This window comes from Arctopsyche grandis, chromosome 2 (assembly GCF_051622035.1).
Source record: "Arctopsyche grandis isolate Sample6627 chromosome 2, ASM5162203v2, whole genome shotgun sequence".
Taxonomy (NCBI): Eukaryota; Metazoa; Arthropoda; class Insecta; order Trichoptera; family Hydropsychidae; genus Arctopsyche; species Arctopsyche grandis.
Genome location: NC_135356.1, coordinates 8110077 through 8161672, shown reverse-complemented (window position 1 = coordinate 8161672; position 51596 = coordinate 8110077). Strand labels below are relative to the sequence as shown.

General features: G+C 33.4%; 2 protein-coding genes across 4 annotated transcripts; one reads left to right on the top strand and one right to left on the bottom strand.

Moving 5' to 3' along the window:
- The first annotated feature begins 8541 nt into the window (after positions 1-8541).
- Mcad (Medium-chain acyl-CoA dehydrogenase) lies at positions 8542-20330 on the top strand. Of its 2 annotated transcripts, none has more exons than XM_077446249.1 (10): positions 8542-8724; positions 8799-8985; positions 9068-9155; positions 12847-13014; positions 13279-13379; positions 15621-15701; positions 17078-17317; positions 17392-17532; positions 19524-19713; positions 19787-20330. In XM_077446249.1, the coding sequence occupies exons 2-10, from the start codon at positions 8968-8970 to the stop codon at positions 20014-20016; spliced, it is 1257 nt and encodes a 418-aa protein (XP_077302375.1). In that variant the 5' UTR covers positions 8542-8724; positions 8799-8967; the 3' UTR covers positions 20017-20330. The 2 variants fall into 2 exon arrangements, with proteins under 2 accessions (XP_077302375.1, XP_077302373.1); XM_077446247.1 differs by lacking the exon at positions 13279-13379 and adding an exon at positions 13529-13629 and having other exon boundaries at positions 8654-8724.
- A 3842-nt stretch (positions 20331-24172) lies between these two features.
- AcCoAS (acetyl coenzyme A synthase) lies at positions 24173-51033 on the bottom strand. 2 transcript variants are annotated; one of them, XM_077446245.1, is made up of 9 exons: positions 50724-51033; positions 36048-36243; positions 34136-34363; positions 33922-34037; positions 30744-30936; positions 30535-30668; positions 30217-30406; positions 28899-29088; positions 24173-26396 (listed from the first exon to the last, which is right to left on the bottom strand). In XM_077446245.1, the coding sequence occupies exons 1-9, from the start codon at positions 51023-51025 to the stop codon at positions 25957-25959; spliced, it is 1989 nt and encodes a 662-aa protein (XP_077302371.1). In that variant the 5' UTR covers positions 51026-51033; the 3' UTR covers positions 24173-25956. The 2 variants fall into 2 exon arrangements, with proteins under 2 accessions (XP_077302371.1, XP_077302370.1); XM_077446244.1 differs by having other exon boundaries at positions 24179-26396; positions 34130-34363; positions 50724-51032.
- Between the last annotated feature and the right edge of the window lie 563 nt (positions 51034-51596).

The window sequence follows — 51596 nt, the reverse complement described above, 5'->3', positions numbered from 1 at the left end:
ATTTAGCGGCTTGGGAGATAATTTAATTCAAAAACTTAAAAAAAGGGGACACCTATAGGAGGTACCATTTCCGGTCAACTTAAAAAATTTGAAAAAAAATTACATCGTGTCAATAAAAATTTCAGTCACCCATAACTAAGTTTCAGTTCGATAGGACTAACGGTGTTCAAAAAAACCCCAAAATACACAGACACACACACACATTTTTTCTAGATCATGAAAACGTGATCAGTGGTCGATTCTGAGTTCGAATCAGTTAAAATATTCTTCAAATATCATTGCGGTTGAGCACAATATCTGCGACACAATACAGGTCGTTCATACCATTTCGTGGAAACGGCAAGCTGGCGTCGAAACCGGTGGCAAACAAATGGACTATATTGCTCATCCCACTATTGTTCATTATATAATGTTGTTTTATGTTTTTTTCCATATTATTTTTGTAAAAATAATATTTTTAAAGAAATTTCTGCCAGCACAGTAATTCCAGTATTCAGACTAGTTTCAGTACTGGGATTCACGGTACCAGAAAACACCGGAAAGCCTTAGTTATTACTAGTCACCGGAGCCTGAGGGGGCCGTGTATTGTTCAAAGGTTGTAAATGCATTGTTAAAGGTTTGCCGAACAATGGATAGCACTGTGACTATCCTACCTCTAGTTATTACGTACATAGATAAACTAAAAATAAAAATGATAATAAATAAGCAAGGAAAATAAGGCTCATTAAACCTGAGAGTGCGCGGAAAAATGGTTGAACGAGTCGAAGAATACAAATACCTACGAGTAATGATCAATACAGACAACAGTTTGGATATGGAAATAAGAAGAAACATGCGTTTTGTGTTGTCAAAGGATGTCTATTACATTACGTTTATGAATTCTGCGTTGCTATGTACATATGTTGCATGGATTTGCTGCAAAAAGATTGCAAACCACCAAGCCTGCATGCTATTTCGATTGCATTTTAACTGTTTGAATTTCAGCATGTACGAAAGACGAGATATTCATGGGGTTATGCAGATGACATTTCGACAGTGACGTAGCTACCGCGCCCGCAGACCCCGCTATGCGGGGGGGCGCCGAGATTTGAGGGGCGCCGCGAAGCAGCACGCTTTTTTCACTGATTATTTAACTTTTTCTGTATTTTTTTTTGTAAAACTCTCTTATTTTTTAACCTATTTACATCTCATTTTATTTTATGTACATTTAGCTGAGGATTCTGTTTTACTCTTGTACATATATGTATGTATGTACATGTATACTTTTCTAGTGTTATAACAATAAAGCAAATTAGTACCATTTTCTTGAATAACATTGAAATCTTTGACCAAAATTATTTCATTACAGATCTTCATAAAAGTCAAAAGCATGTCGGTTTTATAATGGGATAAAAGTCAACCTTTTTTTTAAATTTAAATTTAACATCTTTTCATTAATAAATCATAGAACGCGACCAAAATATATCAATTTTACAACTTAACTTAGTGTTTGTTCAGATTTTTCGCCAGTTGATTTTGAATACGCTCGGGAATCGTATCGCGATTGATTATGATTAAACTAACTCCCGAAAAGAGTTTGATCACTACATATAAAAAATTAACTCACTGCTAAAGTGAAAGTGAAGTGAAGTGAACCATTGTGTTATCTCTGTAGTTGAGAAATCTTTCGCGATACACATATTTTTTAATATGAGAAGTTTTAAGAAGTTCGGGGAAGCGGAATCCCGAAAGCGAACTTAATGCTAAATGTTGGGGAAATTCAATCTGACTGACTGACCCTAGCCCTTCTTTCTCGGTCGTTTCTGGTGAAGTGGTCGATTTCTTTCTGAGGTTCCTTCTTCAAAAAAATATGCAAATGACCGGGGACATTACAAATGAGTTGACCGAAAATAACAGCAATTTGGGGAAATTCATATTGAATCACGATATTTGTCAACCTGATTGGCAAATATCGATATTTGCCAACCTCGTTGGAAAAAGATACTTTTAAGTGGTCTGGGATTGAGATAAATACATAGAATGTGGCTAGGTTATTCAGTAAAACTAAATAGAGCATACTGTGAACCGTGTTGGCTTTTTGTTGACAAAAAAAACCAATATTACATATAATTCTTCTCGGGTTAAAGAGATACAAGACTGGAGAAAACTTTCAAAAAAATTGTAATTCATGAGAAATCTCAAGTAAACACCAAATCCTGTTTTACGTACGATTTGTGGAAAAATTCAGAGACAATTCAAGAATATATTATCAGAATTGCAAAGTCGTGTAAATTACTGAGCAACAAAAAATCACGTTTTTGATATTTTTCCTATGAATTATTATATTTTATTGCTTTAAAATACTTCTAATTAATTGTCTAGCGAATTTTAAAAGTCAAAAATATATTTTTTTTACGGATTTTTTTTTCCGTGCTATTTTTCCTCCATCAACTTGACTCACTAAAAAACTATCAATTAACTTCATTTCTACCGACTGCCTTTTCACTTTATCTATGTACATTTGTACGTAATAACAATAGATAAAGTTTTGTGATCATGCGAAAATTCTAACTCAGAATCGATCACTTGTCACGTTTACATAAAATAAAAAAAATGTGTGTGGCTCTGTGTGTCCGAGTGAGAGTGTGTGTCTCTTTATGTTACAGTCCGACGGCTGTACTCTGTGAGGTGGATTATATGCCATCTCGCTTGCACCTAACATATTACGCGATACAACCATATATACAACGAAAGTATTTCAATTGCAATTACCGCTTTAGTTAGCACGTTTAAATTTAAAAAAAAATATATTGAGATAGAAAACCAATCCTTATAAACGTGGTGAAATAAAAAATTTGCCAAATAAATGAAAAATAGCACGGAAAAAAAATCCGTAAAAAAAAATATATTTTTAACTTTTAAAATTCGCTAGACAATTAATTAGAAGTATTTTAAAGCAATAAAATATAAAAATTAATAGGAAAAATATCTGACTATTGATTCCAATACTCACTTTGAGCGTAACAATCGTAAATTTTGAGTTAAAGACCGCAAAAGCCTAAAAACTGTAAAAATCGCGGATTTTTTTAAACGCTCATATCTCATAAACGATCACCCACCAACAAAAATCAATATCATATTCGAATTCAGTGGGTCAAACTTAGTAAAGATTGGCTAGTCTCCGCTCTGGTATTTTTTTTGTTGCTCAGTGTTATAGGCGTCAGATCATATTAACATTGGCTAAAAGTAATTTGGCATCTCGAGGACATCAAGAGAGTTTGGTGTTTTCTAACAATCCTGGAAATTTTCTATCTTGTATCAATATTCTGGCAACTTATGATCCACTTTTGGAATCATTGATAGCCAAACATAAAGCAGGTAACTTACTTAAAAAAATACAAAATGCGCAAGAATAGATTTTTCTATGTAAAAAAGGTATGTATTATATTATTATTTTGGAAAGTCATTTTGCTGTAAGAAAATAATATGTGTATAAGGGGGGGGGGGGAGGGGGCGCCTTAGAATATTTCGCGGGGGGCGCCTGGAATTCACGATAAGCCACTGCATTTTGATGCACATTGATGATTGGCAATTCTTAAAATTGAGTTGGATCTTTCTGGCAAGTTTAAAATAGCAAAAGCCGAGACAAAAGTTTGAAATGAGCATGCAACGAAATAAGCATGCGCCCGCTTGGTTTGCAATCGTTTGCAGCGCAGAGATGTTGCATACGGATGCGAAACGTGGACGCTGAACAAGATAGCGATAGTGGACGTTGAACAAGATAGAGTCTTTAGGCAGGGATGTGTGTGGACCAGTGTTCCGGTAAAATAATAATCCAGATCCGGAACTGAAAAAAGGAAACCGGAACTGGAACTGAAAAAGGAAAACGGATCGAAACGGAATCGAACGCGATATAAGAAATTATATTTTTTCGAAACGTCACGGATTCTACCACCCAAAGCCTACATACATACTAACAAAATCTCTTTCGAAATTATATATTAGAGTAGACAGGCGGGAAGGTAGTGAAACAGCGGCAAACCAACATGGCCGAATCGGTCCCAACTCACAGGATAGTGAACGAAACTCGATCATATCGTAAAGCCACTACAAAGGCCTTCTTACGATCTTCAAGTAACAATAAATCACAAAGTTGCAGTTAATCTTTCATGTGACGTTACTGCATGTCGTATAATAGTGTCTCCCTTTCTAATTAATGGTGTAACTAAGAAGAGAATCTTTAACTAAATATCTTCGTCCATTCTAAAATAATTGTCAGTCTTTTGGGGGCAAATTTTAATAAATTCAATAAGTTTTATATGCGAATAACTATGTATTTTTTACAACCTGAGTTTGTACTAAAAATGTCTCTTTATGTTTTTTTAAGATTCAAAACTAATAATGACCGTAAACTGAATATCGATATCTCGTCGTATGTGCATTGCAATCGTACAATGAACGCGACCGTTGCCTTAAAACGTTTGAAGTAACACAAAGGATATATGAAACATATGTATTTCATAACAAGTCATAATATGTTACCAATGGTTATACACTTTGACATACATTCATATAAAAATGAAACCTTTTTCATTTGAAATTGACCCCTTTTCAATATCAATTTGGAATGAAAGACTACACTCACTAAAAGAAAACTTACAAATTAGCACATAAAGTAAAACAATTTTTTTTATTTAATAGCCCTGGTTTTTTGATTTCAGATAGTCTTCAGTATTATAAATTTTCATTTTATATAATAAATACGCAATAGGTGACAAAAACGTTCGTCCCGTACTAACTCAACAAACAGTCTAAAGTTCATTATCAAAAATGGACTTTGAATGGTCGAGTCAATTTTAGATCACATAATGTGGCTCTCAAAGTGTGCGTATTTCATTTGCGGCGGTACCCACTGCTTATTTAAAATAAATTGATTCTCAATTGATTCTACATATACATATATTACATATATTAATTAATTCTACATATATTAATATTATGCTCACTCATATTTACGTTTCCCGAAAAGCCGCACGAAAGACAAAGCTTATACAGACTGGGACGAAATGTAAAAAAAAAAACAAAAAAGTAAAATTAAAAATTAGAATTAAAGAATTACCAAATTACTTTTACCGAGGTTGTCAACATCGTATACATATATTAAAAATATTCCAGATTTATTTTTTTTGCTTATATATGTAACTAAATCTATAATTTTCAAATGAATTTATTCACAGCTGAGAAGACACGTCTCTTCGGAGATATTTAGATAAATGTTCATTCATCTAGATTTTCATAAAATTTTGAATTTTCATAAAATTTATTCATAAAATTTAATTTGTGATGGGAAATTTCAATTCTTACGTTACCGAAAAATTAAAGCTGTCTATACTCTTTAATTGTTTTTTTTACTTGGTTCTCCCCATAGATGTAGAATGTATGTATTCTATATCTACATATGGTTCTCCCATTTCACGCTAAAAAGATATGCAATTTCGCACGCACTCTAATTTAATGTAATTTTTCGACGTAAAGATGGTGAGGTGAATTAATGTACATATTTATAGTTTTCAAATGCATTCTTACCTTATACGGCAAAATAATCACGGAGTATGAAGTATGTACGTCCTTTCAGTATTTAATTTTCAGCCAGACTATTTCCTCATCCCTATCACATTTCCCCATTTAACAGAACCATTCGCTTGCTTTTGCTGTAAAATATTACCGGTTTTAAATATGAGACATCTGTTTCTCTTTTGTACACTAACCGAAATACTGTTTCCAGAATCGTGGATGACACAATTATGTAGATTGAAAAAAAACCATGGGTACGAACGTAATGAAAAGCATATATTTATTTATTTTAAAATTATTAATATCATCCTGCATGTTATTACTAATTAGTGACATCTATATAATATTAAGATACTAGAAATTAAATTATTCAGAGTCAGGAAATTCATTTTATTGATTTTTAATATATATGTATGAACATACATATATGTATACGTAGGCCAGTGGCGTGCCGTGGAAATTTCTCCGTTTCTATCGCACAGCTTTATTTAGGTGTGCGTGAGTAGATACAAGAACATGCTGTATGGCTTAGGTAAACGTATTATTGCGCAAATTGTGATCGCACGCACAATTTACGAATACGGAATACGGAATACACAAAAATCGCGAATACAGAATATCTGACACTCGAAATCTCGTTAGTACAAGCTTTCGATTGATGGAGTTTTTGGGTGCCAGATGTTACGTGATCGAGATTTTAGTGACGTGCGCGAGATCGCTTTTTGCGGAATAATCACCGAGCCTACGGCGTCACAGCATGTTCTCGTATCCTACTCACGCACGCCTGAATAAAGCTGTGCGATAGAAACAGAGAAATTTCCACCACACGCCACTAGTGCCTACATATGTACTATGTACATACAGTACCTTTTTTTTAAATACATACATATATATGTGCATATTGAACATATATACATCGGATAAACCTACCAGTGAGTAAAATTTGTACTATTCTGACGTATTTTTAATTCAACTTTTGGCACGTACTAATTGGTTATATGGGCGCAACCAAGCATTCAGTATACTCAAGTAGTTACATAACTTTAGTGGGCTCGCCAAGAATCGTAGTAAATAATTTTCTTTAATTAATATGTGAAATTCTTTATCTATCAAAAAAGTGACACTACTGCGTTATAGTTTTTACATTGTAATGAACGCTATAAATTGCAATCGCTATGAAAACCAATCCTGTTTTACCCAAATAACTTTTTTTGTCGAAGGTGTGTCCTCCGAATTCAGTATATTGTTTGATGTAATGTCAATCACCGGTTGAGTGTCACTTGTGTACTGTCACTTTACTATAACTACTTGCGACATCTAGAGGCCATTAATTTAATTACCGTGTATTTGTTTGTGTCAGTGTAAGTGTGTATACTTGTTGCCCAGTTGCGCCCATATAACCAACAAGTAACCAGTTTTCAACTATAATCGATCCGAAGGAGCGTGAGACTTACGAGAAACAAGCGTGTGGTCGCATTCATGCATGTAACATGTGTTGTAACATTGTAAGGACATAAAATTATTTTTTTATTTTTCTATATTCATTCTTATTTAACTATTACAATATAATTCAATGCAAGGTCTTTAAAAATGTAGGTTTTTCATTCCAAATTGACCCTTTTTCATTTCAAATTGAACCTTTTTCATTTCAAATTACACCTTTTTCATTTCAAATTGACATTGAAAATCGGTCAATTTGAAATGAAAAAAGGTCAATTTGGAATGAAAAACCTATATTTCTTTAAGTTTTGCTGTCCATAACATGACAATTACTTTTATTGTCTAAAAAATATAAATTTCTATTAATATAAAATATATTCATATTCCATAAATAAATTGATAACATCAAAAACTTACGTATTTTATATAATTTTTTTATTAATGTAAATATTTCAAATATGAAACACGAACTCAAAACTAACAACGTGTAAATATAATTATAAAAAAAAAGTTTTTTAAAAACATACCTCTTCTATAATGTGTATATAAAATTATTATTTTGAATAAAAACACCAATAATTTTTTTCTACCGCCATCTATGTTTAAAACTAATAAACAAACGTCAACGGTAAACGTCATCGAGTATCTCGCCGGGCAGATTTGAAAAGCTTCTTAAACGATATTTTATCTCTATCGTAATGGCGGAGGATCCATTTACTTATATTGATGACCAAAATGAGCAATATGGCAAAGTATGAAAACGATCGGATAAGAGGCAAACTTTTTCCTGAATTGTAATCGTAAGTGAAACGTAAAGGAGGTATGTAATAATCGTAAGTGAAACGTAAAGGAGGTATGTAACAAAAAATAAAAGTCAAATTCTATATATATATATATATATATATATATATATATATATATATATATATATATATATATATATATATATATATATATATATATATATATATATATATATATATATATATATATATATATATATTTATTTAATAGTTTTGGACCATTGTGGCATTACAGGAAGAACCTAATGCGCCACAATGGCCTACATTTGAAAAAGATATAAAAACATGATATAAAAACAAGTAAACTGTAAATAAAGGAAAAAAGCAAAAGCAGAAAACATGGTAAAATAAAATAATAAAAAAAAGTAACAAAAGGAAAATAATACATCATTCAGAGAGAAAAAAAAATAATAAAGTGTAAAAATTAAAAATAAAATCCATAAATCCCATTCTTTGTTTACACTGAGCAAAATTAAAATAGTATATAAAAATGTACAAAGGAGAAAGAAAAAATAAAATAAAATAAAACAAAATATATATGCTATACGCATGAACAATGTTGTATTTCTTGACCAAAATGCAATACGAAACTGAAACGAAATGTAATTGGTCAACGCGTTGGGGGTGAATGTGATAGTTTATACATTTTACGCAAGTCTCTATAATATTTACATTAACAAACAATTAATTTTTTGAATTTAATTGCTATTTGACTTACGTTTTTATTTCATGCAACACTACGTAGATGTCACTTTAATTTTAATGTTTTGCGGGATGATATGAATTCTAGTCAAAATAATAATACAAATTAAAAAAAAAGTACATAACTTCATGAACACGCCAAATACTGATTTTAGCACTTGAGACATCTGTTGAAATGGTGTAGAAGCGTGATGTCGCGGAGAACCGGAATAATTGGTTTTGGAACGTAAAGTATAATATATATGTATGTCACGCAACAAATAAGAATAAGAATAATAAAATTAATTACAATTATTTTAGGTCGAAATTTCAATCGGCAGAGTCATGTCCTTTTAATGACTCCACAGCTTTGAATTAAATACACGTTTCAAGGCACCCACCGTCCCACAGTTGCGGAAAGTGTGGTGCTGTCGTGCAAATTGTACGTTGTAGTCGTTCACCTCATAATCTGTCTGGTCGTGCAGCTAACATGTCGGCTCTGTCAAGGGTAAGCATCTACAGTCACGTGACGTCTTCCATTCCACATTTGGTTCCGTTATTAAACCCCACATTACCCACACGTGTTCCAGGTATCTCGTCTCCTCAGCAAACCCCTGTCTGCAGCCAGGAATCTATCCTCCAAGGCCGAAGATGCACCCCAGAGCGGATTCTGGTTCGGTGAGTTCACCACTCCCTACATATATTCAGCATAGTGGTTTTTGCATTGTACATGATCAGTACTGGTTTATCTACACATGTCCTGGTTCAGCATACTGGTTTTGGGCTTGTATATTCAATATCAATATATACATATATCTGACGTTGATTGCCTTGAAGATGTTACGGTCATTGTATTCGGAATCTAAACTTTTATTCTTTTTCGCTCATCTATTTTTAACCACTTTCTAATCGTCGTTTTGTCATACTGTCTCCGGTTTAACAGAATGTCACTGTGTCTCGTCATGCCTTTGGCATGGTGGAATGTCGATCCAGCTCTCTTTATACTGTCTCCGGTTTAATTGAATGTTGCTCCTACTTAACATTCTGATATTGGCATAACAGAATGTTACTCTAGTTCTCATTATACTGTCTCCAGCTTAACAGGGGTGTTGCTCCAATTCGACATGCTGCTTTTGAATTGACAAAATATAGTTCCGGCTCTGATTAGGCCGTCTTCGGCTTAACAAAATGTTGCTCCAATTCAAAATTCTGCCTTTAGCTTAATAGAATGTTGCTCTCGGTCTCATCATACTGGCTCCAGCTTAACAGAGTTGCTCCAATTCGACATCTTGATTTTAGATTGACAGAATGTGGCTCCTGCTCTGATTAGGCTATCTTCGGCTTAACAGAATGTTGCTCCAATTCAACATTCTGCCTTTAGCTTAATAAAATGTTGCTCTCGGTCTCATCATACTGGCTCCAGCTTAACAGAGTTGCTCCAATTCGACATCTTGCTTTTAGATTGACAGAATGTGGCTCCGGCTCTGATTAGGCTATCTTCGGCTTAACAGAATGTTGCTCCAATTCAACATTCTGCCTTTAGCTTAATATAATGTTGCTCCCGGTCTCATTATACTGGCTCCAGCTTAACAGAGTTGCTCCAATTCAACATCTTGCTTTTGGATTGACAGAATGTGGCTCCGGCTCTGATTAGGCCGTCTTCGGCTTAACAAAATGTTGCTCCAATTCAAAATTCTGCCTTTAGCTTAATATAATGTTGCTCTCGGTCTCATTATACTGGCTCCAGCTTAACAGAGTTGCTCCAATTTGACATCTTGCTTTTAGATTGACAGAATGTGGCTCCAGCTCTGATTAGGCTATCTTCGGCTTAACAGAATGTTGCTCCAATTCAACATTCTGCCTTAAGCTTAACAGAATGTTGCTCTTGATCTCATTATACTGGCTCCAGCTTAACAGTGTTGCTCCAATTCAACATCTTGCTTTTGGATTTACTGAACGCAGTTCCGGCTCTGATTAGGCTATCTTCGGCTTAACAGAATGTTGCTCCAATTCAACATTCTGCCTTTAGCTTAACAGAATGTTGCTCTTGATCTCATTATACTGGCTCCAGCTTAACAGTGTTGCTCCAATTCAACATCTTGCTTTTGGATTTACTGAACGCAGTTCCGGCTCTGATTATGCTGTTTCTGGTTTTAACCAAATGTTGTTCCAATTCAACATGCATTTTTACTATCAGACTGTTGCTTCAGCTCTAATTATACTATCTCTGGTTTGACAGTGGTGTTTAAATTCGACATTCGATGCCTTTTCCAGAATTGCACTGGTAATAAATTTAAAATGTACTTTAGTTTGAAGTATAATGTTTTGACCTGGAAAGTTAACTGAGCTTGTCATGCCTTTGTTATTTTTATTACTCATCGTTGCTTATCTTATATGTGGCATAGCTATAATCAAATAACAAAAGAAAAAAATCATATTTTCATTTTAAGTCAAATATGTATGTAAGGTCAAATTCCAGTATAATTTAAGGTTATATTTTAAATGTTAGACGTTCATATTTCTTTTAAAATATAATTTAATTCAACTTATGACTTTCTTTTATAGAGTAAATCTCTCAAAACTCTATTCACGCTTACGTCATTTTTTCAAGTAATTTTTTTTTTTAATTATAGAATTAATCTGATTACAAATAAACAAAATTAAAATGATGATTAAATCTTTAAAATATAATGCATTGCATTAGATTAGTCTAGATTGATTGTTGCAATCGTTGCATTTAAATTTTATAAACCATCTCTGAATGTTGATAAGAGATCAACATTTTTATCAGAAAAACAAGCGTTAACAATTGTATGAAAAACCATTTATTCATCATTGAAAAAAATGTCTAGCATATAAATAAATAATCAACTGTCATATCTTATACATAAATATGTATGTATGTATGTAAGTAGGTATATGTATTCTAGAAAAAAAGAAAATCATTATTCAATTGCTTTGATGGTTTTAGTTTGTTTCTAACGCTGCTGATTTGCTTATTACTAAATAAATTTACATAGATAGTTACATATGTCGACTTTTATCTAACTTTATTGTTCGGAAATTACAAATTACTATACGAAATTGACATTATCAAATATTAATCTTGAAATATCATTAAAGCATACATCACCTATCAATCTACCATTATCAACATTATGATAATGACTGATATTACAACATTTTTGAAATGTAATATTTAACTTTGAACCTTTCGCAATCTACTTATACAAATAAAGATATTATGTACAGGCATTTTCTAAAATAGATATCAATAACCATTTTAATCGATACACATGTAAAAGTTTTCAACCGGTTGAAAACTTTTACATGTGTTCGAATAGTTTTAGAATGGCCCGAGTGCTGATTGAATGTATATCAAAATTATACGTATTTGGATGTATTCTTTCCGATATGGTTTACCCTAAAATTGCTTTTAAACTTAATTAAAAGCAAATTTCAAATATTTTGTAACTACTAAACTTAAATTTTTTTATATACATATATGTATGTAGTCCAAAGGTCACATATTGATATTTAATTTGAATACCTCTATGTATATAGCTATCTAATATGTTATAACAATGATAACACGTTTTTTATTACTAAATTATGCTTTAAAAGTATTATAATGCACTATTTTTCTTTCATCAATCGATAATAACGTTAATTTCATTATATTGATAGTATATTTTTTTATCTTTATTAAACTACATAGGTTTTTTTACATTATCTATATATTATATTATATGTACGAAATATCATTTTATGATAGGAATCTCATTGGCGCCTGGTAACATAATTACACTTTAACGATTTGACAAAAATTACATCAAAATATTCGAATCGACTACTTTTAGGCTTTTCCTCCCGTATTAATGTGCGCGCGCAGAATACGGGAGGAAAAGCATGTTCCTCTTGTTCCTGTTGTATCCTGCTCGTGCAAATTAAGTGATTATGTACCGTTTACCATGCACCATTTTTTTTTTGATCTTTCGACTTAAGATCTTTCGATTTTCGATCTTTGCCTTCCGATATTTGTGTTTTCTGTAATTTAACATTCTGTCTCGTCACGTAGACCCTATAATTTTATATACAAATTATAGAAGAGGGACTTTTTTTTAAACACCGTTTTGTTCATTAATTATTGTATTTATTTTGTCTGCGTCGTTATTTTGATTAATCAATTTTTTCACACCTGATATTATCGAATTTTATCAAACTTATTGTCGAAATGTTTACTCACGATTTTTTTTTAAAGTTTTATCTAACTTGATAAGAGATGTCGCTGGCACCTGGCAACAGTTATAGCATGAAGTCGCCTTTTTTTTTTATACCTGGTTTTAATACTTGAAACTTTATTTTATAGAATACAATGACGACCAGAAAGCGTTGCAAGACCTCGCTAAGAAGTTTGCCAGGGAGGAGATAATTCCTAAAGCAGCTGAATATGACAAAACCGGAGCGTTCCCTTGGGATATCGTCAAGAAGGCTTGGGGACTCGGGCTGATGAACGGTCATGTTCCGGCACATTGTGGTGAGTTAAATAAATCAAATAGCAATACACACAGAATATTTGCATTTCTTTCAATTACACAATAACTAGTGACACTTCATGTAAGGTCACCTCTGTCTTATATTTTAATTGGTTTTTCAATGGAAGGTTATATAAGATGATAAAGACTGACATGCACAACAAGGTGATTCTTCATTTGAATACTTGCGTAGCAACAGGGTTATTATTTATCATTGTAAAATGTTGTTTATGCACATTCGGCATTTTAAATTGTAAAATTTGTAGGTGGAATAGATTTGGGCGTTATGGAGGATTGCATGATTGTTGAAGAACTTTCGTACGGTTGCACTGGTATAGCTGGTGCTATTTGCAGTACCGGATTAGGCGTAAGTTCAAGGGTGAAAGTCATTGTTCTCGACGTATACATATATTACATTTTATATATAGATCCACAGCTGCTACTTATCGGTGTTGAAAGCTTTTTGTATTGATTTATTATGTGTTTTTGTTAGCCATTGTGAATTGTACGTTGCAGGTGGTTTAGAAATGGGTGTGTTTGATGGCTGTTTGGTCGCCGAAGAGCTGGCCTACGGGTGTACCGGAATCATGACTGCTATGGAAGGCAGCGGACTGGGCGTGAGTATCAATGTTAATATGTAACGGTTTGATTTTTGTCTCAGTAGTGTCAATTATATTCTTGTCAATCAAATATGATAAAATTTTTCTAATTAGTGTGCACATTTTAATTTCAAAAAAAGAGTCATGATCTTGCAGAATGACACTATGTACAACTTTTCTATCAGCAAAATACTGGTGGAATAAGTTTGTGCAACAAATAATAATAACCCTTTGAATGCCGACCAACGCCGATCGGCGTTTTGCCAAGTCCATGAGCCTGAAAAACGCCGATAGGGTTGTATTTTGAGCATGTACAAAGTAAACAAGAATATTACCCGCCAAGCCTTTCCAGGTAGTATTGAAAAAAAATGTACTGAACATGGGTCGTGTAATCTGTGTCAATGTTTAAAAAAACTGGTTTACACCGGATGTTCTGAATTTATAATCATAGCAGAATTTCCCAATGGAAATCCCTAACTGCCGAGTATTTTAGATTGTGGGTTGGCATTTCGATTGTGAGCATTACATTTTAACAACAATGAAGAATATGGAACTAGTTTTGGAAAAATACATTCATTGATAGACTTCTTTTGTTTATTTTATATTGTTGCAAGATATATTAGAGTCTCAACACACCTTTACAAAACTCGAAATCTTTGTGGGTAGTTTGTTTAGATTAGTTATAATTTTTATATCTGCTTTCTATTGGATTTCTGAATAATTCTAGTTGGAAATGTTGGCGAAATTTTCAGCATGGCGATCTTTCAACAGAAAAGACGTCAGCTCTCAAAGGGTTAAAGACTTGAAGGGAAATGATACTGTCATTTTCACTTAGTTTTTAAAGTATAGAATGCGAATCCTGTGGCATTCCCGAGTGTCGTGCTCCTGTTCAGTACTAATATATTAATTTCCAATCAATGTTCGTCATTATACTATTTGAATTCAAGAGGCGAACGCTACTAAGAAGTGAATCTTATCTAAAAAGCGTAGACTCAATCCTGAAAGTGACCATACATATGTATATTGGGAACTGAAAATCCAACTCTGGATAAGACCCAAGAAGTTGCTGATTTGTAAGTTGCAGTCTCACTTGAAATGGCCCTGGCTCACAGCCAAATACTATCTGAATAGCATGTTATGGAATAGAAAAATCCAAATGGAAAGATTCCAAATATTTAGGAAAATATGAAAGAGAAATTTACGGAAAAACTTGGTTTGTTGTCGACTTATTTGCATTATATTTCGAGTTAAGCAGCTGTTAGAAATTGTAAAGAAACCTTTTAAAACATCTACGGCAGTAACTGACACGATCTATTCATATCATACAGCAGTACATGTCACCGAAAGGCATCAAGCAGAACTGATTTTCTTTGGCCTGATGATACGACGCAAGCAATATTGCGTTGTATCGTCGCGCTTTGTTATGTATATGTAAGACGATTTTGCCTCGCATTCGTCCAAAATAAGTATGAACGTGCTGAAAATGGGCGGTGCTGTATAGTATGAATAGAAGTAGTCTTTTCCGTACAGAGCAGTGCTGATTTGTCGACGTATAGTGCTGGATAATATAAACGTACATTAAATCGTTAAATATATTAAATCGAGACTCTAATTATCGTTCATACATAATCAATATCATATGGCTTAGGAAATCCATATAATTATGTACATATTTGTATTTTTTTCTATTTTGTACCATTTTCATGCTAGCTTGCTGGGGATCTATGTAAATATATGTATTAGAGTGGCCCTCGCTTTCTTTGAGGAAATTTCATTTTATTGTTATTCCAAGTTGCAGTATCTCTGTTGACTACAATTGAATTATGTAAATAGATAACTAAATATGTTCAATTACGTATTTCATAAAATTTGAGTGTAACGAAATTCTCAATTAAGGCCCACTCTAATATATATACATAAATGATAATATTATAAAATCGTCGAAAACATATTGTTTTAATGTATTTTTGATTGGATGAAAGTTTTACTAGAACATTATCAATTTTCAGCAAACTCCCGTAATCATCGCCGGTAGTAAGGAACAACAGAAAAAATATTTAGGACGTCTGATCGAAGAGCCTTTACTCGCCGTGAGTATAATTTTATAAATGAAGATTTTCAATTCTCCGTTTTCAATTTGAACCATCGAACGCGTTGTTTTTTCGATTACATATCTTCTATTGGGATTTTCAACTCTTTAAACTAGACTTTTAGCTTTACAATTCAACATATTTTTATTTACAGACTTAAACGGTGCCGTTGTGAAATCACTCCGGTGAGAATAAATCATTTATATTCGTTATACATATGTATATTTACGCGCGAATTTTCATAACATAAAAATTGCTGGCGTTTATTATTATATGTATTTTGATTTTGTATGTTAAACATTGCCTTATCTATTCCATAACACGTTGTATATGGATAAAGTACATATGAACACGTATGTAATGTTATATAATGTATATCATAAGATGGGGTGGAAAGTAGTAACTTGAAAATGAACATTTCAATTGAAAAGTAAATATTTACTAGTTAAAGGCCAACTATATAAGATCGTTTAATGCTACAAAGTCATTTTATGAAGATAATGTCACTCATATGAGATTGAAATGTTGAAACATAATTTGTCATTTTCTCAACATGATCTCTGGACTTTTTTGTAACTTCTGAATAGACATTTTGAAATAGTCAAATTCCAACAGGAAAAGTCAATTCTATTCCATGAGAATAGTCTTACAAATGTCTCCAAATCATTCAGGTTTTGTTTGGAGTGAACTATTACTAGTTTATATATTTATACTCTTGGGAACGGTCTGATAGACCCAAATTTATATTTTCCCATGATGTCATTATCGGGTTGCCCCTGAGCGACATCTATGGTATTAAACTTGTACATTATAAGTTTTGATGTGGTAGGATGGACCTTTTCAAGAATGAAATCAGATAAACTGGCAAACGATCGATTTGGAGTCATAAATATCCAAGTCTGACCAGCAGCACTACAGATAATACTCAGAATAAACTCTTTTCAATCGAGGTCAACCCGTGGGATCTAACCTAGTAACCTCTCGGTGGTTAGCATTAACGCAATTAAATATATACTTGATTTTGAATTAAAGGGTTGTTTTTCAGGATACTATTGTTCTCGTTGTTTCTGCCCCACTTTATACGTATATATAATTATAAATAAAAATTAAATTACGTCTACATAATCAGCAATATATTGTAAATGACATATGTAGCTGTGCGTCTGCGTTTTGTGTAATATAATGCTTTTTGCAATGCAGCGTCTGTTCTAAAATTTTCATAGATACTTATAATTCATCCCAGTAGAAGATATTTATATTCGATTGACGGGATTCGTTCCGCTATTAATTGAAGTGTTCAGGTATTCACAACGCTTACGGATGAATTTGAATTTTGAGTCGATTTGTTTCGTTGACACTTCTCTTGATTATTTTAGGCTTACTGTGTCACCGAACCCGGTGCGGGATCTGACGTCAACGGCGTCAAAACTAGGGCCGAGAAAAAGGGAGACGAGTGGATTTTAAATGGTCAAAAAATGTGGATCACCAACGGCGGTGTCGCAAATTGGTATTTCGTGTTGGCACGCACATCCTCAGACCCCAAGGCACCTGCCAGCAAGGCTTTCACAGGTTTTATCGTCGAACGCGATACACCCGGATTGATCCCTGGCCGAAAGGTGACAATAATAGATATTTTTTTAATTACTTTATCGTTAAATTGATGTGTATTTAACGTAATTGTATGTCGTAGGAACTGAATATGGGTCAACGAGCTTCTGACACTCGTGGCATCACCTTCGAAGATGTACGTGTGCCAAAAGAAAATGTCTTGATTGGGGAAGGATCTGGGTTCAAAATTGCCATGGGTGCATTCGACAAGACTCGCCCACCTGTAAGTTGTAATGATCATATGCTGCAGAGCTGATCTACATGTTCGTTCTTAGATTAGTGTTTTTTAAACTTGCAACGTGTTTGTAGGTTTGTGCTTTAAAGACTGTTTTTACTGGCATATCTCTATTATTAACGAAAATCATACATAGTTGCAACGATTAGATTATAATATTATATGTAGTGAGTTAAGGCAACCTAACCTAACCTAAGCAAAAGGAAGTTGACTTATCTTGTTTATTTTTTTTTTTGTATGCATTTATAATCATCATGAGCTGTTTTTATATTTTTGAAAGATTATTTTGTGATATTTGAACACTAGTCGGGAAAGGATTTTTCATCCATTCAAAAGTATAATTTTATTCAGGAAATTTTCTTTTAAGGCCTAATTCCCCAGTAAGACGTATTATATAAATTCTATTGAGCTTCTTTTTCATATATGTACATACATATTTATTTTACATGGAAGGCCTGACAGTTAGAATTCAATGCGCCTTCTTAGAGAATTAATTAAAAACATTACAGCATTTTTATTACATACATCGTTGTATTATGAGAGGCTGAAGAACACGAAATTAATAATTAATTAATTTTATAATTATGGATTTAGACTTGTACATAAATTTTTACATATTGCACATAAATCAAATTCAGATATGTGTAACATAGCGGGTAGGATGATTTTTGCCAATTTGTTGGAACCATTTCAATTAAAATCAGATAAATTGGCAAACTCTGATAAGAAACGATCGACTCGGAGTCACAAATATCCAAGTCTGATCAGCAACACTGGGCTAGGGGTTGAACCCGTGACAATTCAGTTGAAAGTATTACACGCTAACCACTTATGTATGTTGATAGACAATAAAATCAGTCGGGTAGTCTTAAAATGTGATTTAATGATGGATTATTTTAACAATAAATTTAAAGATTAGCACGGGATTGAACCCGGTACCTCTCGGTGCTAAAAATAAACGCAACCACTGAGCCATACTGCTGGCTATGTAGAAAAAACAAATATTTAAGTTATATTTGCGACTGATAATTGTAAATTATTATGTACAGGGTACATTTACATAAGAGTTTTCTCTGGAAATGTGAAGAAAATGGGCCTATTTTTACTAGTACAAATCATGAGATAAAAACACTGTTATGCCAAAATAGCTATGCTTGAAATTGAGAAGTTCAACAGTTGAAAATGTATATGAAATATTTTCGATTAATTCAGTGCTTCCCAATTACTTTCATGTCATGACCCCCTAAATCTGAAAGAATTAATTCCCGGCTCCTAAAAAAATTTTTTTCTAGTTAAAAGGTTTATTTGGCAGTAATTATTACAATTATAATACACATATTTATATTCAGCACAAAATTATAGGAACTTGCTTAAAAACTTTTTTTAAATAAAAACTATACACACATGAAACAATTTAATGCGAGAGATGAGGTGGCATGTTTTTACATAACACATCGATATCGGATTCAATGTCAGAAATGCTAACTCGCAAAGCATCTGCCAAAGTATCCGTGGAAAGGCATGACATGAGGAAAGCTTCTTTTCCAATAGCAGGATATTCTTGCTGTCGCCTTAACCAAAATTCTGAAATACTTTTTTCATTAAATTCCACTTCAAGCAAATTATCTGATCTGATATCGATCAACTCTTCTTGGGCTGTCCACGTAATATGATCATATTTAAAGGACTTGGCAAATGGTGTTCTTATCCAATTGTTCCTTTCATCCTCATTCAAGTTTGGGAAATATTTCCTTAAATATATACATTCCCTAAATATGTAATGTGGAAAAATATTCATAAATGAATTTTTGTACTTTCTATTGAATATTTTCGCGGCCCCCGCGAGAAATCCTATGCCCCCCCTAATTTGGGAAGCGCTGGATTAATTGACATTTTATAATATCAAGTACTGAAATGTCAGTCAGCTCTGTAAGAATGTTTCTAATATGTATTGAATCAATATGTTATAAATTGTGAAGGTTGCATCCGGAGCCACCGGTTTGGCTCAACGCGCCTTGGACGAAGCTACCAAGTACGCTTTGGAGCGTAAGACCTTTGGAGTACCCATCGCTGCTCATCAAGCCGTCGCTTTCATGCTAGCTGATATGGCGATCGGAGTGGAGACAGCCCGTATGTCGTGGCAGCGTGCCGCTTGGGAGGTCGATCAAGGTAATAAATTCACACACAATTGGAAAGAAACATTCGTCACGTGCAAATTGTTCACTTGGATGTAATATTTCAGGACGTAGAAACACCTTGAACGCGTCCATCTCCAAATGCTATGCAGCTGACGTAGCGAACAAAGCTGCCACCGATGCCGTCCAAATCTTCGGAGGCAATGGTTTCAATTCCGAGTATCCCGTCGAGAAGCTGATGCGGGACGCTAAAATTTACCAGATCTACGAAGGAACCGCCCAGATCCAGAGACTCATCATTTCCAGAGAACTCATTGAGAGGGCCAAACGGCAGTAAACTATTCTTATAAATATATCGTTATTATTATATAATCTTACAAATATTATATGTAGACTAAGTTTATTTTGCATTTCCACGTATCGTTGTCGTTTATTATTATTTCAAGGAATACATCGATTCGATGATAGATTCTTGTGTTTTATGCTTTTTATTTTTAGTAAATGTTATAACTATCATAAGGAACCTTCATTGCATTTACTATGTTTTTTTTTTAATAATTGAATTTATCACCTTTTTTACATGGGAATAGGAAAATATTTTGTATAAGCTTAGTCATAATAAACGTTTTTTTGCTATTTCGCTACTTTTGCATTTTTTTTTATTATTATTTTCGTTCCTCATCCTTTCAATCCAAAAGCGAATTTTGAATTTTATCCTTGCAAATTTTATTTACAGTGATATAAAGCGCAGATGAGAGCTTGTATTTGAGTATTATATTTACCGATTGTTCAATCTGTATAGTAGTATTCGAACTCCCTATTCACATTATTGTTTTGAGACACTTGTTTTTCTTTAGTATGCAGAACAGAGAAATGTTATAATAACATTTAACATAACATTTCTCTGTTGCAGAAGCTCTGCAATCCTGATTTTAAGGCCAGGTGGATTTTAGTATTTAGCAATTAAATACGAATTTACAAGTAATTAGGGTAATAAATATACCAATATGTTGTTTTAAGATATAATATTACTAACATGTAGCGTTTTAGGTTTCAAAAATAACTACCATCTACAGTACAAATGTTAAACTTCTTATGCCTTTTATTTATTCTGTTACTATTATATAATTGTGATGAAAATTTACCAGGAAAATCGATTAAACACATTTTCATGTGTTTTTTCGTATAAAAACTCATTTGAAATATTTTCATTTTTAAATAAAACATAGAAATGTTTATTATAACATTTCTCTGAGTAGAAAGGTTTATTCAACAGATTGAACAAAATTAAAAAGTGTTTTGCATTTGTTAATTCGCATCAATAATCTCAACATTGTTGTAAGAAGGGCTGCGAAGTGCAGTTTGACTATCATCATATATGTATATGTATATCCACGCAGATTTATCCACACTTTCGTCCTTCAACTCCTGCAGAATAATTTTAATAAAGATGAAACGATTCCTGCAAACAAGTTTGACGATTTTTCGATCCACAAAAGGACCAAAATCTTTTTTTATCGCCACAATTAGCTCGCTGTTTCCGTGGGGGATCACAACATTGTTTCACTCGTTGTTCTATTCGTCCAACAGTCGTCCTGCTAACACCCTCCATTGTTCCGATTTTCCGTTGAAAAAACCTTCCCGTTTTTCTTAAAGTGGTAATACATGCAATTTTTTCTTTAGAAACATCTGATTTTCGACTCATCTAAAAAAATCAATAAAAGGTTCATAAGCAATTTAACCATTTGCCCCCGTGGCAATAAATATAGCGAACAAGCCCTGTATGCGGCACCTTTTTCGCGAATTTGGCAATCGAGTTTTCGACCTTAAATACAGTTTTTAATATTTACTCAAGTAACCATATATGTTAATTAAAACAAAGTATTATTTTAAACAATAAAATACATAAAATATCTCGTAGTTTTAGCTAAATTGTCAAATAATCATTCTTCATACAATTGAGACGTATCGTCTCAACGTCACGTCACATAAACGAGGTTTCAGTATGGTTCCACAAAAAACTAATTTTGACTGGTATATATTCATTTAAAGCAAATTGAATAGAGGGCATTCGACTCTCAGTAATATATTCAACCAATTTTTCAACCTTAAAACAGTTGAAATATCCCTCAAAATCCCGTGCAAAGTTCAGAAATTCGCCCAAAACTCAGACTTGTCGCCCAAAGCTTCCATAGAAGACGGCCGCGGGCAAACGGTTAAAATATAAAACAAAGTAAAATTTTGAAATATTAAATACCAACTTACCTTAAAAATATGATAAAGAGGCAGTAAATGACAAAAAATCACGGTGTTTTTGACGAAATAATTATTAATCTTCGCGAGAACCCACGTCAACACTAAACGTAATTCACAAGCAAAATGACTTCTAACATCTTTCTTTTATTTTTGAAGAAATTTTGAAGGATAATGTACCGCTATTTTTTGTCAGTGAATAGAGTTGCCTTTAAGCATGAGCTTACAACAAAAATGAGCCCAAAAGGTTCCATACTGAGTTATTTATGACTAGAGGTAGGTCCGGAAGCGTGCCGTTTATTGTTGAATTGTTGTAAATCTTTTGTAAAAAGGTTGGGTAAACCTTCAGACAGTATTTTTTAGAGCCAATTTTGTTTGCTTGCAAACACATTCAACACTAGATCTTCTTGAACACGAGCTTTTCAAATTCTATAAATGCTTAAGAGGGCTGGACACCAGCGCCTTCTCCATACAAACGTATTACACTTCTCCCTTCCTGAATTATGGCACTAGAGAAATTATTTTTTAATATGCTATGGATATCCACCATTGGGATGCATCTATCGTTTTATTTTATTGATTAGTTATTTTTTATAGGAGCTAGGAGCCGCCAAACATCTATAAAATCGCCTCTTTTTTACACCCACGAAAAGAGTCCAGCGTGCTTATTTAACGGTCGATTTAAAAAAAATACGCCCATAGTTGCACAGAAAATATCTTCCTCATACCGATAGTGAAATTTCTTTAAAAATTGGTCCAGTTTCGGAGGAGAAAATTGGAGAATACGAAACCTCGATTTTGTCGATTTAAAATACGTATTATCTAGTCGAAGCGTAACTGTCGCATTCGCTCAATATATATATATATTGATATATATTGTCGCATTCACTCAATATATACATTCACTCAATATATATAAATATTGTTACGTACGCCGTGGATTGAGCGAATTGTACTTAGACCAACGGATATCTGTTATCGGATTAACTAAATGCATGCACTTACTTCCAAAGATTATATCTGGACTCTAAGTGCATTTAGGCTAAACAATGACCGTTATTAGTTATTTCTCAGAATCGGTACGGGGAGACCCAATATCGGGGAAATACATATCCGAATACGTGACTATACAACAGGTAAACAGATTAGGCGTCCTGAGAGATCTACCCTTTATAAGGCGGTACGTAGGCGATATCAGGGCATTCTGGACTTGGCAGTGACAATACGTGTATCTCCTTAATCATCAATAAATGCTGTGAAACGACTGTTGGCCTTTGACTTGGATCCTCCACCCACCCCTACGCAACAATATCGAAGAAAGGGACGGCAACAAAATTAAGGTTTCAGGTGTACAGCCCTCTTAGCTGTCTCAAATCGGTTCGGTGATTATTGGTCACAAATTACTCGTCACAAAGTCACTAAAATCTCTATAACGGAACATCTGGCAGCCGAAAAGTCCATCATACTAACGATAACTATCATAGTAACGAGAACTTGAGTGCCAAATATTGTGTATTCGCGATTTTCATGACAAAAATTGTCTTTGTGACCACCCCAATGTGACGAATAGTCCAATTACCCTCAAACCACGGCTTGGCATCGGTCTGGGACGATTAGTACTGGGAGTGATGTGTGTTTTTGAATTAAAAGCCACTTCAACAGTTACATATAATATGTATATATTTTACAATCAGCAACAATATCAGATTAAAATACGATTATAACAACATTGATATGTATCTCCTCGAGTGCGTACTGTATACGTAAGCACTCGCTCACATCACACAAAAGTGTGCTTTGCATTAATCGCTACATTGTGGTATATCTTTATTAGTAAGTATTACACGCAATCAGTGTTTATTAGGTCGAAATTTAGATTGTACGGGTGTGTCTATTTGTCTATATGTTTCTACCTCGCCGCGTTCAAGATTTACGTCCGTACAACCTATGCTTTGCTAATTTTTGTCTTCTATAATTTAATTTTAATTTTACCTATTGCAAACTCTATCACCAGTGAAATACCCTTAAAATGTGTGCAATTCAATGTATATATTTTTATTTTTTCGTATGACCCGAATGTATTATTGAATCTTATCCTAATGTCATACGCTAAGCTATAATTATTTATTTAAAAAGCACGATAAAATATGAATATCAAGTAGGTTTTTCTTTTCACACATATTATATATTATACATACATATACACATATATATATATATTTTTTATTATTTTTTTTTTTAAAGGGAACACTTATTTGAAGTATTAAATACTGATTAAAGGCTTATTTGTATATTTGTATAACTTTTTGGATGCACGTGTACATTTAAGCTTTTAAAATTATTACATCATTCATTAGCATTACACAGATATTAATTAATATTAATAATATGAAAGTGTTCAAGATTTCGAATGATTTTATTTTGTTGAAAATATAATGAAATATACACATAGGATAGATAGAGAGTAACGATAATGTTTTTTTTCTTTAGAAGGCCATTCGATACATAAATACTGAATATTCATATTTAAAATATATTTATTACAAAATATTTCAATTGAATTTTCCAAAATGGGACAGTAAAATATGTAAATACATTTTAAATGCAAACAAATAACACTTAAAAATATAATAGTTTTTAATGACTTCACATTTTTATCTATTTATTTATTTGATCCATTGAGCACATTGAGATATATGAAATGTTTGTTTAAAATAGTATTTGTTTGGCGACTTGAAAAAGTTTGGAATGTACATATTTCTATAATGTCATGTTTATGACAGAATTATATGTTAGATACTTTTCCGTCTACAAATAAAGTGTCTTTTCAGATATAATATAGTACATGTAATATGTGGCGTATGATGTTGTGTGTTTTAAATTAATATAATATATATTTGAAACAATAAAGTGGACGTTTTCGTTTTAATTTGTATTGATAATTATTAAATTGTTATAGAGTGTTGTTCATCGTGGGATCATTTCTTTTTAATTATTACAATTCAAAAATATGTAAAGTTGCGTTTCTACGAATGGTTAAGACTCATTGTTGCGATTTTCAATCACTTTTGTCAGTGCCGGCCTTACACCCAATGGCGCCCTCGGGCATTTTTTTCTAAACATCCTTAGAAAAAGATTTCACCTTTAGCGCTTTAATATAAAATTTTGTATGGCTTTTGGCGCTCTAATTTTAAATTTTAGAGCGCCTTTGGCGCATCGTGTGGCGCCCTAACTTATTTGGCGCCCTCAGGCTTCGCCCGACCCAGCCCCCCCCTAAAACCGGCACTGACTTTTGTATGTATGTAATATCAAATATGGCAAGAGAGATCACGAATCTGTTTATAGATTGTTAAAAAATACATCGAAATAATTTTGATTATAAACATAGCACCAATTAAGCATGTTAATATTTAAATCACTAAACAATATCCAAAAATATATGCGTAGTAGTAATTGGGACAGCTTTCATTTTCATTTATATTTAAATATAATAAGTAAAGGGCGGATAGAGAGCGTGCTTTTTCCAGGAATCACGGCATTTTAGGTCTATTCACAAAGCCAGAGTGCAATAAATTAACAAAGGTTCATCATAAAAATGAACAATTCACAACGAACAATAAACAAAGAACGGCACGCTTCCGGTCCGACCTCTAATAATAAGTGTAGATCTACGTTACTTAAGAAGGTATAGTCGTGACGGTGAACCGTGCCACCGTCACCGTGTATGATATGATATATGTATTGGCAACTTAACAACAAACATCTAAGCAATAATCTCAATATTATAAATGTATGTGTGTATGCAATTATTTTTACAAATTTCGACACTATAATTTGTGCAAATTATAACTACACAATTGTAACATTTATGTAATACGCTTGCGTGTTGTGCGAACATTTCATTGTTGCTAAAACATAAGCCAATATATACGTCTCGTTTAGGAACTCTAATAAAATAAAAACGATAATTTACTATTAGTGTATAAATAATTGTACATAAAAAAAATGAACATTTTTATTATGTTTATGGTCGTCTGTTTGCGAACAGCTCTTCGATGACGTTCTCGTCGGCAAGTGTAGATGTATCGCCGACGTCCCTATCACCAGTGGCTACTTTGCGAAGGATTCTGCGCATGATTTTTCCAGATCTGGTTTTGGGTAGATTCGGTGCGTTTTGAATTTCGTCTGGTGCGGCGAACGCTCCGATCTTGTCCCTCACCAGCTTCTTCAGCTCTTGAGCCAGCACGTTGTCGAACCGGTGCGTCTTGTTAACCGTGACGAAGCAATAGAGACTTTCCCCTTTGATGGGATGAGGCCGGGCCACCACTGCAGCCTCCGCTATCGCACTGTGCTCAGCTAGGGCTCCTTCAACTTGAGCTGTGGACATCAGATGGCCGGAAACGTTCAGCATGTCATCAACGCGTCCCGTAATCCAAAGGTAACCGTCTTGATCTCGTCTTGCACCTTGAAACAAATGCATATAAAATACAAAGCAGAATAGAAACGATTACAACACGAACACTTTAAATAAAATTGCTTTATAAAAATAGTGAATATTTATTTTTCAATTACATATCTAATCTAACCAGCAGTTTGGCTTAGTGGTAGCGTATATATTTAGCACCACTGAGGTCAAAGGTTCGAGTCCTCGCCATCTGCTGGTTAGATTTGGGGGTTTTGTGACTCCAAATCGATCGTTTCTCTATCAGAGTTTGCCAATTTTATCTGATCATTGCTGAATCGGTTCCTGAAAATTGGTATTAGATCTAATCCTGTTGTCACAAAATCTGCCTGTGTATAATTTGTAATAATTATACACAGTAATTTGAAATCTATAGATATCTCTATAATTCGTATTTATTATATGTATAAAAATTGTATACAAAAAAAATCTAAAAATAATCCATAGATGTTTCTATGATTATTATTTCTGATTAATTGTTGTATGCTATATATTCTGATTGTATATGTATGTATTACTGTATTTCTGATTTCTGATTGTTTATGTATTCTGTATTTCGCTACGTACACCCGTCGCATTGGAGCAAATCTGTAATGGCGAGTGTATATTGATTTGTAACAATAAAATTAAAATATAGTGTTCATTTTCAATTTAATAGCACTGAGCAACAAAAAAAATTACCAAAGCGGAGACTAACCAATATTTACTAACTTTGACCCACTGAATTTGAATATGATAATGATTTTTGTTGGTAGGTGATCGTTAACGAGATATGAGCGTTTAAAAAAATCCGCGATTTTTACAGTTTTTTAGCTTTTGCGGTCTTTAACTCAAAATTTAGGATTGTTACGCTCAAAGTGAGTATTGGAATCAATAGTCAGATATTTTTCCTATTAATTAGTATATTTCATTGCTTTAAAATACTTATAATTAATTGTCCAGCGAATTTTAAAAGTCAAAAATATATTTTTTTTTTACGGATTTTTTCTCCGTGCTATTTTGCGTTTATTTGCCCACTTTTTTATTTCACCACGTTTATAAGGATTGGTTTTCTATCCCAATATTTTTGTTTAACGTACTAACTCGAGTGGTTTTTGCGTAAGAAAGATTTTCGTTCAGTTCCCGTATGCTTATAACTAGAGGTCGGAATCTGAAGGGGCCGGAAACGTGCCGCCTATTGTTCCATTGTTGTAAATCCTTTGTAAAAAAGGTTCGACAAACCCTTAACAATGCATTTACAATCTTTGAACAATAAACAGCCCCTTCAGATTCCGGGCTCTACTTATAACAGAAGCGTTTGTGCAAGCGAGACGGCAAACGAGAGTCCCACCACATTGCGGCTTTTGCGGTCTTTAACTCAAAATCTAGTATTGTTGTGTTCAAAGTGAGTATTGGAATCAATAGTCAGATGTTTTTCCCATTGATTGTGATATTTCATTGCTTTAAAATACTTATAATTAATTTTATAGCTAATTTTAAAAGTCAAAAATATATTTTTTTTACGGATTTTTTCTCCATGCTATTTTGCATTTATTTGACATTTTTTTTATTTCACCATGTTTATAAGGATTGGTTTTCTATCTCAATATTTTTTTTATTTATTTAAACGTACTGACTCGAACGGTTATTTCAATTTAAATGCTTTCATTGTGTATATGTTTGTAACGCGGATATCGCGTGGTGCAAGGGAGATGGCATGTAATCTGGTTACCTGACAACTCGTTCACAGATTTTCCGTAAACCGATGATGCGCTCCAGGCATTACGTATACGGCCATCTCTTTCTCACCGCGTCTGTTCACCGTGATCTTGTTTACTATGCTATTACGTATGCAGCCATCTCTTTCACAGACCGTCTGTTATCGGTGAAAAAATGGTCTGTGAAAGAGATGGCTGCATACGTAATGGCAAAGTAAAACGAGATCATGGTGAACAAACGGGGTGAGAAAGAGATGGCCGTATACGTAATGCCTGGAGCGCATCATCGGTTTACGGAAAATCTGTGAACGAGTTGTCGTGTCACCATGTAATCTACCCCACAGAGTCCAGCGGTCGGATCGCACATTTTTTTAAACGCTCATATCTCGTTAGCGATCACCCACCAACAAAAATCATTATCATATTCAAATTCAGTGGGTCAAAGTTAGTAAAGATTGGTTAGTCTCCGCTCTGGTAACTAAAAAACGAGATTTTTTGTTGCTCAGTGTAATCGTCTAAGTGCGAAATCACACGCACAGGCAGGAACGCAGCACATGATTTTTTTAAGTACTGTTAAACATGCGGAAAAAATGTGGCATGCTTTGCACATATTTATGGCACGGCCAGCACACACCGTCCCAAAATCACCCCCTGGAATGTTTTTGGTAAAATTTTAACGGTGTATCCCATATTTGAAGAAATGTAGGAGAGCCCCCGCAGTGGGGAGCCAAGCACACGACGTGCCGTTCTTCCCTGTGTGATTTCACCGTGATTGTTGTATCGTATTTCTATTTTCAAAATGGCTACCGTCTCCGGTGAAGAAATATCCCGGGAATTTTGCAAAGTATGTTTCTTGGAAACGCTTGTGGTTGTTGAGGATGGTTCTCATTATGCCAGGCCATGGACGTTTGAACACCAAATAACCTTCTCCTGGACCTTTGATAATAGCACCATTATCGTCGAGAAGAGTCGGCTCCACTCCGAAGAATGGGAAAGACTGAAAATACAATTTAAAAGATATTAAAGCAAATGAACAATAAAGGGTAGTAGATACAGATGTATGTGGAGCGTAGACACACAGCGGTACGCGGCGCGTGTTTTTTTTTTAAATTTTTTTGATAGTTTTGCACATGTAAAAAGCGCTAGGTAGCACGCCTGATCTATGCCAAGCCAAAACTCTTGTTTTTGGTGATATATTTTCCTTGTATTGACGTAGGTTCGACAATGATGGATAACGGTGATTCCTATATTTGAAGAAATGTATGAGAAACTTGTCGAAATATTAAGATCTGAACAATGACATAAGACATGCCCATTCACAGCTGGAGGTATGCCGTGCCGTACGATTCTGTGTCTGCGCCTTAATGGTTTAAATACTCGACTTAATCTAACTAGCACCTTGTAAATACAAACTTCAAATCTGGTGTCTTATTGCATTGTGAATCTATTCAATATAAATAAATTGCCCAAAAGAAATATTTAACCCTTTGAGTGCTGACGTCTTTTCTGTTGAAAGCCCGCCACGCTGAAAATTTCGCCCACATTTCCAACTAGAATTATTTAGAAATCCAATAGAAAGCAGGTATAAAAATTGTAGCTAATCCAAACAAACTCTAGACAACTACCGCCGAGAATTTCGAGTTTTGTAACGGTGTTTTGAGACTCTCTAACATATCTTGCAACAATATAAAATAAACAAAAGAAGTCTATTAATGAATGTATTTCTCCAAAACTAGTTCCATCTTCTTCATTGTTGTTAAAATAATGCTCACAATCTAAATTCCAAGCCACAATGTAAAATACTCAGCAGTTAGGCATTTCCATCGGGAAATTCTGCTATGGTTATAAATTCAGAAATTCTGGTGTAAGCCAGTCTTTATTAACGTTGAAAGATGAATGACATGGATTATTCGACCCATGTTCAATGCATTTTTTTTCAATGCTACCTGGAAAGGCTTAGCGGGTAGTATTTTTGTTTACTTTGTACATGCAAGGCGTTTTTCAAGCCTATGGACTTGTTGGCAAAACGCCGATCGGCGTTAGTCAGCATTGAAATGGTTAAACCATAACATATATCATACATATACATATAAGACAAAAGCGATTATAATTATGAAGTGCTTACAGCAGATCCGGGTTTCATCGGAGTTGCTCCAGGTAACGGTGTGATGATGTGTCCACCAGTCTCAGTCTGCCAATAAGTGTCCACTATGGAGCACTTGTTATTTCCGACTACAGATCTGAACCACAACCAAGCTTCACGATTGATCGGCTCTCCGACACTGCCCAAAATGCGCAATGAAGACAAGTCGTGTCTGTTGAAAATAACACAAATTATATCATCATACATTTACTCACCATCCACAGCTGGATGAACAGGCTTCTCTAACACTATCCTGAATGTACATATTTATTTATATAATATTATAGAAGGTATAGATACCGTTTGACATATTCATCTCCAAATTTCATAAGAGACCGAATGGCCGTTGGCGCTGTGTAAAATATAGATACCCTGTATTTGGCAATTATGTCCCAAAAGCGATCGTTGTCAGGATGGAAAGGAGTTCCAGAAAACTGCACGAAACAATGTTTGTATTAAAATTTGTGATGATTATTGCTTAGAATGGAATTGTAGCGTATTATAAGTACCAAGACAGACGTGGCGCAGTTGGCGAGAGGTCCGTACACTAGATAAGTATGACCGGTGATCCATCCGACGTCTGCGGTGCAAAAGTAAACATCGGAAGGCTTGTAGTCGAATACATATTTGAATGTTGTGGATGCGTATACTAAATATCCGGCTGTTGTATGCACAACTCCTTTAGGTTGTCCCGTAGATCCGCTTGAATATTGAAAGTGGGAACGTACTATTAGCATAATGAAATAGATGACAAGTTGGAACTCTGATTTGATGGAAATATACATTGTGAGATAATCATACAGAGCGCATATATAATACTGTCTGGAATTTTTATGGTAATATATGGACAGTGCTGGCCTTACACCCAATGGTGCCCTCAGGCAATTTTTTCTAAACACCCTTAGAAAAAAATTTCGCCTTTAGCGTTCAAATCTAACATTTTGTATGGCTTTTGGCGCTCTAATTTTAAAATTTAAAGTGTATTTGACGCATCGACCGGCGCCCTAACTTATTTGGCGCCCTCGGGCGCCGCCCGACTCAGCCCCCCTCTAAAACCGGCACTGTATATGGACATCAAGTGTATGATATTCCATCACCCAATACTACATACTAACTATGATTTTTATATACTTACATATGTATATATCTTTTTACAAATGCATTAATTTATAAACTATAATTTTGTTCCTTGTTTATGACCTAGTATGTACATAGCATTCAATAATGGAAGTTACTTTTTAGAATAAATGATTTTTTTCTGCACATGTACAGAATCAATACGATCATCATTACATGTATTAACTGGTAATTCCAGTGGCGTAGATACCGCGCTCTCAGACCCCGCAATGCGGGGGGGCGCCACGAAGCGCGCCTTTTTCACTGATTTTTTAATTTGTTCCGTAATTTTTTTGAAATAACTTTTTTAAAAACTTCTCTTATTTTTCAACCAATTTGTACTATGTGTATGTACATAAATTATTATACGTATTTTGAATTCATCCTCAGTGTGTAATTGATCTATGCCAATAGGGCTAAAAGACTGCCGTCTTTTGCCATATTTTGAACGTCAGTGCCACTCCAACCTATTTGCTGAGAATTCTCTTATTCTTGTATATATTTTTTCAATGTGTAAACAATAAAACAAAATTATATGATTAAAACCAATAAAATTTATAAATTTTTCGCTGTCACCATTAACAGGTGGGAAGTTTTTAAGGAAAATTCACCATCAGTTACTTTAAACAGATTGTGCACTGCTTGTTGGTCGTCCAGATTAAACTATGAATGAACTTCGATATATATGTAGATACGTAAAAAAGGTATAAATTATTAATTTGTAAAGTTATTTTACTTTAATTTTTCGGTTGGGTTAGTTCATAGTCAGCAGCGTGGCTCGGTGGTTGCGTTGATACTAAGCACCGAGAGGTTGCCAGGTTTGATGCCGTGAGCTGACCTCGATTGAAAAGAATTTATTCTGAGTGTAATCATAAGAGCTGCTGGTCTTTATTTGAATATTAATTTTTTTTTTATTAAATTGAACGTCACAAAATCTACGACCTAAACAAACATACATACATACAAAGTCTCTTTCGAAATTATATATGTATTAGAAGATATAATTTAATTCATGATTTTTATGAAGAAATTATTAAATTTAAATTTATTAGTGGATTTACTACCGGAGACACAAACAGTGAAACTATTGATTAAAGAAAATAATAAAAAGGAGTTGAAATGCTGCGACTCCACGACTCCAACACCGACTCCACATCCCTAGTTACATATATTACTTATGTTTTATCATTCAAAATGTGGATGGGACAAAATACATTTCCCGATTTAAATTATTTAACATTGTGACTAAAAAAAAATCATCGATTGGATGTTGTTTCGTGTAACGAATTGAAGCCAAATTATGTAAATTAAATATTAATTTCTTACAAAATTAAAAGAAACTATAAATTTTCTATTATTAAAATTTGTGAAGACTCCGATGTGTGTATGTAACAATTTTTTTTAATTCAATAATTTTCTGAAATATAAATGAGCCAATGACAAGTCTACCGACGGATACTATTTAATAACCCTAAGGCCAATTTCCCCATTAAATTGACTAAGAATTCTACTCTATAATAATTACATATCGATAATCAATATATGAAAATGTTATTTGATATTTATTTTCCAGACTATTGCGTCGTGTTAAAGTCTATTTTATGTTGAGATGTTAAAATTTACACGGTGTGTAATGTTTTATATTGAAACTATATAGTTTGTGAAAATTTTATATGCATTTTAAGGTCAAAATTAGAGTACCATGAGGCAGTATGTGACATCCGGTGCGGTGCAAGCGCTCGACAATTACCAGATAGACTGAACGACAGATAAACTCGATGGCGGCTTTAAACGCAATTCTCGTCTTCTCGAATGATAGATTGCACATCAGATGACGAGTAACCTTTCGATGTGCATAGATGCAATTATTAAAATGGTAATTATTAAAATTGAGTTGGATCTTTCTGGCGAAATTCAAAATTCGGAACTTATCGAATCTTGCCTTATTAAACTCGCCAGAAAGATCCAACTAAATTTTAATAATTGAATCTGTGCACATCGAAGGGTTACTCGTCATCTGATGTGCAATCTATCATTCGAGAAGACGAGAATTGCGTTTAAAGCTGCCATCCAGTTTATCTGTCGTTCAGTCTGTCTGGTGATTGTCGAGCGCTTGCACCAAACCCGTGACATCTGATGGTTTTGAATTGAAAAGTGTAGATTTGTATAGTAGATACATAAAATTTAATCTTTATATAGTAGAAGAAAATGGTGACACGACAACTCATTCACAGATTTTCCGTAAACCGAGGACACGCTCCAGGCATTACGTATACGGCCATCTCTTTCTCAGCCCGTTTGTTCACCAAGATCTCGTTTACTGACGCGACGCTCTACCCATTACGTATGCAGCCATCTCTTTCACAGACCGTCTGTTATCGGTGAACAGACGGTATGTGAAAGAGATGGCCGCATACGTAATGGCTAGAGCGTCGCGTCAGTAAACGAGATCTTGGTGAACAGACGGGCTGAGAAAGAGATGGCTGTATACGTAATGCCTGGAGCGTGTCCTCGGTTTACGGAAAATCTGTGAACGAGTTGTCAGGTAACCGAAGAAAATAGATTATTTACCTTGTGTAGAGTATGAAGAGGGGATCTTCAGCATCCATCCATTCGACTTGACAGAAATTGTCGACGGTCTCGCACTCGTCGACCCACCACAGATCTCGGGCATTGTTCCACGACGCCTGCAAAGTTAACCGTTCATTTGCGTAATAGGTGTACGGTTGTTGGATATTCGCAATGGGCGGACATGTATATGCATCGGAAAAAGACAAACCCTAACTTTGGGATCTCCACCGTTGGCTGTCGCGACAGTGTTTATGTGCGGGAGGACGATGCATTTGTTGATTTTGTAGGTGTACTTGGTTTCGACCTTATGCAGCGCATCTTCGATGATGTTCTTCAGTTCAATCAGCTTTGTGCCTCGCCAGAAGGCGAACACGGTCAGTACTATCTTTGCCCGACAGTCATATATGCGTTCGGCCAATGAATCTGCCGAGAAACCTGCAAACTGTGCACGTTTCCAATATGAATACTGATAAATGCTAATTACATTACGTTTTGGATGATTTGTATCTCTTATTATTATTAATCTGTAGTAATGAAAACAAAACTTTTATAAGCTCAATTTAAATATATGTATTTATTATTTATTTATAGTAGTTTTGGACCATTGTGGCTTTACAGGAAGAACCTAATGCGCCACAATGGCCTACATTTGATTATGAAAAACAGAAAAATAAAAAATAAAATACATAAAATAAAAGAAAAATAATACAATAAATGTACAAAAGTGTAAAAATCAAAAATGAAATCCAAAAATCACATTCTTAGTTTCATATTAAACAAAAGAAATAAGAAGAAAAAGTAACATAAAATAAAACAATATATAAATAAAAATAAAATCATAGCGAGGCCCAAATGGAAGAGGGTAGATCAAGATTCCACTCATACATCACATTCAAATTAAGAAAATAATGATGAGCGCAGGCTACCAGATAAATATGTTAAAATAATATCCGATAATCTACGCTCACCAAGGTGGAAAATATCATATTCAGGGACGGCAGCAACGATTTCATTGAGAAGTCGAATAGCTCTTGGTATAGGAGCCATTCGAAAAAGAACTGTGCGAGCAGGAGGTACAACCATCAAATGTTGTTGTCTACCACGCACATAATTATTAGGGACATAAAGTCCCAACTGTTCCAGCAACAACGGGCATGACGTATTACCACGCAGTAGCTGGAGAACAAAACGAATTAACGCGAAGTTTCTCCGAAGTTCAAGGGAATTATACCCAAGCATGCTCAAAAGGAAAGGAGTAGGATAGAGATATGGGTAGTACCCATCCTCTTTCTTATAAAGAAAACGAAGAAATGCTTTTTGCACTTTTTCGATAATAAGAGAGTAGTTTGCTTCATACGAATTCCACACAATCGAATTATACTCTAGCTTACTTCTAACAAGCGAGTTGAAAAGCAAGCGAGAAGACAAGGGGTTGGAGAATAACCTAGCATATCTCAAGACAAATCCAAGTCGACGAAAGGAAACGTCAGCGACTGTCTTGATGTGGTTGTGAAAGGTGAATTGAAGATCAAAAGTGATACCCAAGTCGACCATAGATTCCACAATATAATGATATGTATGTGTATATTTTGTTAGCAAAGAGGAATGGAGCTAAAATTTAAAATTGTTACTCAAATGATATGAAACAAACAAAATCAGATAGAGGTGAGATATATGGGGGAGAAACATCATTGAGGTATAATTTTATTCTTAATAAGCCTTTATGAGGTGTAATTTTATTCTCAAAATCAAGTTGAAAGAGGTTGTTGTGCAGATGATTTACATACAAATAGTAATAAAAAAAATTCGGGTTTGACCAACCCATGAATTCATCTATGCATTTGAGGAATATAAGAAAGTCACAAAATAAAATTCTATATTGAACCGTACAGACACATTCACACATATCGGCAGCATTATGAAAAATTAATAGTTATGACAGAATTTTCGATACAAATTGAGCGCAAATGTATGGAAACTTAAACAAGACAAAAGTTCTACTTCCGTCTGTCGGATTTTGTTCTATAGAATTGCAAGTGGAATAAAATGAGCTTTATTTTCATTACAAGGGAAGAGACAAGCATTCGAAAGAGATACATTGAATCAGATTATTGTATGATACATACCACAACGGAGTGAACGGCTCCGATTCTTGCACAAGCCAGCATCCCAACGACAGCCTCCGTCACCATGGGCATGCATATCAACACGCTGTCACCCTTTTTAATACCATGCTTCTTCAGAACGTTGGCAAATCTGCACACCAGACCAAGCAGCTCTTTGTAGGTGACCGTAGCAACATCTTTAGGATCGTTACCTTCGCTGCAACGTTTCCAGATACGTTAAACACGTGATGTTTCATATTCATTATTACTATCAGTCGTATGTTGTTTCACTTAATCTCGAAGCACACGTATACACATGAATTATGCTAGTGTGCTATGTTATGTGTAATATTTCTCATATTTTTATTTTTTTTATGATGTTGTATGTTAGTAACAAGAAGCTTAGAGTGTATTATGTATCCGTTGTAGTTGAATTTCATAGGTGGGGAGGGGTTAACGGGTCAACGGAACGGTAGCTAACTGTCTTTATCATTTTGCCATTTTTCTGTATGATAACCTTGTTCGTTTGAGTAATTGAATAATCAGATTAAATGATAAAAATGTTCATCTCAAAAATTTAGATGATTGTTTTCATTTACCTCAAATATTTGTAGTTGATTCGAATTGCAAGAATTATTTTATAATACAGGGTTTCCCAAACTATGTTCCACGGAACCTGAATAGGTGTTCTGCGAAAATTTTGCTATGGTTTTATGGTAAACGGACTACTAGTCATATATAAACCAGTCACAGGACAACCGGTCGCTCTAGATCGCACTAAAACTGGCCATGAGAAAACTGGTTGACTGATTTTAGGGTGTGACCAGTTTTAGTGTGACGGGTGATCACGTGTGACCGATCTAGAGCGACCGGTTGTCCTGTGACCGGTTCACATTTGACTAGTAATCACCGAACCGGTTTTATAGGCTGCAACACAGGGGCATCATTGGGGGAAGGGGGGGGGGGGCATCCGCCCCCCCCGTGATTATTCGCGTTGTTTAATGTATTATTATGAATTTAAATTAAAATACTAATCCAACAAAAATATAATATTGAAATTCTTTGGAACACTTTCAGGTGTAAACACATCGATTTTTCCTAGAAAAAAATGTTAACTCTAAAATATATTTTGTTTTGTTGTTTGTCTTGCTTTGAAAGCTATTTGTAAAACTCGTTTATCCTACGAAACAAATTGTCGAATAGGATTGCCTTTCTATTACTGAAAAAAATGATTAAAAGAAATATTTAAAATTTATTTTATTAATATAATACACCCCCCCCCCTTAGAAAGTCATTCCTTACTGGTCAAAAATCCCCCTCCCCTGGGAAAAGCTGAAATGACACCCCTGTTGCAACACATTTAACGAATTCATCGCCATAAGCGCACCGGTGCGCGCTCCTTCGTATTTATGGCTATGAATCAATTTTGGTTTCTTCACTGCGACATCTAAAAATATCCTGATACTAATGAAATTGAAAAAAGTCAATATTTTTCGTTAGTTTGTGATATATTCAAGGGTTTGACACTAAACACATAATAAAACAATCGAATCGGTTTCTACAAAAGCGTGGCGATTAAGTGGTTAGACAGCGTCTACCCCAAATTGAAAGGCAAGTGATAATCAATCTCCACTGATGTTTATGAATTCATGAATCTGAAGTTTGAATAGAAATTGGATATGGAAATAAAAAATGTATTACAATATAAAGTAAAAGTAATACAATTTTTAATACAAGAGATAAAATTCAATTCAGGCTTTTATCAGTTGAATCTAATAATTTTGATTGTTTTCCTGCCTTAGACGAATGAATCAAGTTTTAAAGTAGATGAATTTTAAAGTCATTAAATGATTTCCGAGCGAGTTTGTCAGAAGGATACCCCAATATGGCAAGACAAGCTACTTTTGTCTTACTTCCGTTTTCTACATCCTATTTATTCGAAGCAGAATTTTCTTATTATGCTGCAACGGTCAAAGTGCAGTAATAGACTTGACTCTACCCCATATACATAAATATAAGAATATAACTCAACTTTATTGTGCCTGATATCAAGGAGATTTTCAATTCAAAGACTAAAAATCATCAAAGTCGTTAAGAGGGCTGGACACCAGCGCTTTGTCCATACAAACGTATTACACTTCTCCCTTCCTCAATTATGGCACTAGAAAAATTATTTTTTAATATGCTATGGATATCCACCATCGGCATGCATCTGTGCTTTTATTTTTTTGATTTGTTATTTTTTATAGGAGCTAGGAGCCGCCAAACATCTAAAAATCGCCTCTTTTTTTACACCCACAAAAATAGTCCAGCGTGCTTATTTAACGGTCGTTTAAAAAAAAATACGCCCACAGTTGCATAGAAAATATCTTTCTCATACCGATGATGATTTTTTTTTAAAAATTGGTCCAGTTTCGGAGGAGAAAATTGGAGAATACGAAACCTCAATTTTGTCGATTTAAAATACGTATTATCTGGTCGAAGCGCAACTGTCGCATTCACTCAATATATATATTGATATTTACTGTCGCATTCACTCAATATATACATTCACTCAATATATACATATATATCGAAGAAAGGGACGGCAACAAAATTAAGGTTTCGGGTGTACAGCCCTCTTAATAGCTTTGTTTACTATGTACATTTAACCACTTTTAAGGCTATGACTCGGAAATTAATTAGTTTCTCGTTAGTTTGTGATATATTCAATAAGCACATATAATAAAATAATCGAATCGGTTAAGTGGTTAAAAATATTTATGAAATAGATAATAAGTGTTTTAATAATATATTTTATTTTATATTTACCCAACTTTAAAAATAACTTATGTAAGTTTTCCGTTAAAATATCTGGGTTTTTAAAGTATTTCATTGCAGAAAAAGTTTGGGAAACCCTGTTATAATAGATAACGTATCATATTGATTTGTGTAAACAAAATTATGTAGAGTATATTCAAAATTGATTTGATATTGTGACTTAATCTTAATCTAAGCCATGTCAACAGATATGTATGTAATCCGTTGAGAATCCGTAATCATATAAGAAGCTAACGATAAGAAATTATCAATCTAAGTTGATATCAGTCGAAAATGTGCATTAACTTTTGAAATTCTTCATATTATTACGACATGTATCTATAAAATCGCGTAAATAAAATACATTTAAATATAAAACAAAAGCAATTTTATAATTGTAACAATGCACATGTTCTGTTCGCATGTAGGTAAAAGTTTTGCATATAATTATTCAAAAGTACATACAAAGCAATAAAATTCACAACATTTCCAATAATATTATCATGCAAATGATACGACAATAGTGAATACTTTTTATATTATGTATTTGTCGACCTATGCGGTTATATTGTCTCAGATAATTAAGAGTTTATGACCCTGAACGTGAATTATTGTCGTTTTAATTCAAAACGCTCCATAGATTATAATACACAGTATTTGCAGTTTCGATTTTTTTTTAAATATTTATATCATGTTATTTATTAAAGGTTGAAACGTCTTTTTTGACCCATGTGCTCTATCAATATGCTTATTATTAAACATCATACATATATGCTATGCTTAAATACAACGTCATAGTTACAAAAACAAATACAATTTTGACTTTTGCATGTCGCTGTCGTCGACGAATGCTTTGAAATTAATTTCAAAGGCACTTTTCACGTGTCATTTATGTGTAAAACATGAACTCATGATAAATTACAGATAATTTACATATCCGTATCTTTCCGAACGATAATTTAGTACGGTTTTGGTCTTCGGTCGTCTCGATTCGAGCAATGTTTTGATTATGTAACATGTTAAAAATTAATATTTTGTGGTTGCAATGGAAATCCGGATGACTTTTTTGTCATTTGTGAATGTAATCTAATGTTTGATTGCACTATTAAAGAGTCGATTTGAATTCTAAGTATGGATGAATTTTTTAGCCCTGGGATTGAAGTCTTTTCAGTTCAGAGCTTCCGGCAAGGTTATGATTGGCGTTACTTGAAAATAAATGTATAAATCAAATTATTTTTTACACTGAAAGATTATTGTAGATAAACTGTCATGTTGGATTGATGAAATTTTAGTATGTGGATTATACATATGTATAAACACAGTTTACTTTATAGATAGTCGACTTTGGAGAGTCTTTAGTTAATATTATGTATTATGAGCATTTATAAGAATTGTAAATAGGTTTTTGAGCTCTCTTTCCTATTATGCTGTACATTAACATTATAATAATATAATACTTTAATTACTAACAAAAATAAAATAAAATTGTTAAATAGAAAATGAACAGTAAATCAGTAGTTATTAAAATGGATATACATAAGATGCATTGTGAACATAATTTAGTAATAATAAAAAGCATTCAAAAATCAAAATCAAATATATTATATTATTCATGAAATAACGGAGTTTATTATCGACCATCTGATTTTACTGACCGCCTAAATAAAATTTGATTGATTCTCAAAAAAATATATATCATAAAGAAAAATTTGACCTAAAAATATAAAAACAATTGAAATTCACTTGACATTTTTTTTTACAAATAACAGTATAAGGCAGCAAAAATCTAAATATCGAAATATGAAACTTATCTAAGAGGTGCATGTTTTTACGAAAGAAGAATGTTTCTTAAATACTACCCCCTTCCCTCTCTTTATCGAATCGTTTCATAAATAAAATTCGTTATTGAAAATGCACTGCAAGCGGAAGCCAATGCACATTAGTACATAATTGATTCTGGTCAACAGTTTCCAACACATTCAACAAATCGATTTTGTGGGCGGTTTACATACATATGTACAGTGCGGTTTACATACATACATACATATGTAAGTTTTTGCTAAGGAAAGTATATTAATTTGATGTCAGTGAGAAAAAAATATCCAGTGTAAACATGATTCATTGATGTCAGTCAATAGGGATCTAACGAAATTTAGTTTGTGGATTATTTGTAATACAATTTCATTAAGAAATAACGAAATATTGTGTTAATTATCATCAGGATTGGGGTAATATATTTTTTATTATTTCTCAGTTGATTTTCGCCTAAATAAAACTGGACTGATTCGTAAAAAAATGTATTATAAAGAAAAATTTGCCCTAAAAATATAAAAATATTTAAATTTACATACCTGTAAATTTGATGAATCGTCCTGCTTATTTGACCGATTGCAAAGATAAAATTTGATTGATTCGCAAAAAAAATTGTATCGTAAAGAAATAATTTGCCCCAAAAATATAAAAAATATTTGAAATTACTCTTAAATTATTTAAGGCGGAAATACATTTTTGTATTATCGTCCAGCTGATTTAACCGCAAAAAAAAATTTCATCGTAAAGAAGAATTTGCCCCAAAAATATAAAAAGAACTGAAATTCCATCGAAATTTGAGAATTTTCCAAAGGCTTCGTATTTTTTTCGAAAGAGGAATGCTTCTTAGTTACTACTACATATATTCCCTCTTTTTATTGATTCATTTCATAAATAAAATTCGTAATTTAAAATGCACCGTAGTTGGAAGCCTATGCACGTTAGTAATTGATCTTGGTCAACATTTTCCAACCCACCAACAAATCGATTTTGTCGGCGATTTGTTATTTATGTATACCTAGTGCAAGTTTTTACTATAGAAAACACATCAATGAGACAACATTTGTTATTTAAATTCAGTGGCGTAACTAGGAATATTGGGCCTGCATGCAAATGTAAGGAAAAAGTAGTATTTTTGTTATTACAATTAAATTGGTAATTAACTCACATAATTTCCCTTTTCCTCGCCTTCAAAGTCGCAAAGTGTGCAATTACTTCAATTATTATATATTATTTTATATTAACATCGTCTTTATTGATAACTTGTGTTGTGCCCGTTGATTTCAACAGGTGGTTTCGAAAAGGATTTGAAACACGAATAAAAATAAATTTATATGTACATAGTATAATGTATAATGTAAGGTAATTTATACTTAGGTAATTCACTTTTATTACAATATTAATTGTAATAAAAGTGGCACATTATACACATCAATCCAACCCGTTCGAAATGATGAATGAATGTGTGTATGTGTGTGCCCTGGGGGCTTCGCCCCCACGCCCCGACGCCCCAGGAGCTTCGGGGGCGTGTTTCCTATTAGTCATATGAATAATTTTAGGAAGACTTTTTATTTGAAAAATGTCTAGTAATTTAATTTGAAAACCATTTGGGCCTCTACATCTAATGCTGCGTACGGACCAAACCAACGACGATTTTGGTCCAACGTTTTAACCAGCAGGATAAAACCAGTAGCGTACAAAATATCGAAATAAAAATTAAATTTAAAAATTGAAATTAAATATCAAAATTAAAAATATTATTATTATATTAAAATTAAATTCAAATATCAAAATAAAATTATAATCAATATATTAAATTTAAAATAAAATATTGAAAGTTAAAACAGAACATGCCCAATTTAAATAAATTTTCGAGATTGACCTAAAATTAGATCATCAACAATCACATACAGGTAATCCTCGACTTTTGTTTGTCGAAGATGTTTTGACTTACGAAGATACGCACTAAGATCGAAAAAAAAAAATCAAAGAATTATTATTTTTACTTCATAGAGAATATATCATGTGTTAGTATGGGTGACTGAGCGATGGTCCCAACCCGGCACGTTGTCGGTTTACCAAACGAAATTTTTTTAGTCTTCAATTGTTTCTCTCGTCGAAATAAATCAATTAATTAAATCATTTCAGAGGTAATTTTTTCCGGATAATGTCTTCAATTGTTTCTCTCGTTGAAATAAATCAAATAATTAAATCCATCTCAGAGGTAAAATTTATCGGATAATGTGTGATTATTAATTTTATTTCGACGAAAGAAAAAAAAAACCCTTTGACAAATCACCGACATTTTTTTTTGTTAAATATTTCATCGACGGCGAAACACAGTAGTATATCGTGACGACTTATAAGAAACAATAACAAGGTTTTTTTCGCTCGTAATTATAATATTTCTCTGGTTGTAATGCGTATAGTCGTAATTCAAAACATTGTTGCAATTCAAAACATCAACGATGATCTAATTTTAGCTCAATCTCGCTCGTTAGTTTAATTTTGGTATTTAATTTCAATTTTTTAATTTAATTTTTATTTCGATATTTTGTACGCTACTGGTTTTAAAAGTTGGCCCAAAATCGTCGTTGATTTGGTGCGTACGGACCATTAAAGGCTCGCATGCACCGCATGCCCGTGCGGCATAGAAGTTACGCGCCTGTTTAAATTACACAGCAATTTTTCCTATTTTATTCAACGCTTATTTTAAATCGTTTCAAATATCAATGCTTCAACTCGCCGACTTCATTGCAATAAGTGTGGAATTAATCGTCATATAACATAAGAAGTACTGAAGACAATTCTTTCAATAGGGGTTCTACCATCATGAAAATCAACAAAGAAAATGTGTTTGATCTTCTTTCCAATCACTAGTAAACTTGGATCAAATCGAAATGCAAATTGCAGTTGGTTCGATTTGTCCGTCGCAAGGCCATCGCTCCGGGTAAAATAAGTAACAGTACGAGGTTGTCGACATTGAACGGACAAATTTATGTAGCTCATGGATTTGCCATTTGCCATAAGCAACCCGACAATTGCAGTGCTATCGATAATGGAAGATAAGCTATGTCACGCCATGGCTCACCTGCAGATAGCCTACAAATATCATCCGTCGACCCGCTGACTCTCGACTATCGCGGATGCTGCGAACTATCCAGCAAATAATACAGTTATCGTATTAGAATACGTCTCGAAGCCAGGTTTAGTATCATCGAGACTACATAATATGTACATATACTAGCTGAACCCAAAATGCGTTGCAATTCCACAATAATGCATGCAATTCCCGTTCCCGTTCCCGTTTCTATTTGTCGGAAAAACGCAGGTAGCGAACACGTCGATCGCGACGCGAAAACGTTTGAAATTATAGCGTTGCAATGACACTCGTTCCCGTTGTTCCCGTTTCTGTTCCAGTTTTTTGGGTGATTTTTTTTTCATAGTAATCTTCCCGGATATGCATACAACAAATCCCGAAAGTTCCATCGTAATCGGTTTAGTGGTTTAGTAGCCTATACGAGACACACAGAGACATTCATTTATATATATATATATATATATATATATATATATATATATATATATATATATATATATATATATACGCTTTGGGCAAGACAACAAATTATTTTTGAACGACTTTTTATCTATATATGTACATACATACAGGTTTTCCACCTCAAATTCATTTTTTTCCACCCAAAATTCAATATTTTCCACCTCAAATTCAATATTTTCCACCTCAAATTCACTATTTTCCATTTCAAATTCAATATTTACCATTTCAAATTCAATATTTTCCATTTCAAATTAAATATTTTGATCTTGTATGATCTCCACCAAATTTAATCTGATCGATGGGTCTGCAAGCAAATTCCTGGCAGAACACATATGTAATCTTAGAACATATGTACTTCTTCAATGGGATTCGTCATTGGTGAGTATGAAGGTAAGATAATTAAAAAATGGTTTGTACGTTCAACCAGCTCACGCACTTCTGAAATACTTTTTCAAGAATATTTTCTTCTAATTTCTGCAACAATCTTTCAAGATAGCCGCAAAAAATATTGGAATTAACTGTGGAGTGCTCAATGATTTCATGCTACACAATTACATCAATATTCATTGGCGCAATCAATAAATATTGAATTTGAAATGGAACATATTGAATTTGAAATGGAAAATATTGAATTTGAAATGGAAAATATTGCATTTGAGGTGGAAAACCTGTATAATACATACATAACTAAAGAACAATGCAATTATTATGCCATTTAACCACTTGATCACCAATGGTTTGTAGAAACCGATTTGATTATTTTATGTATTTAGTGCCAACACCCAACACTGTATATTGAATATATCACAAACTAACGAAAAATATTGACTTTTTTCAATTTCATTAGTATCACAAGATATTTTTAGATGTCACTGTGAAGAAACCAAAATTAATTTCGAATCATAGCCTTAAATACGAAGGAGCGCGCACCGGTGCGCTTATGACGATTAAGTGGTTAATAATCTTCTATACTTTTTATCAATGTGTACAGAGTATTATTATATTAAGCTAAGTCGAATGGTTACAATAAATTCTGCGTTACATTTATACAACACTCCAAATTTATATATAATTCTTACATTTATGTAATCTAATCTAGACCGCTTGCACTGATATATGATATACATAAATACATATACTTAATGTTTTTGCCGAATAAAATGCGCACAAAGCCTGTTATAAAAGTTGCAATCGCATAGTTCGCATTAATTCAGATTATATTGTTGGAATACAAATAAACATATGTATGTACATACATACAGATAAAAACAGGATTAAAGGAATATATAGGTATGTATACAAAATCCTTACGGATGTTTTTTATTGCATTGAAGTGAGTTTTTATTAGGACAACTTTCTTACTATTCGTGTGAAGGTAAATGTGTTGAAAAAACTAGTATGATAAGTAAAAGGCGTATTCAAAAAGTATAGGAAATACTACGTGGAACATTTGGAGGGCGCTTTTGGAAGTATTGATTTTTGCTAAACTAAGGAGATGAAGCTGAAGTGGGTCTCCGAAGTTGGGACGTGAAGTATGTAGGTATGTATGATAAAAGTAATAAAGGCGAAAGGCATGTAAATAGGTATGCAAATTATTCAATATATAATTAATGTGAACGAAATTCGAATTCTCGTGGTTTATGACGTCTGTATTGCAGTGTTAAGTATTCGAAACGAAGCAATTGAATAATTCATACTATAAAATAATAATGTATTGAAACTGTCTTTATGCATACGTTTTTTAAAGTGATTTTAATGACATAAATACAAAGTATACATATAATACATATTACTTATTTGAAATTAGACATGAAGTGCAAATATCATAGTACAAATGTAAGCTTATATTATTTGATGTTCTATTTGGAGTGAGCATCAGATAATATTGAAATGTGCATATTTAGAAAGTTATATACTAATATGGCTTGGATCTTTTTTGCTGAATTACTTCCATATGTTCGTTAGGCGTAAATGAAATCTGTTGTTGGGTTTTACTTCCTACTTTTCATTAGGTCATCTGTCCAGTATTCGATAAGTTTTATTATCTACGTACATATATTCTCTCGGGTGCCATTTGAGCACTTCTTATTCCAATCTCTGTACTATCAATATATATAAATATATATATATATATATATATATATATATATATATATATATATATATATATATATATTATATATATATACATATATATATATATATATATATATATATATATATATATATATATATATATATATATATATATATATATATATATATATATATATATATTGATAGTATGTATGTATGTATGTATGTTCCAAAATATTACTTATATCAATCTTTTTTAATGACTGCATATGCATAAATGGCAATTTTTAGTTACTATACTATACATACATATACGCATTTTTTGGTTATCTTTGTTTTCTCTTAGATACAACAAATTAATTTGCATCTTTTTTAATTATTTGATTATTTCATTACGTTCGTCGTCTTGGTCATTCACACGTTTTTCTTTTGATTCTGTCATGTTTTTTCAACTACCTAATTATTTTATTTATGTCATCATTATCATCATTCACAGCCATTCTCCATCCGCTGATAGATGAAGGACTCTTGAACACGCTTTCATTCGTCTCTGTTTTGCGCAACTCTCATCCATCTCACTCCACACCTTTTTATAATTATCTACTCATCTACCTTGTGGCTTTCTTTTCAGCCTTTTACATTCTTTCAGGTACCATTTGATCCATTCTTCTAGCTACGTGACCTATTTGCCGTTTCAATCTTTTCACTCTATACACTGAATTTACTACGTTTGTCATACTCCTCACCCACGTATTCCGTTTCCTATATCTCTTCGTTATGCCGAGCATACAACGTTCCATACTTCTTTGAGTACATCAGACTTTTGAAAACTTGGCGTTCAATGTGCAAGATTAACATGCATTCATCATCATTGGCAAAACACATTGATTTAAGTTTTTTTTGTTCAAGCAAAGTAGAATTTTTGATTTAAAAACCTCTTCTCTTACTGACTAGTTCTACTATTTTATCATCTAATGAAATGCAATCAGGCATACAATAACTATTAAAAATTAGTTTGGTCTTGGCGTTAATTTTTAGTCATCATTAACAATATTTAAAAATCAAGCTCAAATCTAAATATGTACAGGAAATTTTGAATACGTTCAACTCTCCACGTATCGTGTTCTCTTTTCAAGATTATAATATGTACAAATAAAAGTTTTCTTTGGAAATATAAATATCCATACAATAGAAAAGTATTTAAATATATATATATGTATGTATATGTATGTATAATACAAGAAGTTCAACGAACATTAAAAAATATTCATTTTAAGAATTAATACTAAAAAGAGAATGTGCATTTATTAAATTCATTCTACACCTTTCCCTATTCAAATTCGCAATATTTCATATAATTTTTAAAGTAAATATAAGGAGTACGATAGTGCTTATAATGATAATTTAAGTGAATTATGATTTTTAAGCATAACAAAGTATGATAATAGTGTCATGGTCACGAATGGAATTGGCGAGTTCAAACAATGCAGTAATTGCGCAATTTTCGTTATGAGCTATGAAAGTTGTGTTGTCGCATGATAATACACATATATATATATATATATATATATATATATATATATATATATATATATATATATATATATATATATATATATATATATATATATATATATATATATATATATATATATATGTATGTATATAGAGTGTTTTAAGTTGACATAACATTGAAATATATTATGTGCACATTATTGAAAAAATAAATACACTGCATTCGCTAATGCATATGCATGCGAGTGTTGAATGAAATAGTATACATACACATGAATTGTCGTTAAAATTAAAATTTTCCTGTCGAATACAATAGGGAAAAATTTACGCAATTCACGTACCTACTCACATTTACGTTTACATGCATTAATTAAAACGTGTGTTCCACTTTTGAAATGATACGCATCAGTGTCAATATTCCCGTTTTTTTTCATTTAACAAATACCGAAATTAATTGTATTGTGTATATATGTATATGTAATATTTTTGCACAAAATGTTGGCGAACGTTTCGTGCAAATCGGAGAGGTTATGTGCAAATTTAAAAGTGCCTCACCGAAGTGGGGTATGCAAGTGCCCCAGTTTTTACGTTTTGCGTAATAACTATGCGGTTTTCAAAGCTATACACCCTATATTTCTTGTATTTTTAGAATGAAATATAAGAAATTTATTTTAATAGATTTTGTATGATTCAGAAAAGGGGTGCATCGTAAAAAAATACATTTATACTTTTCTACGTTCCAAAGTATGTATGGTTTAAAGGCGGTAGCGATAACTCATGTTTTTGAATGTTCGCTGGCAGATTCTTGTTGATCGATAAATCAATGCGAGAGAAAGAGACAGCTATATTTTCATAAGCTATTGTTTTCGTCGCTTTGGGCGCGTGACTTCAGTCAACCGTGGGCCTTATCTATGCGCGAACACAAAATAGTCAAAACAAAACAAAAATAGTCAAAAACATACTATACAAATAAAAAAATTATGTTGATGTATAAAATGATTAATAAGATATATATTGAACCCATTTGTAAATCTGTATTTTGATTACAAAATACTGGGGTATTACGCGACCCCTGTTCGGGGCACTCGTTCGATCTCGACGCTCCGTCCTTCAAAGGTTAAATCAAATATTTGTTGGGTTACTGTTTGATTGCGCACATTTTAAAGATTGAGAATCCGTAGTAATCCATAGTGTTTTCTCGAGACGTTCAATATTGGTTTTATACACGTTAAATACAGGAAAAAATGTCATTAAATACGAAGCAAGTGATGGATCGACGTGATTCAGATGGCGCGTGAAAAAATTATAATTTATATAGTGAATGATTAATCGTTATTGAAGAAAAAGGGCGAAAAGCCACAGAGATGTACGGTTTTTTTAAGATACTTTTAAACTTGCGAAAAAAATGGGCCGTGCCTTGCACATATTCATGGAACGCCCGGCACGCCCCGCCCCAAAATGACCCTCTGGAGTTTTTTCGGAAAAATTTTATCCTTGCTTGACAGTGATCGATAACGACGTGTCCCATATTTGAAGAAATTTAGGAGACCACCCACAACGATGAGCCATGCACAAGACGTGCCGTTCTTCCCTGTGTGATTTCGCCCTAACCCTGGACTGATCTCTTCAATAACGATCTATATTTCGCTGCACCAATCTATGCATACACATCGCAAATAGTTTTAATTTTAATGCTTAATGATATGAAGTGAAAAAATCAATCGCGCAAATTTGAAATCATAAATAACAATTTTTCAAAATGTTCCAAAATAAAATAAAGAAGAGAAAAAATCTTAATATAATATGCATATGTACATACTATGTACTTTCATACAAGATTCAATTTCAGTAATATAATACTCTACATATATTTGTTTCATTATTCTTTTTCTAATTAATATAATACTATGCCATTATCCTTCTTATTAAAGAGTACATCAACTTGGAGGAAAAATGTTACGAATAACAATTTTATTAGGACCACAGTGTACACGTTCATATATACATATAATTTGTACAACTTTCCTTCTTCAACTTACGCTACTCAATTATGGATTGAGCAAATTCTTACACGTGTTGAGTAGAAAAACAGCTTAAATGAAAACAATAAAAGCACAATATCATTGATAAAATATGCATTTTTTACTTCAAAATACACATCTGATACATTCAAGCGCGCAGCTAATATCTTTTAATCTTCTTTACCGGAGGAAAGGGGGGGGGGGAGGGGAGGGTAAAGGGATGGGGAAGAAAAATACTTTTATATATTGCGGATACATTACAGTTAAAACATTGGTGTCATTAAATTCGATGGCTTACATAAAAATTCAATCGAAATACAAATAAATACCTACCAAAATTCATGTACATATATTTTTATATACATATATTATAGTTAGATTAACACAAATGTATGAATATCATCAGAAACAAAATGTAATTCCTATGAATGCACCATGTATTGTCATACTTAAAATGAAAGTTCAAATAAAAGAAACTTACATTATTTAGATTCAATAACTTGGACGAGCAGCGCTGTATGCAAAAATTTTCAAACGGTAAACATCTTTCAAAATTTCTCAGTCAGTCCGGAAGAAAAACAATCGATAACTAAAAACAACGATTTTTTAGTTATCGATTGCATAAAAAATCATTCTTTTCGCTAGAAAAAATTCATTTGTATAGTTACGGAATTAGTATCGTTTGAATCAAGTGTTCAAACTTCAATCGTCTCTACTGAAAAAAAAAAGCCACTTTTTGACTTGTGACGTTTTTCTTCCGGACTGACGATTAGTTTAAGCCTTTCAGTTGTGCCTTTATGTAAGTTGAACGTGAAAAACAGTCGGCACAAATCTGAACGGAGTGACCGGATAGCGTACGCGGGTGGGGAAAGCGCGGAAAAGCGCACGGGGTTTTCCGGACGAGGGTTGATTTACCAGAAGTAGGCGACCCTGTCTCCGTTTCCTCGCAGCACGTGGATATCCAGGGCGTTGTAGCAGACGTTCGTGATGGCTCCAGGCATGAACCGGGTGAAGACCTGCCCTCGGCTGGGGTCTAGGTTGTAAGTGAGGAGAGGGGCCCCCGAGGGAGGGGGCTGCTTCCAGTGGAGATTGCGAGCCTCCTCGGCCCAGAAGGTGTCCGGGTCCTCCAGAGAGCGGGCATGGAGACGACGATAGCTGGCCAAATTGGGCACCAGAGCCCCCCGGGCCAATGGCTCGAACACCTCTCGGTCAGACATGTCGACGACGAGTGGCGCTAGACATCAATTTCACCGCGCATGAGCAAAATTTCCCCACCACTATTTCCACTAGAGGGGGTCGAGACACCGACCGATACGATGTTCAGCGGTTCGCAAACTTTACATAATGGTGAACCACCTCCCCCTTGGCCGAATTGCGTCATGTGTCGGGAGAGCTGACGTCACCGTGACACATGCCGAAGGGCTTAAGAGGGCTGTACACCTGAAACCTTAATTTTTTTACCGTTCCTTTCTTCGATATATATATTGAGTGTATGTATATATTGAGTGAATGCGACAATATATATCAATATATATATTGAGTGAATGCGACAGTTGCGCTTCGACCAGATAAAACGTATTTTAAATTGACAAAATCGAGGTTTCGTATTCTACTATTTTCTCCTCCAAAACTGGACCAATTTTTAAAAAAATTTCATCATCGGTATGAGAAAGATACTTTCTGTGCATCTATCGGCGTATTTTTTTTTAAATCGACCGTTAAATAAGCACGCTGGACTCGTTTCGTGGGTGTAAAAAAGAGGCGATTTTATAGATGTTTGGCGGCCCC

What these genes read in the sequence shown, in the direction of transcription:
- Mcad (XM_077446249.1), top strand. An exon ending in TTTGCAGTACCGGATTAGGC is followed by an intron (nt 13,380 to 15,620) that starts GTAAGTTCAAGG and finishes ATCAATTTTCAG; the next exon opens with CAAACTCCCGTAATCATCGC. An exon ending in TCGAAGAGCCTTTACTCGCC is followed by an intron (nt 15,702 to 17,077) that starts GTGAGTATAATT and finishes TGATTATTTTAG; the next exon opens with GCTTACTGTGTCACCGAACC.
- AcCoAS (XM_077446244.1), bottom strand. Translation starts at nt 51,025, where the DNA reads ATGTCTGACCGAGAGGTGTTCGAGCCATTGGCCCGGGGGGCTCTGGTG. An exon ending in GACAGGGTCGCCTACTTCTG is followed by an intron (nt 36,244 to 50,723) that starts GTAAATCAACCC and finishes GAAACGTTGCAG; the next exon opens with CGAAGGTAACGATCCTAAAG. An exon ending in GGAGATGAATATGTCAAACG is followed by an intron (nt 30,407 to 30,534) that starts GTATCTATACCT and finishes TATTTTCAACAG; the next exon opens with ACACGACTTGTCTTCATTGC.